We start from the raw sequence: 72,089 nt of genomic DNA on the forward strand, positions 1-72,089 counted from the left end.
TTTTTTTTTTTATTTGGACTATTGCTGCTCTGGCCATAATTTACTTTGCTTGTTAGGACTGGAACAGTAACAACTGTAGAGGACAACCATGCATTTTATATCCTTTCTTATTTCACACTTATACTGATAATTTGTTAAAACTCTTATTTTCTTATTGAAAAAATACAAAGGTGCTGTAATATACACATTGCTATCCACCCCCCCCCCAATTCTAATTGTTCCTGGTGGTTGTCCTCATAAGGATGCCAGATTTTAAGACTGGGAGTGATCAGGCTAAAACATCACTTTAGCCTCTAAAGCCTTAAGAAATTTGATGAAGTTTGCTAGATAGCATTCCAGGTTGTTTGCACAGATATTTCAGAAGGTAGCAACAAGAGCTTTGCCTAAGCAGATAGATTTTACTGTCCTATCCATTGTGCATTTGAATGTCTTAAATGCCCTTTTTGTTGTTGAGCAGTGTTGTTTCTTTACTGCTCTTAGTGTCAGATTAGCTCCAATATTACATTTTCTGATTGGTTATTATGTCAGGGATTTATTTTTACTATAGTCATTGAAATGAATAACTTTGATTTTGTTTAGACTTGTTACTGGTGTCACTTGTAAATGTGCCACTTACGCCATTCATTTATGTAATCTGAAAATGATTCAAACAATTGGTATTTAATCAAATGGTTTGAAGTTAACAGGGTTTAGGCATACCTGTGTACTTTCTAACATAACACAGTGATTTGAATATTTTTCTTTTGCCAGTATGATAGTAATCTAGATTTGCATTTAAACCTGTGTACTTTCCAAAATAATCAATAAGTCATAGGAATAAGATAAGGGAATAATATGTTCTTTCCAGCAAATTCTATGGACATTTGTATTAAGAAGCCGGAATTGCAAGTATTGCCAGCAGGGTTGTCATTAACACAAAACTAATCTCTATACTCTGAAAGCTGTAAATATTCAAATGAATGAATATGCAGGAAATCAACAAATAGATGCACTTAAACAGAAATAAAAATTGCTATCCAGGTAGCTGCTCCTCACAATGTGGTGTAAAAGGCCCTAGAATGATAAACCTTACTTATTATTGAGTGCATTGCCTATTAAAAGACAACTGAAGGTTCTGTGGGAATGATAGCACCCATATCAGCAATTTACTTGTGCTGGATGACAGCACCAGTGTCATACTAACATCACTGAAAAGCAATATAGACGATTATAGGTGGATCTCTGATTGCAGTCATGTTATATTGTGCTTGAGACATGGATGCAAAGAATACCTCCAGACTCGATCATAATTCTTTGTAGTACATGGAGCTTTATCTGCTCCATGTACTACTAGCTACAGTAAAAAAAAAGAAAAAAGTGTGAAGTCTTTTGTTGGCTTTCAATACCAGTAAAGAGCTTAGCGACCACTGTCAAACGGACAGCAATACATTAGGGCAATATTCCAACAGAAAGTCAAGGAAAGATTGCAGGCACAGCTGGAGGTAAAACAGACTGTTCTTTTTTAGTTTTGCCGCTATAATGTTGTGAATGGTGCTGTCATTTCTTATTTACTAGTGTAAGAACTGCCTTAACAGTGCTTAGGGGGTGCTTTATGATTCTTAAGATTGGCTTCTTGCAGTACCCAAGCACTTAACTAGTTTGTATTTTTGCTGATATTGGAGCATAATCATGGTGCTGCATGCACTACAATGAAATTATTAGCAGAATAGGGAATGACACTGGTCATAACTTGAAAGCTAATGAGACCCACGATATATTGCTACCAAAATATGGCCAGAACATTATACCCTGTGGTAACCCATTAGAAAAAGGACCAGTACTTTCTGAAAAATTTGAAAATGAAGAGTGTTGAAAGCATGCTACCAAATATAAAGAGATTTAAAGTGACCATAACATGCTTACCTGGTGACCAACTACAGGAGCAACATATTTGGGGTTAAGCATAACAGGATTCAATACAGACAAGTATTTTACTCTTAGCGATGAAATATTATGTATGTTTCTGGAATATTTACTATGCCAAAAATAAAAGCTTTCCATACATATAGCAGATTTACTTAATTACATAGACTTTGATCCTTGCAAATAAAGATGGGCAAGTTCATTTATTAGTGATCGAAGATGCACATGTATATTGAATAGGTATCTTATACTTTATGTTTGGTAAGAAATGTTATAAAGGGTATATTTATTTGTAAGGTAGAGACTACATCTGTTTCATTCTGGAATTACATTTTTGAATAAAAACTCAGTCAGATAGTGAAATCTGTCCTGGCCCTTTGAAAGTTCTCCAAAGTTACTTTTGATAACTAATCATTTCCAGGTCCATTTTTCATGATTTGTGAATAAGGAGCTGCTTGATATAATAGCGCAGACCAAGTACAACTACAGTTTATCCTTCCCTACATGTGGAAGGAATGCCTTATATTTGTTTTTAGCCACCCTGATTATAATATATGGGTCTATATTAAATCATTGAATACTTAGAAAAGTGAACGATGATTTATTGATCCCATGTAAGTGAAAGCTTACAAACTCGAATGCTTTAGAACAGTGATTTTTTTCCAAGGGGAAAAAAATTGCTGTTCCAAAAAAACACCACTTAATCATAACATAAAGTGGGGGGGGGCTTCACCCCTACACCCCCAGATGTGGGGGGCTGCCCCCCCCACCCTACTACTTAAATATACCAGCTCCAAGATCCTACTACAGTGATGAAAATGGCAAAGTAACGGACGCGGCCAAGCAATTTCTTTCCCAGGGAAAGAATTCGCTTATATGCCACTTTGTCATTTTGCCTTTTCGTCTTTTCAAGTTCGACCAAGACACATTCGAAAGAATGCATCTTTGGTCATCTAATAGAAATCCTAATATATCAGACAGCAAAACTATTAGATGTTAGGCAATTTTGAGCACCTGGGCACCAGTTTCCATCTCGATGTAGAGCAAAAGATAGGAAAAGGACCAATGAAAAATCTCAAGAAGTACTATATGGCAAAGTAAAGAGATATTAATAAGGAAGTATGATTGACTGGAGGACAGCTATGACTGATGCCATTGCTGAAGTCTGCTGGAGGTTACTTTATGTTAAGTTTAAGTTCATCACTGATAGTAGTAGCCTTCCTGTAAGAGAAGCTACAACTGGATAGCACTACAGTCCTCTGTGAAGGATTTAGAATGTTCACAATTATAGTAAGATAAAGAAACACATTTGGAAGGTGATTAATAAGTTTTCTACATTAGAAAACAAGAAAAAAAACTTTGAGCACATTTAAATTTACTAAGAACCTGATTAAGAAAAGAAAAGGAGGTGTAAAAGGCAAGTTCAAAAGATATAGCTTTCTCTACTTGTATAAGTATTTTTAGATTAGAAAGTATTTATTGATTTTTTTTTAATGCTTTAACTACCTCTAATGATAGAAAAATGTCAAGCATGCATGTTTTTCTCTCTCTGTCTTTAAAAAATAGATATATGGCCTGTCAGTCCTCTGTTTTTAATTACAACTGCCTTCTAATCAGTGATGAATGAGAAGATTTGCATAGACATATTAATGCTATCTCAAACCAAATGCATTCTAGTTTCCAAATTCTAAAATTCCATAACCTGTTCCAGAAAACCCTTTCTCCTGGGTTTGTGACAGAATTATGGAAGAGAGCTGTGATTATTCCTATTTTTAATGATGTTGACATTCACTTGTCTAGTAATTATAGGTTCAAAAGTGATAGCATTTTTGCTAACATGTAACTATTATTTAAATTATTGCAATTTATTTGCCAAGTGCTATTTATTTTTATCTATTACATCAGTTGATGTACATCACCTTTTGAAAGATGTTTGAAAATCTAACACTTAAATTACCATTGAAACTAATTTACAACATGAGTAAACATGCAGAGATATATTTTCACAAAATTAGTGTATTGTTCTAATCTGATCGAAGTTTATGCTCAGCAGTTGGAGCATTATATGTTTGAATTCCAGTCAGAACTTTTCATATTAATTTATATTAGACATTTGAATGCATCTGGAATAATTTCTGTAATTTCTGAAATAATCTCACATTTAACATCCTGGTACTTACATATTATCGCACCCAGATTTCTAAGCTCGTGTAGTTTCTGATGTTATTGCGAACCGACTGTATAGTGAAGTAAAAAGGGGTGTCTGAATTCCAAATCACTTTTTCTATCACCTTGCTTCTGAAACACTAACCGGAATAATGGCCACAGCCCTTGTCTTTGGTAGATAACTTCAGCTAAAATAACATGAGCATGGCAGAATAAAGAATGCCAGATTCCTACATCTTTCACAGAGTTGCAAAACAGTACTTAACCCTTCACATACCCCTTTTTACTGAAGCAGAAAGTTGTTTAGCGATCACATTACTATTTACAGCAGGTTACAAATCTGGTGATGATTTCATGCAAAATATGATGAGCAGACCTGAATAAATTATGTCTGATTCGGCAGAGGAAAAACGGCTCATTTCCAAGCTGCTTTGCTTTCTCTGAATGTTACTACATTAGGGGGTGCTACTGCACACATAAAGGTGATCTGAACTCTGCCCTACACACTCCAATGTCTGTAAATGACAAGCCATCATTGAAACGTGTAAGCCCTTCAGCGAAACTCTTAAACTGCTAAGCTGAAGACACAGACACACACACACACACACGCACACGCGCACACGCACACACGCACACACACACACACACACACACACACACACACACACACACACACACACACACACACACACACACACGGAAATATAAGGCCAAGATCTTCCAGTGACAGTGGCATACACTCACACTTACGGTCTTTTCTAAAAAGCCTCGAACAGAAAGCCGAAATCACTGCTTCCCAGTACTCTCAGAAAAGCACCACCCTACAATTCCACTGCAAGCACAACACAGACAGAAAGCGGTAACGGATGCTACCCAGTAAAATGAAATCTGCAGTTGTTCCTCTTCCTACATGTCACTCCCAAAGTGGCAAAACAGCAGTTAAGAATTAACACACCCCTTTTTACTTAAGCAGAAAGTCATTTCACGATAAAATTACGAGTTACAGGAGGTAACAAAATCTGGCTGCAATAATACGTAAGTACCAACATCCTTAAAGGTGAGTATATATGTTATATACTAAATCAGTAACTGGCTTCATGATCAACCTTTTTGTGCTGGAGTGGGTGATCAGTATTTTAAATGAAAGATTCTGGTTAGGAGGATTCTGCAGAACTCAGTTTTTGGCCCATGCTATTTAATTTATTTATGATAACTTCCTCAATACCCTGCATGCTGAGGTATACACATAGTAAGCTTACAGGTGATACTATGAGTGATGCTGCAGTTTTAAATTTAGGAAACCATTATTTTCTGCAGAAAAATCTTAAAATGTACCTAGATATGTAAAGTATCACTCAGGTTGCTTTCACATTGATAAATTGTTGTTTTTCACTTTGTTAAAACTAGTCTTAAGTATCTTTATGCCATCAATAACAAATCACACATTGTTTGATTATTATGCTGTCTGTATCATAATAATAAGATTGGGGGTACACTCATTAATAAAACACTTTTACTATAATATTTCACTGAGATGATCAGGAAAAGATGCTGGTTTATAAGCCAAATTGGCCACCTAAAAACGTTTAAAGTAGCCCTAAAAGCACATTATCTAAACAGTCCATCCTGCATCTGCCTCAGGAGCAAACCACCTTAAACAGTATATTTCCCCAAATACTAAGATGATAACATTTTTGCAAAACGCAGTCTTCACATTTACTAGTGTATTCTTACTATACAGGATACTATAATCTTACCAAAGAAAGTACTGGTTCATACTCCTTGTTTTTTTCTAATGACATAACATTGCAACCAATTGTAAAATTTCTTTCTAGTTTCAGTTTAATGTAAATCCTAAAAATGTAAATTGTAATATGTTTTTTCCCCCTGTTATATCTGTAATGCTTTTAAATTGTATTTTAAATATTTTCTTTCTTTGTATTTGCTTGTGGAGCTTTTCTCCCTGGGTGTCCACTGAAAATGTGTCTCTGATCCAGTGGACTTTCCCGGTCAACAAATGTTCATAAATAATAAATAATAAATAAATAAATAAATGAATAAGCCTAACATTTAAATTTTGTTATTATGTTATGCAGTACCTCCTTGTATCCATACATTGAATAAAATCTTATCAGGTTAGATTGGACACAGAGATATTTTCTTAAGAAGATTATGGGACTTTCCAGGTCAAGTTACTCTAATTGTTTGTTAGATTAAATTTGTCTTCAGTACTTTACTGACTTATCATCCATGACAGAATTAAAGATTTCAACAGTTTTAGTGATAATGAAGTGTGCTGTTCTTTAGATTTGACATACAGACTTATCACTTTCAACAGTAACACAATGCTTAAGATACATAATTATTATATTAAAGGTGAACAGATTTTTTTTAACACAGTGTGGCATTTCTGTTGAACTCATCATCTGCAGAAATAAGATAATAAAATTAAGTAAAGGAAATCAATATTAAATTAGATATATTGTTTGATTGCTCAACATACCAGAACTATGGTGTGTATCAGGCTTCTAGACAATCTCTTTTGAAACAATAATCTGGTAGTATGTTAAATATTGAGCACTAAAGTCAAATGAAAGACAACATTGGCAGATGCACTTTCAAGCTAATCTGATCGTCAATACACACACACTTGAAGAACTGCACATCTTAACATACTTTACTTGAATTTGCAGGAATTCCTTATCTCATATCTACAACATGACCTCTTTGATAAGTTTTCTTTCCTTACTTATGATGGTGGTCCTGTCAGTCCCTTCTACAGAGCAAGCCGTTTTAAACCAACACCTTTGTGGATCCCATTTGGTAGAGGCTCTTTACCTTGTGTGTGCTGATAATGGATTTTTCTATAAACCCAGTGGAAAACGTGAAGTTGACCAGTTTCCAGGTATGTTCAGATTCTACACTGTTTTTGATTATTTCATAGCCAGAGATTTGTCTAATATTGGAGGAAGTGTAGCATGATTTTTTTTCCTAAATATTTTTTTTCAGAGTTTTCAGACATGGATATCAACAACAACAAAAGTCTAAAGAATTTACAGGCTCAGTCCATAATATAGTAAATAATTACAAAAACACATCATTATATTTAAAGGAGTATACATATAATGCCTATTAAAGACACTAGCTACGAGCATAACCATAAACTGTTCTAACAATAACAAGATATTACTTACTCAGCTTGAACATGACCACAGCATCAAAGAGCTGTGTATCCTTCCAATCACTGAATATTGTTGTATTAGAACAGTTAAATGCTTTCAGCTGTTTTAACTTTCATCAGAACATACTGAATCTATCTTAATAAGAAAGCTAAACGTTTGAAAGCTATTATGGAAAGAGGGGGTCAATGAAAATTGTAAGAGGGGTAAAAAAGAACACATAAATGTTATAATTGTTCCAAATGTAGGTTTATTTTTGAGACCGTTTTTCACACTAACCCTAGAATAGGTAGAACTCTTCCAGTACCAGGGTTTTTCACTTGCCATTCCAAGTATATGGTTGATTTAGCTCAGTGTTATTCCTGTGATGCTTTTTATGTTGGTAAGACCACCAGAGAATTAAGAAAAAGAATTAATGAACATCAGTATTCCATCAAAGTAAAAACTCTGGAGAATGCTTTGAGTAAGCATTCTTTGTCTTGTTCAAATTTCAAGAAAATTCTCTTTGTGGTTATAGATCATGGAGACAGGGATGACAGACTTGAGTTTAGAGAGTTGAAATGGCAGATTAAGGTATATGTTTATAGTACACCTGGCCTTAACAACAATGTGAATTATAAAGTAGAACTCATTAGGAATCAACATAGAAACAAGTGCAAGTAATGTGGCTGTTTGTGATTTTAGTAGCTATTTCAATATTTATATCTGTTTCTTTTTGTTTTCTTTAGTTTTTCTGTTCTTTTGGTGGGACATGATTTTATTTTATTAATTCACTAATTTAATATTTTTAATTGAGTCATGTGATTTGAGTGTATTGTATTTAAATGGATGAATTTTAGATTCAGTATGCTCTGACGAAGGCTCAAACAGCCATAAGTGCTCAACTGTTCTAATACAATAAATCTGCAGTGTTGCTTTTCTCATTCATTGTTTTTTTAGAAGTTTATTTTATTTCTTACCACTTTCGGTATTATCGCAACCAGATTTTTAGGGTTACAAAATTCACATACTACAGGTCAAACAAGGCCATGTAAGACTCAGACATGATAATCAAAGTGTTTTCTACTGTTGCATTATATTGCTTAAGTAACAGGAGCACACTAATGTGTACACATACACAGCAACTTTCTATCGGCAGTTACACAATGTAATCATATGCGATAGCGATGTAGCACTGTTGCCATTAGCTGTCATCACAAGCAACTTTCAAAGCTCTAAGCATTCTTCCCGTATTTTTTTTTCCCCTTTCACCTTTACTGTGTACCTAAAGCAAGCCTGACCACAACTCAGATGGCAGGAACCTAACTGAACCTGCCAACATTAATAGAGAACAGGGAAGAATGCAGGCAGTGGCAAAGTAACAGCCACACACGCTTTTCTTGGGGTGCTGTATTTCCAGGAGATGAAGTCTGAAAAAGAACGCATGGTGTTATTTACTGAGAGCAGTACTTGATGACTTGGCACTGTTACTTTCCGTGAAGTCCTTCATCCCTTCTGCTCTGCGTTTCTTTACTAATCAATTACACTTGTTACATTTGACCCACACAATTTAGGGACACTTTCCTACACTTGCTCTTAGACCCTTTTTACAACCTGCAGAAATCGGCGTGTACGATATCAGCCATGACAATTACAGAGTACATCTGTAATGCACGCAAATCAGGAAGAGGCTCTTTTATTCTGCTGGTCTTCCTGAAAGTAATCCACACTTTTTACTGAGTAATAAGGACTTTCAATAACACTTTACAGTGTTGCATAGCCTCCTTTGGCTTGAAGAATGATATTTTTGCAACCGCAAAAATCTGGTTGCTATAATATGTAAGTACCCCACTTTCTTTTTGTAACTTTTCATTATCATTTAGTTGCTTTTTGCTGTGGCATCATGATACACTTACAGCTTTATTTGTTTAACAAATTCCTATCAACCCCTCCTACACCATCAGAAATCACTCCTAAGTAAGACGATTACTACAATCATGCTTGCCTGCACGACAGTTTCTCCCCGGGGTTCATGAAGCTCGGCGCAAGGACAGTTTTAGCCTTGTGCTGAGCATCCTCATTACAGATGGTGCAGCCGCGCCATATAACTATTTATGAGGGCACGCTGCCGCACCCTCGATGTGCACAGGAAACGTGTGTGAGTGCAGGGGGCATGTTCAAGTGCTCTACGCAGGCGTAAACATGCCCCCACAGTTACACAACCTACTATGCTTAGTATTAGAGCCCGCCTCTAATAGTAAGCCAGTAATTCAATGTCTGTGAATACTGAAATGTATGCTAAGCATACAAGAGTGTTCATGAACACTGAAATAAAAGAGTAGTAAACATACAAGTACATAGTGGAATGTTGACCCCCATCCCTAGAACTTTCACAGTCAGATTCCCTGGGTCCTTATTTTACATTTATATTGCTGGAATATCGAAAGTGTAAGCAAAGCGCAGCGTGTTTGCATGTCGCTGCCCCCTGCTTAGAGTAGCTTACACAACAAAATCATTCAAATAGAGAAAAACATGCAGAATCAATGTTAAAGTCAATAGTGCAGTGGTTAGAGCATCCGCCTAACACACAGACATTCACAGTTCAAGTCCAACTACAGCACATATCATTTTCCATGTGGAATGTCGATTTGCTTTAAAACCTACATAATAACATGTAAATGTGAACTGGAGTACCGCATGAAATGTTTAACTAAATTTCATTCAATCAAAGTTGTAGTGTCATAATGAATAAGGCACTAGTAAGCAGGTGTAAGCACAAATAAGCAGTATTAAACATATATAAGTAGCAGTAAGCAAGTCTGAGTGCTCTTTTGCGCGGATGTAAGCAGTGCCCAGCATAGGAAATGTATATAATTATGTAGATGTATGTGCATGTGTATGTACAGATATATAAAAAATATATACGTATATATATATATATATATATATATATATATATATATATATATATATATCTATATATATGAAGAATGAACGCTGTGACAATAAAGCATACAAAAGGAATGAGAAGGGAATCAACAGCAACCCCAGTATTATATAGTGCTGTCAGCGTATGTCATATCAAGTTGGGCAGGAGTGAGCAAAGCACTGCTACTCACACCACAGGCAGAATACTACCAGTGGGAGTAACCTTGTCGATCTGCTAAGTCTACTTTACACACAATCACAGGGTAGTCCGTGGTGGGACTACCCAAAAATTGATAGGATGATTGAATCTCCGACCATTGCACAAGCAAGGGCAGGTATGTTCAAGGACTAAATGGTGGGAAAGCCTGATAATACATGGGTTGGGACAACATACGTGTAGGGCCCCTAACGCTGGGGAGAGGGCAATGTGTAGAGGTGTGTAATGGCTGTGATAGCAACTGGACAATGGATGGTATGCGTGTATGTCGAACTCGGGTGGAGTGGAGGAACTATGGGTATGAAATTATGGATCCAGATGTGTCAGGATTGGATGGGCTGGCTCTAATTGGACCACCTCGTGGAGGTCAGCGAGTTTGTTATAAGTATATATGCATACACACATGCATACATCTATATGTAGAAGTACTTTCCCTGTAACACACTCATTCCTTTTGCAGACATAAATAACATGAAAGTGCCCTTACAAACCACGACAGTAGATAGAATAATAGGTTGCGCATAAGAGGGAAGGGACAAAACTGCTAAAATGCAGAAGTGTGTACAATGTCCGAAGTCAGTGCTGTGCTCAAAAAATCAAATGTGAGGACTTTCTCACACATGGAATCATTCCTGTGATCTGCCTGCTACGGTAACGCCATACACTAAACCGGTCTATTTGTAAAATAATTACGCCAATCTCATACATAATTAGCTCTCATGTGTAACGTGTGCGTTACCACATAGTCATACTTATTAATTTATTGTAGTGTCATGTTAACAGGAGCAAGGATGTAATGACGTATAGAGTCTAATCTTGAAATAAAGACATGTGTGTCCCATGTGGGACAACCCAAAAATTGCAAATAGTGTCCTATTGGTCAGTCGTGTCACCAATGTTTGTGGACTAAAAGTTTGGGATTTCTGAGGATACGTGGAGTGAGTCAACCCATGGGATGGGTCTATAGGAGTAGGGATTGGCCAATGTGTAGTGGTGTGGATACACTGCGTATCCAACTAGATAATGGATGACTGCTGTGTTAGTGAAGTGTTGGAGTGAGTGTTTGGGGAACTGGGAGTCATGGGTATATGGGTATATATGCAAATGAAGCAGCACAGCAATAGTGTATTGGTTAGAGCATCTGCCTAACGAACAGACATTCCCATTCCGAATCTGACTGCAGCACATGCCATTTTCCATTGGTAATCTGTATATGAACATATTTCAGCATCTGTCCACTGTATAACCTGCATAATAACAATTAAAAGTGGACTGGAGTGAAGTGTCAGTGTCATAATGGATAAGGCAGTAGTAAGCAGGTTTAAGCATATATAAATACCAGTAAGCATGCTTAAGTGCATTTGTGCGGGGTATGCACTGCCTTAATGCACACACACACACACACACACACACATATATATATATATATATATATATATATATATATATATATAGTTGCAGACATATACATATACGTATATATATATATATATATATATATATATATATATGTATATATATATATATATATATATATATATATATATATATATATATATACATACATATTTTTATATATATATATATATATATATATATATATATATATATAGTGTGTGTGTGTGCGTAGATATGCACAGATATACAGCTATGATAGGAAAAAGCACATAAGAATGACATGTTCACAGGCTATGCCAATGGAAGTGAGGGGCCCAAGCAAGAAACATGCAGCATGAACTTCTACCCCCCCATCCACAGCCGGACAGAGGAAACATACACATAAACCCACAAACAATGTAAATAGTCCGCTGTTCCCCAGACCACAGGCAGGATACAACTGGGGGGGGTACACCGTGCACCCGTGAAATCTAATCTTGGAACACAGACAGGAGCGTCCCTTGTGGGACGCCACAAAAATTGACATATAATCAAAAGAAGGTGATACGCCGACCATTTTGGCCTGGGTGTGTAATACCCAAAATACAAGGGTGGGAAAGTCTGATGACCCATGAGTCGAGACAACGTATGACATGGGTTCCATGAAGTGGAGAGTGGGCAGCGTCTAGTGGTGTGTTCAGACCTGACCAGCACCCAGAGTAAGGATAGGTGCTGTAGTGGAGGTGTGGGTGGGGGAACTGTAGGTAGCTAGTTATGGGTCTAGGTGTGCAGGTGTTGACTGATGTGGGTCTATATGGACAGCCCCAGGGATGTAAGCAAAAGTTTTCTTTGGGCAGAGGCATCACTCAACGAGCAGCCACACCTGCTATGAGTCCCACGGCAGCAAAGTGTAATCTATGTGGCAAGAAACGGAATAACCAGATGTAGATATATATATATGTAGAGGTATGTATGTGTATATCTACCTATAGCTACATGGAGATATACCTCTACCTCTCCGTAGTACAAATGTATACATACAGAGACAGAATACATATACATACCCACATATAGATATATACATATGCAGACACCCATACACCCATATGTCGTTAGATTATATAGACAGCAATATATAAATATATACATGTATGCATACATATACAGATATATATATATATATATATATATATATATATATATATATATATATATGTATATATATGTGTGTGTGTGTGTGTGTGTAAATATAATGTACATAGCTAGGGTATGATACAGCAGTTACGAATTACATATGTTCACAGGCCGTGCGTGAGGGGTCCAATCAACAAACATGTAACATGTAGAATTAACCCACCCACCCCCAGCTACACCAGTGGAACATACAGACACACAATAAAAGTAAACACACCACTGCTTCCCAGACTACAGGCAGGATACTACCAGTGGAAGAGATCTGTCAGGTCTAATCTTGAGACAAAGACATCAATATCCCTTGTGGGACACCCCAAAATTTACTGATCATTGGGGTCAGTTTCTGTCATGAGTCATCAAACCAGGCTGTAGACGTACATGGACCAGAAGGTTGTGCAAGCCTGATAACCCATGGGTCGACACAACGTATGACATGGGTCCTGACACGCGGAGAGTGGGCAGTGTGTAGTGGTGTGGTTAGACTCCACCTGCACCCACAGTAAGGATTAGTGCTGTACAGGAGGGGCAGGTGGGGGAACTCTGGGTATGCAATTATGGGCCTAGGCGTACAGGTGTTGGTTTTATTAGGACCGCCCCGGGGATATAAGTAATATTCCGAAATGGGCAGAGGTTACACCCATACCTCTCAACCCCTAAGAGCAAATCCACTGGACAGGACATAAATCATTGGGGGAACAAATAGGGACCATACCTCTCAACTGTCCATGATTTTCAGGGATGTCCCTGATTTTGACTTAAATTTTAACTCTGTCCCTCTTAATCCTTCCTAAAACTAGTGACTTTTGGAGGAAAGGTGGTGAATTACACTTAATGAATAATGACAATAATTGACTTGTCCCTGATTCAGCTGAAAATTGTCCCCAATTGTTCGAGAGGTATGATAGGGACAGAAAGCACATATTCCACTTACAACCTTAGATAGCTGATAGAATAATAGGTATGCATTAGTATGACTCGGCTGAAAGATGTGGGGTCCTAAACTCAATTACTTGTCTGTATTTAATGGTGTAATTTCCCAGGTATTTGCCAGACAAGGTGCAGATTGTAAGAGGAACACAGCAATAGTATGAGGCAAACTCTGGACAGGCCGCAGATTTCGTACAGTCGACCAGCATGATTACGCCTAATGGGTAGCCATTCCTGATATGGGTCCCACCGCACCACAGTCCAGTTTAAATGGCTAAGTATGGTATGACCATATGTGTCATTGCATAACCCACTACACAACACCTATGAACACATGGTCGCAACACCCCACTGTAGGCATGTAATCCAATGTAATAGGCATCAGAAGGTATTATCGTAGTCCTCACCCCCACTCAGGGGTGTGAGTGTCAGATGCAAAAAACGAATGCAGTTCATTTGCAAGTGCAGGAGCAAGCGGGTGTAAGCCTGTTTGGGTGCTGGTATGCCAGTATTACACTGGTGAAGCAATGTAGAGGCTGAGTGTAAGAAAATGTAACCTGAGGTTAGCATTGCTTAGCTCTGTCCAAACCCGCTCACTACTGCTTTATAGTGCCTTAATCACTCTGTACCCAACAGCTCGTGCTCTGGCCAGCAACAAAATAACCATCCTTTGCAAGGCTAGAACTCAGGACGCTGTACATCACAGTCATAGTAGTAAACCACTATGCCATGATAGCAATACATATAAAGGAGGTATTAGCAAACTAATCCTCACAACAGGGAAATCAAATCAAATATGTGAACTGAATCTATGTACAGTGTAATGTTCTATAACCTGCCACAGACCATAAATATGTGAATTGGAGTACTGCAGTAAACATAGAGTTGAGGTGTCACTGTAATAAAGTTATGAAGTCCCCAGGACCCCATACAGTGTATGTACTCATGAAGGACAGATACCAGACACATAAATAACCTGTAATGAATATGACATAGCTTAGCCTTTTTGAAACTGGCCAATTAAGGAAAAGTGTGGGAATCCGGTCCTACTTAAACCGAAGAGGCGAGAATACGGCTCATAACTGGTTGTACTATCTCCCTGCAGGCGGAATGGCTGGAGTGGGAGAAGGCACTCACTTTAGAGTTCAGAGCTGGGGCATCCAGGAATCCAAATTCATGATATGGCTCCTGGTAAAGCACCATGACAGGAGACTACTGCAGGACCAGTACCAGGGCTCGCAGTACAAAATGGAGGCCTGGGACAGTCTCACCCGTGACCTCAGTAGCGCCACAGGTATCCCCCGGACTGGTGAACAGGTCAGGCACCATCATGCAGACCTGAAGCACAGAGGGGGGATGTCCTGGAACAGTGGATCCAGGAAGCAAGGCAGATGCAGAATGCCCCAGAACTGAATAAGTACTCCTTCCACTACGTAGTTAATAATTGCTTAGCTTGTGTATATTATAGATAGGTATGGCTAAATATCACTGTACTTCTCTGACAGCTGCAGATGAGTGTGCTGTGAACCAGCAAGCCTATGATGCTAGGCTGCAAAGGATGCGTCGCGAGCCAGGTTAGTAAATAACCTGCATGTACTGTCATAACAAATAAATGTAAGAGCCTCAGAAAGTGTTGTACCAGTATACAGAATTGTGTAATATGCTGTGAATAAAGATGTAACCCCTGCATTGCTTCTATTTACTCTGCAGTCATATGTTGTTGTACTGTTGCAGTTATCAAATAGTACTGTTGTAGTAAACAGTGTTACCCACACTGTGGTATGCAGATAAAATGTGTATGAAGTGCTGTATAACAATGTCGGAAGTGCAAACAGGTCAGTCATATTACACGAAATACATTGCAAAGCCTCACAACAATTGCCTGATAGCATAGTGCACAGTGATCTTAACTGTAATGCTTTTGTCACACACAGCAGGGTGTTAGATCCCAGGAGTGCCAGTGAGTTGTATGCATAATCATTCCGCACAACTGCACACAGTTTGTTAGAATGTTTAGTGAGAAGGCCATATGCATATATACACTTAACAACTGTACAGATTATGCTAGAATGCTCATATAGAAAGTGGTATGCATATTCATACCCCTCAACTGTTCCAGTCTGCCCAGCATGTCCTGATAAATGGCCCACATCACCTGCATTTTACCCTGTTCCCCTGACAAATTAGTGTGATGATCCAAGAAATGTAGGCAGCTGGAAATGACATATAACTGATATTCAGACTTGTACATAGTCAGAGAATGTACATGCAAACATACCTGTCATCCCAGCATCTCACCCAAAGCGTATGACAGCAGTCAGCAGTCTCAAAACATGTTGCATTACCACCTGCATCTTGTCAAGCCTGTACGTAAGACAGGTCCCATACATACTAATCTACAAACATACCATTGTACAATATAACACCATTGGGTAGTGTAATAATACATGAAAGGGACAGACCACTGCAGTGACTATGAATGTGAAAACTACAAGGATGTATTAGTTGTTAATTGAACTCTCTCTCTCTCTCTCTCAACCCTACCATATGTGCAAAAATAACCGATTTCCACAACTCATTTGGCATGTCTACACTCCTAACCTTTGTTGGGACATATGTTCTAATGGTTTATAAATATTCACATCTGTTTCTGTGCATGTGCCATGTTAAAATACTCCCATATTGGTGTCCTGTTGCCATCAATGAAACCTGCATGTTGTTGTAATGGCCACTGCTTACCCATATATGAAGGTGTTCTGCCTGCTCTGCAACTATGTTCTATCTGGTGCACTGGGTAATGGGAATACCTATGCATGCTGTTATAACTAATCATGAATGCTGTTGATTATTACTAACCGATATCTGCCTTAAACATGCTACAACATAGCTCATATGGGAAGGCCAGTTCCAGCAGACCCACCTGTCCAACCTCAGCTGGCTATGGCACTAGGCATCAGCACATCTGGAGCCCAGCCTGGGACCTCCTCGTCTGTTGGCCCTGCACCACCTTCAGGTGGAACAACCACAGAGGATGGGGCTCAGCCTCCCCAGGAGCAGGAGCGGACAGGAACCTGTCACCTGTGGTATGGTCAGTGGTGCGCAGGCAGCTCGACAGGGAGATTCAAGACCATCTATGCCAGCTTGAAGGTTGAGTGGTGCAACTAGAGGGTGAGCCTGCCCCTCCTACACAGCCCCCAGCACAGTCACCTTCTGGGCTGTAAAGGTGCAGTGGTGACTGCCCATGGGAGGGGACCTCAGTCCCACTGTATCCATTTGTGGGCTCATGGGCTTGCGACTTCCAAACACTCCTCCCAGTCCATTGAATTCCCCCCCCCACATGCCCCTGTACATGTCTTGTTTGTCTTGTCTGTCATCCTACCCAACCTATCCCACCTGATCATACCTACTCTCCTTCCTCAACATCCCACTCTCACCTAAAATAAAATAAAAAAAAAGGCAATTTGTTTCTGCAAAAAAAGCACGCCCCATACATAGCTGTCCATTTTGCACACATGTTCACTGAATACATTTAAATGTTTCTAATTGGCATCACAACATACCATTGTTGTCTTCACTCCTCTCATGGTTGTGAGTGTCCAAATGTACTGCCGAATTTATTGCATATGCACAGCCATTGCTGTAGAAGAAATGGACAGCTATGGACCTTCCCTACACCCTTCCTGCACATCCCAAGCTACCTTGTCTACTGTCTTTCCCGCTTTGTGCCCCTTTTTCACCATCCCTTTTTTCTTTTCTTTTAAAGAAATTAGCATGGGGGTAAGCAGGCGTAAGCACTTTTAAGCAGCAGTGAGCGGGTTTCAGCATGTTTGCACGGGGGTAAGCACTACCTACACAGGTTAAGCAATGAAGGAGGTAACTGAGTGTAAGGAACTTTAACCAAATGTAACCACTGCTTACCATCACGCAAACCCACGCACACCCACTCACAACTGCTTAAAAGTGCCTTAATCATTGTGTATCCAGCAGCCCTTGTTCTACTCAGCAACAAAATAAATGGCCTCTGCAAGGCTCGAAACCAGGACCCTGTACACCACAGCCAATGTGATTTATCACTAAGCCATGGCAGATATACAGACATCGGATGTTATCACAAACATATCATCCAGCACAGTCATTCAGCAGTATAGGAAATGTATTCCATACTGTAGATGTATGTGTGTGTGTGTTTATGTCCAGGTATAGATACATAAATATATATAGATATATATAGATATATCAAGAACTTACCATGTGACAACAAAGCATTAAAAAAGAATGAAAAGGAAAACACCTGCAACTCCTGTATTATGTAGTGGTGTTGTCCTATGTAATATCAAGACTCCCTCAGACAGACATATGTCATTAATACAATCAAACATTTGTACATTGGCCAAATACATTACTTTGTGCATTTTATTTACATTAACAAAACAGTTCCTGTCCAATCATGGTGTGAGAACAGTACCCTTGCAAGGTGCTGTGTGTGACATCATCATCATTAAAAAGTTAAATGGGGTAACCATAGAGGGACCGGTAGTGTCGTGTGTACAATGGGATCATCTGCATCACATGTACTTGGAACCTTTAGGAGTCATGTGCATACCAGAAACGTGTGCCTGAGAGAGAGGTGAGGACAACAGTAGTATGTTGTGATGCAAATTAAAAAGATTACACATGTCCAGTGGACACGTGTGTGAAATGGACAGCTATGTATGGGGCAAATGTTGTTCTGGGAACAGATTGGCCTTTTGTTTCCATTTTCGTAAGGTGAGAGTGGGATGTTGGCGGAGGAGAGTAGGTATGCTTGTGGAGGATAGGTTGGGTAGGATGACAGACATGACAGCATACAGGGGCAGTATATGACATGTGCTGGGGATACACCTTGGACAGGGAGGGGGTGTTCGGCAGTCACAAGCCAATGAGACCCCAAATGGAAACAGTGGGATGGAGGTCCCCACTCATGGCCAGCCACCACTGCACCTTCGCAGCCGCAAAGGTGGCTGTGCTGGGGCTGTCTAGGATTGGCAGGCTCACACTCTAAATGAGACACTCTGCCCTCAAGCTGGCGTATCTGGCCTTGAAACCCCTTATTGAGCCCCCTATGCACCACGTCCTGGACTGTACGACAGCTGACAAGTTCCTGTCTGGACCTGCTCCCAGCGGGGACAAGCCCCATCCTCAGTGGCAGTTCCACCAGAAGGTGGTGTAGAGCCAACAGAGGTGGAGGTCCAAGGCTGGGCCCCAGACATGCTGGTGCCCAGTGCCATGGCCAGTTGAAGTGGGACAGGTGGTTCTGCCGGGACCTCCAATCTCATACAGCCTATGGAATTACAGTTTTAACACAGATATGACTTAGTAATAGTCAACAGCATTCAGGATTACTTATAACAGCATGCATAAATATGACCATCAGCCTAACACAACAGATGTCATACATTTGCAGAGGGAGCACAACACATGCATATATACTGCATGACATCTGTACAAAGCGCAGATGACTTGTGATGGCAGCTATGAACAGTAGCCCATTATTGGCATGTCACTGTGATAACCTCAGACAGTGACTGTCATACCACTGTTTCATGTGATGTATTTCCAATCAGGGATGCGATGCCAGTAACTCTCATCACTATCACCATGTACTGACTGCAATCCTCACACTATGCTTCTGCAGTTCACAGATGTCTGTTCTGTGAGTAACATGAAAAACAAATGGTTCCACACACTGACCAGTCCACAGATGACCCTACAGATGAGGGTTTCCTCACAAACAGAGCACTGTCTTGTTAGTTATTAAAACATGCAGACTAGCCATTACCACACACAACCTGTTAAATTGTCAGTAGTCTCAATGAAGCATAGCTACACTTACATGCTGTAGTCATGTCTAGCACATCACCTTCCTGTCATTAGGCTATTTTCCACTGTGCATGTTGTTTGAGGAATATCCAGATATCATTTGTGATGCCGTTTACCAAACACCAGATCCAGGTTGCACTGACAGCGACTGTCATGGGTAAACACCGACATGATGTTCCTAGATATTGTACTGTGTTTCCATGCAATTGGCTATGGGAATGTCACCACAGCTGTTCCACATGCAATCAGCTAGAGGAGGACTGCAATAGGTGCAGAGGCATCACCTGATCATGACCATCACTTACAAAACACAAGCTGCTGCTGAGCAGGTGTACAACTCCACATCCACCAGAGAGTGTGTGGGAGGGACAGACAGAGACAAAGCACATCAGAGAAGGGCTGGGAGACTAAAACCTAAGCATCATCTGTCACACACCTACCAGTACAGGGGGTCAAACCCCTGACTGACTAGCCATTACTATTACAAGTGCATGCAGTTACTCCATGTGCTACATAGCTGGCATGCTGGTGTGCTGTAAGAACATATATGTGTGCTGGTGAGTGACATCTGCAACAGATATAGTAGACATATATTAGGTGTAGCACACATGGCTGTCCACATGAACAGATGTCATTGCCAACACAACCACACTCTCTAAGGTACTCAGACATATTGGCACACTTTGGCAGGCTCACAAATACACTTCCTAACTACTAAGTTTGCCACACTGCAATAATGCACAGGTATCACATGGACCACAGGCAATATCCTGAGGTTCTATGGGCTAGGGCATGTCAACGTGTCTGACATCAATAAGTATGCCAATGGGAGTTATACTGGGTGTGACTGTGGTTGGGAACATCATACCCCATATGCAGACACAAGGTGTCAGCACTGACATGCATGTGTGCATTGCTTCATGGGTGTGTAGTGGTTGGCTGTGCAAGATGGCTGTATAAGGCTGGGTGAAGGGTAATCCTTGGCATCAGGCCACCTGACAATGGTCTACAGTGTGGTTCAGGGGTGTAATGTCTGCAATGTCCCACACAGATGGGTATTGTATGACCTGTCTTGTCATCCTGGTTACCATTGCGTGTGGCCATTGCTTTGCAATGCATGCCATGTCTGTGTTTGATAGTCCTTGACATGGACAATGCCTGGGATGTGCACGTCCCACAATAATGTACAGTGACATGTTTAAGTGTACCTGGTTTGCCTGCCACATGTTGTGTACACTGACTGTTATCATCAGATGTGCCAATACTGGCCTGTACCAATACTGGCCTGGTGTGACAGGACCTGCTAATAGACAGCAGGTTGACCCTGCACCTGCAATGATAGCATGATACAGGTATTCCCTGGTGTCAGTGGCATCGGTCCATACAGGGCATGTGTGTAAAGCATTGTGTGTCCTTTGTGGATCACATTTGATGGCACCACATATGTTGCAGGTGTCCAGTAGGAAACATAATGAAGGCACATTGTCCTCAGTTATGTGCCTATTGTACTGTTGGACAATGTGCCATGCCCTCTGTGGCCCACTGCAATCACACCATGCCTACTGTCAACAATGTGCAGGGTACTAGCAACATAGTGGGATATGCTAGGCAAGTGTGTTTGTATATGACACATGGGTTCAGACCATATTCTGGGTAATAGTAGTGTTGCTTACTGTGTTCACCAGGCCTTTTGCCAGATGTAGGGGTATGGCTTTGCCAACGCAATCTCTTGGCTGATTGAAATCTGTAAACCTCGTGAGGTGGACATTGTGACATATAATATGGCCACCATATAGTAAAACTACAAAACCCACTCCTCAACATGTGCAGTGGTTAGATATTCACAGCCACCTCCACACAGGCTCTGACTGTCAGTCACACACAAACATCTGCCATGTCCTGGAATAGAACTCCTACCTAACTAGTTTATCACACTACATTATGCAGTTATAGCATGCGCTAAGGAGATTACTAGGCTTCTCTATCCCCAACGGTGTATTTCACAAGGAATGACATCAGCAGCTTCACCAAAGTAGGGCATTTCAGATTTCCTGCAAGTGAGTAGCCCAAAATGCATTGTTCACAAAACACACACAACTGACATGTGTAGGTATAGAACTCTTGACCAAGATCTATATCACACTACTGCATGGAGATGTTATAAGATGCACCAGAAGGATTACTAGGAAAGTTGCTCCCCAGAGGTATATTTTACAAGGTATGACATCAGCAGGAGTACCAAAGTAGGGTGTTGTAAAGTCCTGCAAGTTCATAGGCTCATAAGTTCATAGGTTGGTACTAGGCTATCTGCCTGAAGGCCTAGCCAGAATGTGGTGGCTTTTGCTGCCCCCTTAGATTAGTTCCCTGTGCCTCTGTCCAGCATAGCCACTGAAGTGATCCACGAGGTAAACTTTCTGTTTCCCGTCCACTCGTCAAGGTTTCTTTTGAAGAGTGTTAGTGAGGAGCTCTGTCTAATGTAGATTGATATCTTGTTCCAAAGCATGGGAAGTCTCTGGGACAGGAATCTATCCCTCCAGCAAGTCCTATTTATTGTTGTGATGAGGTTTAGATCCCTAGAGCATGTGGCTTGAGGGGATAAGGTTTTCTTTAGGTGGAGCATGTCCATCAATTCTGGGTTGGACATGGCCTTGTATGTCAGGCAGAGATCACCTCTGAGTAGGCGGTACGCACCCAAGTACAACTGGAGTTTCTTCAGTTGAGCTGCATATGGCATCTGTTTGAGGCCAGTGATCCTCTTGGGGAGGTACTTCTGTGGTCTTTCCAGCTGTTGCAGGTGTCTTGTAAGGTACATCCCAAATAGGGCATTGTACTCTATAATGGGTCTGATGAGTGATGAGTAGAGGGGCAAAATGACCTCTTTTGATCTGGATGTGAACCCTTTTCTAATTAGGTGGGCCACATAGAAGGATTTTTCTAACCACTTTGGCAATGTGATTATCAAAGGTGAGATTACTATCTACTTGGGTCCCCAGATCCCTTATTACGTCTTCCGTATTTAGGGGACTACCATCTATGTGGTAGTTTGTGGGTACTTTGTGTTTTCCAAAGGGGATGACTATGCACTTTTTGGCATTTAGCTTGAGGCCATGATTTTGACACCAGGTATCCGTCTCAGTGAGACACTTTTAGAGGATGTCTGTGTCAGCTGGAGAGTCAATTATAGCCCCTAGTTTGCAGTCATCTGCGAACTTGCTCAGCCAAAGTCCTCCTGTGCTTGCCTGTACCTCTGAGAAGTATATACCGTACAGGAGGGGTCCTAGGACTGAGTCCTGAGGAATGCCACTTGTAACTGTAACTCTTGCAACTCTCACCATGTGGGTTCTGTCCATGAGCCAGTTGGCAACCCATCTTGTGATGTAGGGGTTTATGTTCAGGCTGGTGAGCTTGTCCATAATACCAGAATGGGGAATGGTGTTGAAGGCCTTAGTGAGGTCTAGGTAGGCTGTGTGTACCACCTTTCCCTCATCTATAGCCTTGATAACTGTCTCAAAGAAGTCCACCAGGTTTAGGAGGCATGAGCTGCCCTTAACAAAGCCAAACTGGGTAGGGTCCAGTGTTTGGAGGTTCCCAATGTCTTTGTTAATGAGTTCTATGATGATGCGCTCCATAGCCTTGCAGACCAAGCTAGTCAGGCTTATAGGGCAATAGTTCCCGGGGTCTGTTGTGGCTCCACCTTTGTGGAGTGGAATAACCATTGCTGTGCACCACTCTATGGGTATGTAGCCTGTGGAGATGCTGAGTTTGAACAGTGTGTTAAGGTGAGGGGTTAGTTCATCTTTGAGCTCATGTAAGACACAGCCAGGGACACTGTCCGGTCCCATTGATGCTGTGTTTTTGGCTTTGGAGAGGGCTTTTTTAACCTGAGTGTCTGGGATTTCAGGGACTCTACATTCTTCTGGTATGGTTATGGGCCCTTTTGGGGGTGAGAGGGGGTGAAGTTTGAGCTGAACCTGACTGCCAGGATGTTGGCGATATCGGTCGGTTCAGTGTATTTTGTGCCATTCAGCACTAACTCCAAGCAGATCTGAGCATTGCCACTTAGATTCTTGACATAGCTAAAGAATGCCTTGTGGTTATCTTTGGAGTCCTTGGCAATTTTTCTTTCAAAGCTCACCTTGCATGATTTTATGAGAGATCGTAGTTTCTTGCTGATACTGATCAGGGATGTCTTCCCTTCTTGGGATTTTACTCTTTTCTGTACTAGTTTCCTCCTTCTATTATATTGCTTGTTTATGGCAGGAGTCCACTAGACTGGTTTCCTTTTCTTGGAGGAATGAGTCTTTGTTTTGCTTGGGATGGTACGATCCATGCATTCTTGTAGCTACCCGTAGAATGCATGGGTAAGGGATTTTGCAGCTTGGACAGTGTTATCCTTCAGCATGGGGGCTTTGAAACTTTCCACCTCGGTCTTAAGTAACGTGAAGTTTGCTTTTGAAAAGTTTTTCATGGTGGTTTTCTTGTCCAGGGGTGGGGGCGGAATATGGATATCCAAAGTGATTTGTTTATGGTCAGACCTAACCAGCGAGGGGTTGACCTCTGGTGTGGAACACTGATTGCCCATGTTGGTGATGACCAGGTCCAATATGTTGTCACTTCTGGTAGGAGTGTTGACCAGTTGAACCATGGCATTTGAGTGAGTAGGGATATAATGCATTGCTCCCTACACAGACATTGAAACACACAGAAAACATACATAACTGCCATGATTGTGGATGGATCCCTACCACAGTTCTAAATCACACTCCAGCGGTTTGCAGTTACAGGACATGCTACAGAGATTACTGGGTAACAGCAGTCCCAGAGGTGTATTTCTAGGTGGGTGATATCAGCAGGACTGCCAAAGATGAGTATGTGAATTGTAAGGAGTGTGTGTACTCTGAAAAGCATTGCTCCCTTCTCTGGCAGATAGACACACACACAGTTAGCATGTCTGGGATTAAAACACCTCCCAAACTAGTTTATCACACTACAGCATTACACAGTTACAGGATGCGCTACAGAGATTACTGGGTTATAGTACTCAGAGAGGTGTATTCCTAGGTGGCTGACATCGGCAAAATTGCCAAAGGTGAGTATGTAAATTGTAAGGAGTGTGTGTACTCTAAAAAGCATTGTTCCCTTAACAGGCAGGCACACACACATGGCATGTCTGGTATTAGAACACCTACCAAGCTAGTGTATCACACTACAGCATTACGCAGCTGCAGGACATGTTACAGAGATTATTGGGTTACAATTGTCACAGAGGTGTATTCCTAGGTGTGTGACATCAGCAGGATTGCTAAAGAAGGGCATTTTAAGTGTACTGCAAGTTGTACATGTCTTGTACCTGTGTGTACCCGCTGCTTACTGTCGCAAAAACACATTTACATCTGCATAAAAGTGTCTTATTTAGTCCTAAATAACATTATCAATGAGCCTTGCAGGTCTTGAACCCTGGCCCATGCATACCAGTGTCACTGAACTTACCACTAAGCCATCTGGGTTGCAAACATGTTTCATGGTTTTTATAATACACATCTTACTACAGGAATTCCACAGTACTGAAAACAAATGGGACAGTCACTCTGTGTACATATGTGCAGTATCCTTGAATGTACTGTACTCAGTGAAACAACATAGATAAGTCCACATCTATACAACTGTTATAACTAAATACATATATGCACCTACGGGATGTGTACACACACACACACACACACACACACACACATATATATATATATATATATATATATATATATATATATAAGCATATACACAGACACAGCTATAGCTATACACACACACACACACACACACACACACACACACACACACACACACACACACACACACACACACACACACACACACATGTCTGAACACCCTTTGTGACAGAGAAGGGATCCAAAGGAACTGACGTGTGCACAAAACAGAGGCATCTCTTGTTTTATAACATTTAAATTGTAATTAGTTCACCAGAGAAGGGATGCTTGTTGTGTATGTGGAGTTTGGGGTGGGTAATGATGGCTAAGGAAATATACCCCGGGGATTTTGGAGTTTGGGTTGGGGAATGAAGGGTATGGACATACACCCCGGTGACCACTTCTGTGTCACTGCTCGACAGTGGCACAGGAAAACAACATACCCAACTGTACTCGTTCTTGATTGTATTTTTTTCTATTCCTAACTATGTAATAATTTGTAGACTACACTCACCACAGATGACTACCATGGTGTGCAGCATGTTAAAATAGATAACACGTGTATGCCTAGCTACAGGGTAGTCACACACACACACACACACACACACACACACACACACACTTGCCAGTATTGTGCATACACGTCTTGTCTATGTAAAAATAACTAGTAGAGTGGTATGCAGTTGGGGTATGTGCCACAGACACCATACAATTACACTTACTCTGATTCTGCTTCTGAGCTGGGTGACATCACTGGACTGATTACCTGCAGTGGGGAGGGGTGAAAAGGGTGGTTTGGCAGGTGACAAGGATAAAGGCCAGTGCAAAAGGTGGTTACTCTTTGGAAAGCAGCAAAACCTGCTGTCATAACAGGATGCAGACACAAATACACACACAACCACACTCAGCCATTTGCTGACGTGTGCCAGTGGTGGGATCAAAACTCCTGCCTATCTACAGATCACAATAACAACAGTACTACGCAGTAACAAGACGCGCCACAGAGATTACACATTTCAAGGCAGTCAGAATGCCCTTCTAAGAGTGAGGACAACAACAGGGATACTGACAGTTAAGATGTACATAGCTGTAAACCTGTGTGTTTAAAGTAGGAGTCCATTACAACCTGTATGCACAAACATGACACATCATCTGCAGGTAATACATAGGTAGGTCTGAGAGGTATAGTTGTAGCACAACAAGCCCTGAACTGGAGTATGCCCATCTGTGGAATGGACAACTACTATCACTATACAGGGTTATAGTGGTCATGCTCATACACATAGAATCACAGGACTTGTTTGGATGCATTGACTCCAATTACACAAGGTGGCAGTGAGCATGCTCATACACTTGGTAGCACAGGGCCATTTGGGATGCACTATGACTACAACTACACAAGGTTATACTGGGCATGCTCATACACTTAGAAACAAAGGGCTTGTTCGGATGCACTGACTCAAATTACACATGGTGGCAGTGGGTACGCTCATACACTCAGTAGCAGAGGGCTGTTTGGGATGTAGTCCGATTCTAACCACGGAAGGCCACAGTGTGCATGCTCATACACTTACATGTACAGAACCCGTTGTAAAGGACCCCTATTGGAAACACACATGTTTACAGCTATGTACATCGTAACTGTCAGTATATATCCACATCATGCAGCTTTACTACCAGATACCTGTATGTGGCCTGTAAATTATATATTTGGGTCTGTGCTGTGTGATACACATGCATACATGTACACGAAGTACTGACATATATATGTGAAGTATACACAATCATGCATGTGTGGAAGTGACAAACAATAGGTTAACTGGGACACACAGGTGGATGCTAACTACAGCATATGTCACACACATTGCTCCCCTGAAAGGCATACATTTATAGCAGGTTGTGGACAGTGGCATTATACTTGGAACAGTGGCATGTGCAAGCATAATATGTGAGCCCCATTGTCTAATGATATTGAGGTGCAGTTGTCAAGATGACCTCTCCCAGCTGTGTTAGTAGTTGTCTTTATTAGCAGAACTGTTACACTAAGTATATCTGACATTGGTCATATACACAATGTCTGCTGGCATCCGTGACCTAAGATGTAGCATTTGATACCAACCAAATTACTGCCACTTGCAGTGATTTCATGGTATGAGTGGCAACTGCTTGACCAAAACAATGAGCCAATGTCCTGCTCTAATTATGAGGTTGTCCAGTGTCTGTCATTCCAGGATGTCATGACTGAAAGACAAGCCTTTGTCACACAGCACATGCATCCATTCAATACATTCAATACATTCATACATTCAAGGGAGTGTGGATAATACCTAGGTCACATTTATCCATGTAGTGGCATTCCAAGGCAAAAGTCCTAAACACAGAAATAACACCCTGACACCTACAAGACAATTGCATTGGATGCTTATGCTAACCAGTGTTAGATGTGTGGCTTTCGTAATCCATTTGCTCAATGTAGAACCTACAATGGGGAATACTGACATCTGTGCAGTGAGGAATACCTGGATGAAGACTCTGTAGTGCACAATTGCACTACCACCATATAACTCAGATCCAGACATGTGGGCCATAACACTAGCATGGACCATTCCAGGTGGTGGTGTCCACATATTCATAAAGGCTACTCACAAGTAAAGACCACTACTCTGACATAAGTCATCACAGATGAGTCAGGTACAAGTGACCATGATAAAAGCTGCATTCTAGGGTGTATCCTCATACATCCACCACCAACATGTCCTCAGAATCCCAACACACATCCATACATGTGGTATGACATAGTATAGTAGAATACCAAATAACCTTCGATTGGTGGACTGTACCTAGCCCTACATCAACTGTGCAAAGTACCCATGTACTGCCACAGTTGCATAATGTGTTATGCAATGCAATTAAACCACTGTTTATAACCAGGTCAGTTGTGCACATACCAGGGTCCCTCGAATGTTGTCAGCATTAACACAGTCAACTGTTGCTGTACACCAGTAAATAACACCCTCATGGTTGGATATGAGCTAAATGTACCTGCCCTGGATATGTACATCCCACACTCATAGAACATAAATGAAAATACCATAGCTGTTGTTGTCTTTTCTACATACAGGTGGCTAAATTCATTAAACATATGCACATGGCAGATAGGTCATGGCTGCTGAATGATAACAGTACATAAGGTTTGATATCTATGTTGACAGAGGTAATATTCCATCTCTGCTGGTCACCCATGACACCTATCATATCATACAACAACGCGTGTGGCATGTATATCATTAGACATGTCCACCTAATGCAATGCCTACAAACATAGCCAAATAACAGGATATCATAGGATCTACACACATAGCTTGCATTGACAGACTCAGGGAAATACAGCTATGCTCTGTATGTTCCTGCGTAGTTACAGGTGATATGTTCATGACATGTACAGCCATGTGTGCCCACAGTTCCTACATATACCCCATGCAATTGCAAGCCATGCATGCTGTGTGCTGTCTGGACATTAACCTTATTACCACAATAGCCAGAACGTGCTGGGTTGAGATGTTTACAAGCCACAGACCTCGCACATGCTTGAATGAGTGTAATGCCTAGCTCAAACAGAGCACATTGCTGGCACTCTTCCAGTAATCATGAGGTATGTGTGGCATATATGAAGTGCTCACTGTAGACCATTACAGTGCCCTGGCTTCACCGTGGAACTGTCAAGTAACAGTTTGTGGGATAATGACATGGAATACTGCTGTGTGTGTGCCTTGCTGATATGTGCTGTTGGCATGAATATATACTTGGCTACTCAAGTGAAGGTGGCTATGTGTCCTACCAGTGCATGAATACAACATCCATTATGTTGTAATGCTCGGCTAGGTTTCATACATGGTGTGGGGAAGGTCTGGAATGTATCTTCTTGACCTGCTAGTCCACTTACTGATGGAGACTGCATATGTGTACATGTATTGATGTGTGTTTAGATTCCATGCGTGTGCAGTGTCTGTTGTTTTAAGGTGACTGTTGTGTTAGTACATCATGCTGTTGCAATGCAGCCTCAACATTGCCAACTGTATACGGTTATATGCTCAAAGTACTGTAAGCTGTACTTTAGGTATGGACAAATGTTTGGACATGACTACTAAGTGGTGGGGCTTCTTTGCAAATGAATGATTACTGAGGACAGCTCACAGGTGTGTTACAACCATTCCTTCAATAACCTGTGTAACTGCTACGCTATGGTTCTGTTAATTGAAGTGGAAGACACACAGTGTAGAATGCAGTAAGGGTGACACTGAAGGCAAACCTCTTGACACCTGTAACAGTAACACCTCCACTGTGCATATATTGTGCATATATCAGCACAGGTGGCAAAGGAAAGAGTCAGTATGCTTTGTAGCATGTGCGATAGTGCTGTAACTCTGTAATACCTATCATGAGATAGGCAGGTGTTTGATTCCCAGTACTGGCATGTGTGTGTGTGTGTCCATATATATCACGTATGGTGGGGAATACATCCCAAATGTTTTTCACTCTCCTGAACACTGTGGTAGACATCAGTACAGAGTGAATTGTAGAAAGAAAGGCATAGGCAGGTGGTTGAATCTCACACATGTCAAGTGTCTATATGTGTGTGACATAGGTGTATATCTTTGTGAATGCCACAGTGTGTGTGTGTGTGTGTGTGTGTGTGTGTGTGTGTGTGTGTGTGTGTGTGTGTGTGTGTGTGTGTGTGTGAATGTCTGGTCCCTGGTGTGAGACTTTATTTTACCACAGTGAAATGTTAAGGCCCATTCAATGCAATCTAGTATCCCTGTTGATGTCATCAATCTTAGCAGGGCATTCTAGCAGCCTGTAAACATGTACAGCCTGGGGTGAGGCTTCTTGTTACATAGACAACTGATGAACCCCACCACCCCACATTCAGTCACTGCAATCTAGTATCCCTGTTGATGTCCTTGATCTTAGGCCATTCTGACTACCTCTACATGTGTAATCTCTGTGGCGTGTCTTGTAATTGCGTAGTACTATAATGATTTGCACATAGGCAGGGGTTCTCATCCCAACACTGGCAAATGTGTGTGTGTGTGTGTGTGTGTGTGTGTGTGTGTGTGTGTGTGTGTGTGTGTTTGAGTATGTCAGAGTGTGTGTTACTGTCTGTGAATCCCTGAGTGTGTGGGCGTGTTACTCTGTCTGTGAATCCCTGAGTGTGTGGGTGTGTTACTGTGTCTGTGAATCCCTGAGTGTGTGGGTGTGTCTGTGTTTGCACCCTGTCATGAGAGAAGGTATTACTGCTTCCCAATGAAAAGCCACTGTTTTCCACTGGCCCTTACCTTGTCATCTGCATTACCACTCTTTTAGCTCCTCCCTGCTCCAGGTAACTATACCTGTGATGTCACCCACTATGGATGTGACGGCTCTGGCCACAGTAGCTTACTACATAGCTATCATGCTCTTGGATCATTAGATCAGTAAACATAATTGAAACTTGGGAGATTAAAACTGCGATGTGGAAGCTACAAAGTGCATGCAGGTACTGTCATACAGACCTGTGAGTAGTCAACATTTACATATGGGACACTAACTGCAAACACTGACATCCCCGGCACATGAAATAACACCTGAAAGAAGAAGGCAGAATATGAAGATCAACATGCAGTTACTTTTACACATGATACATACTGTCAAACATACCAAATGCATTCTAAAACTGTAATACATGGTATGTCCGTTGCCTGTCAAGCACTACTCAACAATATTAATCTACAATTGTCTTCCTAGTATGTTCACCGTGTGCATCAGACCATATGAGCATGTCCCTGCACAAATGATGTGGATGACAGGGCGGCACAGGCATCATCATATGCACAAGGTGATAATGTTTGCCAGAGGCCTAGGCTGCACCATTGGATGACATCATGTGTTTGGGTTAGGGCCATTGCTATCACTGGGTGTGTGTGGATGTTATGCGTGTGTGTGTGTTGAGGTGCCCTACATTTGTTTTTGGTGTGTGTGTGTGTGTGTGTGTGTGTGTGTGTGTGTGTGTGTGTGTGTGTGTGTGTGTATGCACACAGGTCTGGCATGTGGCTGGCCAACACTAGGGTATTATTGACAGCTGCAGACTGTACAGGGCAGGTTCCACAGTTCACGGTGTCTGTCCACGGCCACGTGACCTGCGCCTGCCAGGGGTTACTTGGGCACTACCAGGCAGAGGTCCAGATTGGGTACTGTCTGATGACACATGTCCACTGGAAGTGTGTCCCTGTTGGGACCATCCAGGACCACGTGCACATGGCCTGCTGTGTCCTGGTGTGGACAGCACAGCACCAGCAGCACTGCTGCTGCTACTGCCACTATGTGAGCGGGCATGTGAAGTAGCATGTTCATGTAGACCTTCAGCAGGTGATGTAGCTGTCCTACGTCCACGTGCCCGATGCCTCACTCCCAGCAGGTGTTCCAGCACAGACATTCCACGCTCAAGGATTGACATGCCATGGTCAACGACTCCCACCATGTCACCCAATCGTCTATCCAAGACATCTGTAAGATGATGGTGAGCATTTGCAATCGCCTGGATGTTGTCAGTTAAAGAACGGACAGCAGCCCTCTGAAGCCTCAGACCTTCTCTGCTGTGCCATTCAGCACATGCCTGTGCCTCCATTACAGCCTGAAACATGCATCTGGTGACACCAGTTGATATGCTTTCTCTTGCAGGGGCATGTTGGCCAGTGCTCCTCCTACGAGCAGCACTGGGAACATGCCTGTGTGGGACATCACCAGTCAGTTGGCTGGGATCATGGTGCGCAGGCACACCTTCCATAGTCTCCACGCTTCCCTGCTCCATGCTACCATCCACCAACTGTCGCTGCTCTATGGCACAGGTGATGGGGTATGTGTAGGCAGCAGAACTGTGTGCGGGGATGAGGGGGATACAGGTGGAATGGCAACCAATGGCACAGATTCAACCCCTGATAACCCTGCCTGTGCCTCAATCATACTTTCATCATCACTGCTAGAGTCTGTGGGGACACTAACATCAGGTGGACTGCAGGAGTGCAACGTACCTACATCAACACCTGTGAGAGGTAGACAAGAACTGTTACATTACAAGTTATACAGCACAGACGGACACACACATAGACAGACATACACACAGACACATAATATGGCACCCAGTGGCATGCAACATGCATGTGATATGGCAGATGGCATTCAGCTTAGACAATTATAGTGGTAGTTATCATACATCCCTGAGTTGCACACAACAGCATGCATGTGTTATAGCAGAAGGCATGCACCTTACACATTTATAGCAGTAGTTAGCATATATCCATGTGTTGCACCATTTTTGTTAGTAGCTTATGCCCCATACCTGCAACACAATGCATGCACTATGCACCGTTGCACCGCCGTGTTTTGTGCAACATACCCCACATGATAATAGAGCATCGCTGACCTTTGTACATCTGCCACTGATGTTGGGTATTGGCCACTGCCCCTATGTGTGAGGAGGACATGTGTAGAAGGTTATGTGGAGTGAGTACTATGTTTGCCTGAGCCCTAGATTGCATATCTCCCCAAAGCAGTGCATGTCTATTCAACATTATTCTGTCTAACCCTGAGATGAGTCTACAGACAATGTGCATGTGGCTGTACACACATGTTTGACATGGCTGTCCCTACTTTGCAATGGTGCCACAGACCAGCACAGGTTAACAGTACATAGCCTGATGTGTGGCATATGACCTTGCCAATCACATGTAGTATGACATGTCTTCTGCTGATGTGTTGAATGGCATGCATATATGTGTAACACAATGATGTCCTTTCAAATATACAGTAAGGTAATGGTGTCCCAATGCAGGGACGTGTTATACTAACATGGACCTTCAGCCGACACAATGTTGTCAGTCCACCCTACAATTATGCAGTGACATACTGCACACTGAGCTGATGTGCATAGCCATTGCAGGGCATCATGTGGCTTCACTATTGCTATACAGTGTGAGTTACAGACACAGTTCATAGCCATGACTTTGTTCAGATACAATACATATCTAATGTGGAATGTGACCCACATCACTGAGGGGTATATACACTAAACCCTAATGTGGAATGTGTGACACAGGTCACTGTAGGGTATACAGATGATACCCCTGCACATGTGCAACCATATTACTGATACCTGGCAACTATGCCCAGACATAGCTAACTTAGCAGTAGTCCATGTCCCGCATGCCATCTGTGTACCTCACATACATGAGGAGCAAGCATGACAGTGATGTCTGACACCAGCAAGGTGAGTGTATTGTATCTGTGGCCTGCTGTGGTTGTATGTGTATGTTGTGCAACACATGTATGTATTTGGATACAGTATAGGTGAATGCTTTCATGTTGTGACACACTCAAGTTGTTCAAGACATTTTATGTGGTGGTTTTGATGTCATGCCTACACAAGCTGTGCACAGGCCTGTATGATGTTTAGTGTTTCACATCTGTAATATCACCATTACACAAAGGTCATAGTTGTATTGTGTCGAGCCAATGTAAAACAGGGTGTACACACATGTACATCACTTCTACTGTGTGCGTTGCTTCATGTCTCTGGCCATCCTCCATGGCCATGTGTACACATGTTTTGTCCAATTTTATGTCACATGTGTTATCCCATATGACATACACCCATAGATGTCATATGCCCACTGAGGACAGGGTTATGCAGACAAAGGGTGGTATGTTTGGGATGTGAGATATGTTTTGCAAGATAGTTGAGCAGTGTTGCAGTCAGCCCACTACATGTCATATGGACATGTCAGATAGCACATGACATTGTGTGACATTCATAGCATGGGTATAATCCACAAGGGTGAATCCTGTGGGCTGGTCATTCTCCAGCTCCAAAACATTTAGAGTGTGTGCACACATATGCTCTCTGTATAGTACTGTTTGTATTCCTCACATGTATAATGCTGATCTGTAGTACCTGTCCCTTTAGTGAACCACACCTCCACCATTGTATTCACAGCTGTCCACACATCTGGCAATGACTGTTTGTAAAGTTTAGTGTAGGTGTTTCATATAGTCTTCAATCATTCTACATGGGTAACCACTGTGATGCATTGCAGGTCTGACCAGTGTATATTAACAGGACCACCATACATTATGTGTACATGTGTTAAATGGCCACATGGGAGATATAGCATGCAATTAATATGATCTGTGCATTATCAAACCTGGTAAATAACAATCTCACCTGCAAAAGGCTGGTGTCACTGCAAAATGCCAGAGGTACCTAAATAGGAGTATCACAGCAGTAAAATCATTATCCACACCTGTGTGATAGCTACAGGGTGCAATGTCCATGTTAGCAGATAAGCCAGTACAATAGACTATACTATGAAGTATGCACATCTGTGCATACATAGAGTAGCAGACTATAGTATGTGGCATGTGTGCATACATGCCTTGCATATGATGTTACATTACATATTGTACAGTAACACATGTAACTATATGAAATATAGTTGTGTTATATGTGCAGTAGTGACTTACCAGGCAACTCCAGGCTCGGTGGTTGAGAGACACCCATCTCCACAATACCAGCTAAAGCTTGTGGATGGAGGTCTGCAGCTGTCCCCAGGTTGGCCAGTAGCTCCTTGGTACATGTGAGTGGAGGCTGGGTGAGTGCCCCCCAACCTGCTTCACCTTGCTCCCAGGTGATTGCATTAGCATGCTGTTTCACCCATCTTATGAAGTCCATGCAGTGTCGGCACACCTGCTGATAGGTGTGATTGTGGCCACCAACATCATTTACCTTCCTGTGGAGTTCCTCCCACTGGGCATCCCGCTGCTGTGCATCCTGTGGCACATGGCTGAACAGTGTTACATGATTGTCGAGGAGGTATGGGATGAGGACCTCATCCTTCAAGAGGGTGTATGGTGGCAGCCTGGCAAGCGGCATACCTGGAAGACATAATGATGGAGACAGGTCACAGTAACTCACAGAGAAGTACAGAAGTACAGCTGAACATACATGTGTATCACATTTATTACGATTACAAATATGTATTTGTAGATCTACATGACACTAACACCGCTGACATGTTTAACTCACACACATTTGACACTTACTGGTTTATTTGATGTTATCACCATATATGTGTGTGTCAAGTGATGACATTGTTTATACTCCATGTGGATGTCTTGATGTGGGCATGTCTGTTTGCCTGTACTGGTGTCTTTACCTATCAGCACATGCCTGGATGTGTTCACATTAATGCAATAGACCTTAATGCTTTGTATATGTCACATATGTAGTCATACACAGCCTTAAGGGATGTGACCTGTGACCCTGCAGACTTGCTCACAGAAAGTTTTACATGTATGTGTTTTGCAATATATGTCTACATGGCACTGTACAGCTATTTAGCATCCTGCCATGTATTACCCGTGTTGCACATGTGAAACACATGGGACAATGGCTAGCCTGATGGTATTTGTATTTGCAGGGATGGATATCGACTATAACATGTATGGTCATAGTGAACTAGTAGACTATATGCCCTAGGCCATTTATGAGCCTAGGCTGAAAGGTTACCTAGCTGTAGCCAACAGACAGGTAAGTTTCAGTGGCCAGTTCAAGCAGTGCCACAGAACTGATCCACAGGGCTACTGATATATTTGCCATGTGGTCATCACACCATGTCACAAAGAGGGGCAATGTGCAGCTTCGCTGGACAGGGATGCATAGTATGGCAGGAGTATGTAAAGTGTATGGGACAGAGATCTGTCAGGCATGTTGTGATCCTTGTACTAGAAAGGTGGATGTCCATGAAGTATGTGTTTATTTGAAATCAGGATGTGTAAGTGTAGCATGTCCAGCATCTCTGGGTTGGACATGTCTTTATTCAGGGTAGCCATCATGCTACATAGTGGAGCTAGGGATTGGGAAGGCCAGTGTAGGCCATCTGAACATGGCCAATAACCTTTAAAGGAGATATGTGATCTATTATGGGTCACTTCAGTGTTGAGTATGGCTGAACAATGTTCTCTATACTCATGGATGGCACCCTGTCATGATTAAGGGTGCCACGTATGACTACCTGACTGATGTGGTGAAGTAGCTATCAAGGAAAGACTACTGTCCAACTGCATCCCATACACACACAGTTTCCATTAAGTTGACCGCTGCCTAGGTGGCAGTTCATGGGTACAGGGTTTTTAACATAGGGGATGACAATGCAATACTTAGCTGTCAGATTGTGGCCATACGTCTCACACCACACATTGACCCATAAAAGGCCCTTCTGTATGTTGAACGCAGCACACATTGAGGCAACTATTGCTCCTGGTTCATAGTCATTTGCAAACATCAATAGGCAGATGCCTTCTGTGTTAGTCTGTGTGGTATAGATAACAAAGAGGGGGAGTACCAGGAATTAACCCTGTATTACTGTAGCTGGCACTTGTTTGATGTGTGTGCATTAGTGAGACACCTTCTGTAGTGTTGGTTCTGCCAGTGGTCCATTTGCCAACCACTCCTGTGACATAGGAATATACACCTAGTTTACTGAGTGTAGCTGGAACACAGTATGGATGATGGTGGCCTAAGACCTGGCAAGATCATGATATGCTGTGTGAATCAACCTTACTGTCCTCTACATCTGTACTGCCTACATCAAATAAGTTGATCACAGTTCATGGACTTACAGACCAGACTCAGCAGGGTAGTAGTGCACTATTTCTCATTATCAGTGGTGTCTCCCCTTTTGTGGGGTGTGATAACTGTTGCTGTGCACCACTCAGTGTGCACACAGCCTGACACACAGCTATGATTGAACATGATGTGTATGTGGAGAGGACATTGTTCTGACATTTCTGTAGGATAGACCCTGGGATGTTGACAGGTCCCATGAAAGCTGTATGTATGGCTTTAGAGAGTGCAGCTTGTACCTGCATAGTTGTTATTACAGGGGCTCTGTAGTGTACCTGGATATATAAATATGTGTACCTGTTGGGGGGGGGGGGCGGGAGTGGGTTTAGGTTCTCCAAGACTCTATCTGGATGAACAGGTGCTATTTCTGTAGGTGCAGTACTTCCCATGCCATAGTGCTTTAAAGCACGGCAGGTCTTATTGTTGCCATTAAGATTCACAACACAGCTATAGAATGCTCTGTGATTGGCCTCATAATATGTGGCTGATTAGTTTCACAGTAGCTTTGTGTGGTTTTATATGGTGTATCTGCATCTTACTGAGGCTGACCAGGGATCAGCTCCACTCATGTGTGTTCACTCTTGCAATAGTTACTACCTTCTGTGGTACACTTTAAGGCAGGGTATCACCAGTTTGCCTTCTTGTTTGTGTTTGGTTGAATCTTGGGTCTGTTTCAATTGCACAATCACTGCACTTATGTGAGCGCTTAAAGTTCATTTGTATAGGATTCAGCATTTGCACATGCATTGTCCCTCTGCATGGGTGCCATGACAGTCACCACTTCGCTCTTAAGAAGCATAACATTGGCTTTGGAGACTGACTATGTGTAGCATACTGTTAGCCCTGTTTGTGTGACTATGGTGATCCAGGTCATTGTGGTTTAAGAAATTCAACATGCATTGAGCGCATGTGTTGGTACATGAGGAGCCTTCCCAGTTCATAATGGAATAGTTGAGAGTAGCCTTTATTATGGTTTTCTGTCTCAAGCCTAATATTCCCCATTACAGCACAATATGACAGTTGGGAATTCTGAGACATGGTGGGTGATCTGTCGCAAGGTGCAATTTGGATTCCCCTTTGGCACAAAGGTAGTTGCTCAGCATAATGCGTCTGAAGTTATGCAAGTGCAACTAGCGTGGGGGTGTACATATCCTTCAGGAATATAGACACACCTGTGGCCCATGTGTTCCAATAAAGGATAATGGGCAAGAGGTGAGGTATGTGTTATAACATGGTCATGCAGGTGTGCTCTTTGGAGCATTGAACCATATCTCAGTCACTGCACAGATATGTTCTCCATGTTAAGGATTGACATAAGTGAGTCCATATTGAGTTTCTGAAATGTGTCACTGAGTAGCGAGACCCGCAGTTTATTGCTTGCCTGTCCTTGTTACAGCAGTGGACTTTCACTTGAACTTTGCACAATGAAGGCACTATAGGCGAAGCATGAGCCCTAGCCAGTATCCAGATTCCCAGGGGATGCATGTGCAGGCCCCGTCTGGCAAAGCATCATGGTCTTTCAACCATGTTATACCAGGCAGAGAGATACTGGATACCCTTTGAATTGCACCAGTACATTAGACAATTGTGGAATACAATCCTTTTGTCCATGTACTGCAGTATCATTCCGGCCAATGGCAGAATGCTACCCAGGCCGTGGGACATGCCTGCATGCGCTACAAGACCTGACAGTTCTTACATGTGTGTTTCCATGCAGTCCAGGCTACTGCATCACAGGTCCTTCACAGCAACATGGAATATGCCAGGGCCATGTGTATAGTTCAAAAGGCGGTCTGAGTGCATGGGTATGTGGCTAATCATGGCAGACAGGCAGCTGACAGTATGTTTGCCCTCGTATAGCTTGGTGTGTAACATAGTGCTAGAGTTTGCATTCACAAATGAGTACTATTGGGCATATTTCCGGCCACGTGTTCTGAGGTGTGGCACAATTATGCAAACTATGTCATACAGTTTGTGTATTTTGTTGTCTGTCTATTCCAGCTTGGGAGGTCACCTGCTTGGCCAGATACTTAGAAGCCTCTGTGAATGTGTGCAATTTCTGGTAGTATGTGTGGGTGTCCTTACTGTGTTCTGGCAAGGGTATGTGTTGGTTGTGATGATGAGATGCATGTGTTAACCTACACGTCATGACTGTCCAGTCCAGTCATGGCTGTAGACTAGACTGCCTTCCAGCTTACCCCTGTATATATATAGCATACACCTTTCATTGGGTACATGGCAGTTTGTCCTATTTCCACACAATCCCCCCTTTTGTGTTTTAACCTGTCTGAATACACAACTGACATAGGTACATCTCAGGTAGCTTAGTGGTAGGTAACTCTGCAGATGGTATACATGGTTGGGATTCTAATCCTGGAAGGGGTTATTATTTTACCTCTCAGAGTAGGCGCTGGTAGGAAAAGTGTGAATAATGCACATTTAAGCGGTTGTAAGCAGGTTTGCCTGTGGACTGCACGATGTTATGCAAAAGTTAAACCTGTGAAGTGCTTATCCATTTAACCATGTTTAAGTGCCACTTACCGTCGCGCAAACCCACACAAACCTGCTTACAACTGCTTAAAAGTGCTTTAATCCACCTGCATCCAACAGCCTTTATTCTGGCCCTAAAATAAATTAACAGCCCTTGAACCCGGGACCATGAACACCACAGTCACTGCCTTTACCACTAAGGCATCTGAGATATGTACAAATGTTATGGTGTTTAGAATATACATTTTACTACAGGCATTCCTCATTACTGAAAACAAATGTGACAGTCAGTTGGTTTACTTATGTATGATATATGTTAATGTTCATATGTTTGTGGAATTAGGTGCTGCAATGTGACATGACAGGGTGTATTATGGATGAGAGTGGTTCTTGTTTTGTGTCCTTTTTATATTGTCCCCATACTCCATGTATACCCATCCAGTTAACTCATTGAACATCCAACCCAGGCTCTCCTTGATGCATGATTTCCTCCCCCACCAAAATCTCCACATACACAACAACCATCCCTTCTATGGTGAATTAGGTTAATATTAATAGTTATAATACCAGAGCTGCATGTGTTTTCTGTACGCTTCAGTTCCTTTGGATTGCTTCTGTGTCACGAAGTGTGTTCATAGATGTTTATATATATGGCTATAGATGTAACTGTATATCTATATCTATATATATATATAGATATATATATATATATATATATATATATATATATATATATATATATATATATACATATTTATATCTATGTGCAGACATCACTGATGTGTATATATATATATATATATATATATATATATATATATATATATATATATATATATATATATATGTATATATATACATATATATGTATATATATATATATATATATATATATGTATATATATATATATATATATATATAGACATATGTAGACTTGTATATGTTGATTCACAAACTACAGTACATTACAATGTACTGTACATATGTACACAAAGTGACTGGCCCATGTGTGGTCAATACTGTGGAATGCCTATAGCATAAGGTGTAGTCTAAAGACCATAAAATATGTATACAGTTCAGATGGCTTAGTGGTAAGTCCCATGACTATAGTGTGCATGGTCCATTGTTCAACACCTGTGATGCTTTAAAAATGTTTTTTACTCCAGAATAAGGCTCATTTAAGCAGTTGTAAGCATGTTTAAAAGTTTTTGTGTGACATTAAAGCAGCAGTTCAACAGTTCAACAAACTTTAAAACATATAACCTGTGCACGCAAACATGGCCACATCTGCTAACTACTCAGGATATATACATGTGCTTACATAACATTACATTCTCTATTGACTTTACTCTACAGCACACATGGGTTTATATGGGTGTTTCAAATGTTTATTATACTGACGAATATTACCTATATATGCAAGCTGGGGTTAAGGTATACTTTTTAACATGATAAACATCCCTGATTTTATTGGGATTTGAACCTCGAATGCACTGATACTATGCAAATGCTGTAACCATTACACTATTGACATTAACGTTGCTTTCGACTATTTCATATTTAGATGATTTCTATGTGTAAGCTAGGCTAAGCAAAGGGTGGAGGCGCCCAAACCCACTGAGCTTCACTTACTCTTGAAATAAAAACATATAACAAATGAAATGAGAGACTATAAATTACTTTTCTAACTACATTAGGCATAGCCCCTCACTGACACACTTCAAGGGAAACCTTGATGTGTGAATGGGTAACAGAATATACACACTTGGGATCATGTGTCCCAAAAACATGCAGCCAGGGGGTGGGGAAGCCCCTCCAGTTTATAGCTGCAAGACCTGCTGGGGAAATTGAATGATGTTGATTTTTCATGTTAACATGCCCTCTTTAGATCACTAAGTGCCCCTATCACTCTCCACCACCCCAGTCTTCAACAGCTTCTGGCAACTCTGCCTGGAGTCACTTCATTGGCTATGCTTGACAGAAGCTCAGTTACTTCATCAATGGTGTGGAGAAAGCCAACACACTGTAGTTATGCTTCTAATTGCCCTTGGGCAGATAGCCTACTACCTATCTGTGAACCTCTAAAGTGCAGGCCATCACAGCCATAATATGTAAATAATCAGAGCATTCAGATCACAATATACAGTGAAATATCACCATGTAGTCAGAAAATAGTTAAGTACAGCAAGAACATACAGAACACTGATACTTAATCAGTCCAAAAGCCTATCTTGGAAGCTAGAAGACTTGTATAAGTTTAAGGCTTTCTATTGCTTACCAGTAGGTTAGCTACAGGAAAGATGAGAAACAAGCACAGATGGGAAACATGCATGCAACACTACCATACCGGCTTATGTGTCAGCCTAAGGCTTTGGAATACTGACCAAAGCTATTGGCACCCACATGATGCCTTTTTTAGGGCAGTCTCAAAGGTGAATCCAACCTCCATAAACAGCGCAATAGCAGAATCAATGAGAGTTATGCTACTCATCACCAGGGGTTGCAATCACAACATGTACTCACTCACAGCACTCCTCAGTATGGACAACATCAACATTTGTGCAGCAACTGAGACCTATTTTAAGGCTCCTGAGAGCACACCAGCACTACCAGACTACAACCCATACCATGCATTTCAGCCACCGAACATGGACTGACACAGACATGGAGGGGGTGTATCCATATTCATCAGGGATACCTACACCTCCAGGTTAGTGGGGCAGCATGATATCTCTGAGATTATCCATGTGCAGCTAACATCAGTCACAGCTGCAATGCAAACTGTGGCCTGCTAAAGATCACCCTCCATGAACCAGGACCACCACTCAACCTACCTGGAGACAGTGGAAAACATGACAGTCCTACCACGCACCCTGGTATTGGTCAATGTCAACTACCCTACCATTAACTGGGAAACTTACTCAAGTACTCACTTCCAGACCCAGTGCTTCCTGGAATTTATCACCTCATATGCCCTGTATCAAATGGTAAACTCCCTAAGGAGGGGTGGAAGCATGCTAGAAGTGGTAATCACCAACATGGGCAACAGGTGCACCACAGCAGAGGTAAACCTGTCACTGGTAAGATCTGGCCATGAACTATTCAACACCCAACCATCTCCCCTACCCGTGGAAACCACAGTGTATGCCTTTCCTACAGCTAAACTCACACTACTAGAGACAGGGGTGGGGGGTGCACAGCCCCCACGCTAAGGGAAAACACTGCTCAGTATACAGACAGATTTACAAATGCACTCTATAAGGACCTACAAGGATGTATGGATTGTGCCATCACTGGTAAACCAAGACTCACTCCTCCCAGACAAAGACACCAGTCTGGTGGACCCCTGCACTAAAAAGGCTATACAAAGAAGTAGGACAGTAGTCCAGAAAAACAGCAAATCCCAAGAAGGGCAGACATCCGTGACCAGTATTAGTAAGAAACGTAGGTCCCTCATGAAATCATCCAAGACTAACATCAACAGGAAAATAGACAAGGATTCAAAAGATAACCACAAAGCCTTCTTTGGATATGTCAAGGATTTAAGTGGCAACACACAGATTTGCACTGTGCCGGTGCAATATAGCACATAATATAACGACCCTACTGATATCACCAACATCCTTGCAGATACATTCAATGCAAACTTCACCCCCTAAAGAGTCCACAACAATACCCAAAAAGTACGGTATCCCAGACATCAGAGACACACAGGTGGAAATGGCCCTCTCTAACAGCAATACACAGTGTCAGTGGAGGCAGATGGTGTCCCAGACTGCATCTTGCAAACACTACAAGACAAACTGACCCCCCACCTAATTAAGCTTTTCAACCTTAGCCTCTCCACAGGCTACATGCCCATACAATGGCACACGGCAATGGTTATTCCACTCCACCAAGGTGGAAGCACAACTGACCATGGTGACTACCACCCCATAAGCCTGACTAGCTTGGTCTGCAAAGCTATGGACTGCATTCTCATGGCACTCATTAACAAAAATATTGGTAACCTCCAAACACTTGTCCTAACCTGGGTCAGCTTGGCTGAGTGCAGTTCATGCCTACTCAACCTGTTTGACGTCTTACAGACAATCACCAAGACATTAGATGAGGGGAGAGGTGGTTCACACATACTACCTGGATCTCACCAAGGCTTTTGACACTGTTCCACACTTAGGTATTATTGATAAACTCACCAGCCTGTACATACACCCATACATCACAGGATAGGTTGCCAACTGGCTTACACACAGAACCCACATGGTACAACTAGCGGTCTCCAGGTCCAACTCTTAACCATTCACGACTGGTGTCCCACGGGACTCAGTCCTGTGACCCCTACTGTTTGGCATATACCTCTCAGAGGTACAGGCAAACACAGGTGGACTACGGCAGACCATGTTTGGCAAGGAATGCAAACTGGGAGCCATACTTGACAGTCCAGCTGACACAGGCATCCTTCAAGGGGCCTCACAGAGACCGACACAGGGTGTCAAAGTCATGGCCTCCAGCTAAGTGCCACAAACTGCATGGTCCTTCCATTGTGGAATATTAAGCACCCACATATTAACACATAGGTGGCAGCCACTTTAATACAGATGAGGTAATAGGGTATCTGGGGACTACTGTAGATAGTGATCTCTCATTTGACAATCATATCTCCAAAGTAGTTAGGACATCCTTCTATGTAGGCCATCTGATTACTAAAGGGTTTGCATCTAGACATACTGAGGTTATAGTGCCCTTTTACTTATCACTCATCAGTCACATCATAGATTATAATAACCCATTTGGGATGTACCTCAGAAGACACATCCAACAGCTGGAAGGTCCATGAATGTACCTTGCTAAGAGGATTACTGGCCTCAAACATATGTCCTATGCAGCCAGACTGAATAGTCTCCTACTTTACTCAGTGGCATCTCATTTCCTCAGAGATGATTTCTGCTGGCCAACAAAGCCATGTCAAACTCAGGCTTAATGGATATGCTCCATCTATGGGAATCCATGTCACAGTGAGCCACATGCTGTAGTGAGCTGAACCTTGCCACAACAATAACTGGAGGTTGCTGGAGGGATGGATTCCTGTCACAGAAACTTCCCGTACTTTGGAACAACATCCCTAATTATATTATACAGAGCCCCTCACTAACACTCTTCAAGAGAAACCTTGAAGAGTGGATGGGGAATAGTAGATACACCCCAGGGATCCCGCCATTGGCTCTGCTCCACAGAGGGATGGTTAATGAATCAATGGGGTGGCAAAAGCTGACACATTTTGGCTAAGCTTATGAATGCCCTCAGGCAGTTAGCCAAGTACCTACCTATGAACCTATACATACAGTATCAGCACATGATGATAGCTTAATTTACTGTCCAGGTGTTGACTTACCTTGTGCCAATAGCAGTTGTGTGTGCAATAGATGAGGGTTGCCTATGTTGGATGCACACAGCAGACTGCCTATACATGACAATTTACAGGTAGTCTTGTGTGTGTGCCATCCATTTTTACTGTGTGTGCAGGTGGAGAAAGGTGTCAGTCCCTAGGTGCCTACACTGTCAGTAAGTGTGCTATATGTTCCCTCCTTGCCAAGGCATGAGCATACTGGCACTCCTCCATCTGCCTACTGGGGCTGGCTCAGGGTGTTCATGGTCTGAGTACCTCTGTGCCTGAGGGGCCCTTGGCAATGGTGGTGGGCTGTGAGGGCCTTCATCATTCTGTCCCTGCTGCAGCTGTTTCCACAGGATCATACTGTGTAGCATAGCACATACTATGAAGATGTGGGAACACGTGCCTAGAGAGTACTGCAAGGCTCCACCAGATATGTCCAAGCAATGGAACTGTGATTTAAGCATCCCAAACACATGCTCTATGATGATTCTGGTTTGTGCGTGTGCCTCATTATGGCATTCCTGCATGGGTGTTTGTGCATTTCTGATGGGAGTCATCATCCACGGTTCCAGTGCATAGCCAGCATCCCCCACCAGGTGGCCATATGGAATGTCCCCCCGTCATATACCTGATACAGCTGTGAGGCATGCCAGATGTGGGAGTCGTGATAGCTTCCAGGGCTGCCAGCACACACATCCATGATAATGCCCTGGGCATTGCACATGACCTGGCAGTTGATGGAGGGGTATCCCTTGTTGTTTATGTAGCGCCTACCCTGCTCACCGGGTGGTGACCTGATGCATATGTGCATGCAGTCTATTGCATCCAGTACCTCCGGGTATTCTGCCACTGGAAGAGATGCATATTGCTAGCCAACTCCTCCAGCATTTGGGGGAAGTATATGTGCTCATTGGCATGTGGTAACATGGCATCCAGGAACTGGTGAAGTACCCTGGATGCTGATGGCTGTGAGATCCCCAAGATATCCCCAGTTGGCCTCTGAAAGATACCTGTAGCTAGTATTCTCAGGCTTACACATACCTTCTTATCCACTGTGTTGGGTTCCCCTCTGTTTGTTCTGGCTCTGAGGCATGGTTGGCACAACTCCACAAGTTGCTGTAGGGTGTCTATGTCCACCCTGCAATGCTCTACTATTTCCAGATCATGTAACACCTGGTAGGTTACCCTGGGTCTGAACACTTTTCTCCTGGTCTGGTGCCTGAGGTGGTTGTGTGTATCATCCTCCACACCACCTTCAGTCTCCAACACATGCTGGTGCATCAAAGCTATGGCAGCCCCTAACATGTACATACTAAAGGTTCCCTGCCTGTATACGCCAATGGTGCAGAGTGTATGGGAATACACAAGTGTGTGTGAGGTGCTTTTACACTTTATACTATTGTGCTATGGATGCTGCTGATGTCATTGGGGGTGTGTATCAGCAAGTACAGCTGCAGGGTATCTTAATTATGGGTTTTACAGTGAGTACTGCAAGTGTGGGGCCTTTAGTGTGGAGTTATGCTTGCCTGCCTTGATTAATCTGTTGCCCTTTAATTCACTTTTAAACCTGGATCCCCTCCCATTACCAGGCATGCATCCACCTGCCGTCCTTCTTGTTTTGTACTTTCCCTACCCAGTCATGTGTTGCAAAATGTGTCTTGTAGCTGATATACTGCAAATCTGCTTTATTCTGCTGTGACACTTTACTGTTTTCTTTGCAGTACAGCCCCTCCCCTTTCCTGTTCTGCAGGTATCTGCTTGCAGCCTTGTTAGCTGTTGTCAATGGCCCACTGTAGGTTCCTAGGTGTTAATTAGTCATTTGTACTCCAATTTCCCTGCTGCAGCATTTCCTTATTTCTTTCCTATACCCATCCTGTTTCTGCTCTGGTGCACGCTGCACAAACCCATTTACCAGTTTTAAGCGCGTTTTCATCTCCGTTCACATGCATGCTTGGTTACCTTGTGCACTCTCAGCTAAGCAAAGCTATAGCCAGATCAACACACCCTTATCCTGCAGCTTTGCTTAGCTACAGGCAAACCAGATTAGCAATGCTCCAATATGCTTACAGCAAAGGTGACACACTCCTCGCTTGACGTCATCTTTATCTCAAGGGCACACCTTGGTGTTATAATGCTATGCTGTGAGGTACAGCCTTACACCAGCGGGGAATCTGTGATTCACTATTACTCCTCTCATTTGCATGGCATTGCCTACTAATTCCTAGCTACCATGCATAACACTGTCACAGCCCCTTAGCAACCCTTGTGCCATGGTGTGGTGTACCATGTCTGCCATTCACTATTATAGGGAAATCATGATATGTTACATTGCAGTTTTGTTCTATATTTTTCTATTTTCCTTGCGATCGCTTTTGCGCGCCGCTGCCTTGTGCTTCCACTTCAAAATAGTGCGAATATAAATATTAAATGTTAATTTTATATTTTGTACATTTTTTATATGCCAATGGCTACATATTTAGCCATTGGCATATATTAAAAATATAATACATATGTTTGGTCGGCTGTTATGGGTCCGATTTTATGTTTGCAAAAATGTAAACTGTTTTTTATGGTTTACATTTCTGCATGGTTACACTACCCCTGCACCACTTCCTGGATCGCTACATACCTTCATTTGCATGCTACACTGCTGCACATGGGTTAATTAGCATACAGGACCCGGGAGGTGTGCGGGCATAGCATACGCAGGTAGTGCACGTGGGAACAGCTTGTACCTGGATCGCTCACCGGCCATATTTGGTGTTGGAATGCCGATGCTACGCCTGCATCTGGCGCAAGCTTCATGAATCCGGGGGTCTGTCTTTTCATCCTCAAACTCTGGTAAAACCTCTCAATCAGCTTAAAGGATCTTCCCACACACGTCGGATTTAGACACCAATTTATTTCATACCTAGTGAAGCATAGGCAAGACAAATGCCCTACTGCAGGTTACATTGCTAAAAGCCTTCTACTACCTCATCTATATGCCACATTCTAAAACCTATCAATCTGCACTAAGTAAAAATAAACCTCAACATATCCCCAAACCTCAGTCTCATTGTAATGTTTACTTATCACCCTTTTCTTCCCTTTGTCCAATGATTTATATTTACTACCCCTATATGAACCATCTTTTTGCCTGCTTTCCCTTTGCCTTATTTACGAACAGTCTGTAATTTCTTATACTCTAACTACCTTTTACCAATATTCTAAACTTCCATCACACTTCCTCAAATTTCACACATCCATGGTGGCGTAAATACCAACCAACAACAAAATCAGAATTTCTAAACCCTATTTCTCATTTTGCATCTATATCCAAGTAGCCAAATTACTTCCCTTTGTGCGTCACCTATTCTTAGCAAACACAAACCATTTGTTAACATACCTACCTTAGTGTAGCACCTGCATACATCTTAACTAATTATGCAAATAAACTGCCACTCCATAACTCCTAAATTCTGCTGTACCCCATAGCTCATCACATTTCATCCCTTAAACTAGCCTTGTTAACCTCCTATTCTTCATAGGTTCAGGGATTACAATTTATTGACTTTGACCAATCATAATTATCATAATTATGTAAAACCAGAAACTGGTCTCTCCACAAAACAGCAAGTAGCAATTTTACCGACCAAATAAGTAAATAATCCAGTAGAGCTTGTAGAAGATAAAATAAAATAACCTTTTATTCAACGAGTGGGATGATAAGCGCTTTCGCGTGGATACAACCACGCTTCTTCAGATAATGATTACACCCACAAACTGACTTTAAATAACAAAATAATTAAACAATTAACTAAAACATTAACCTAATTAACTAACTAATTAATTCAATAATCATTTAAAGATATAATACTTAAAAATATAAGACATCTCTATAATATAGAGAGATGAATAAACAAATAAATAGATAGAAACTTTAGGCTAAATTCATTAAGCCACAAAGTATGTATAAAAAACAACACCTTCCATATAATTAATAAAATTAAGGAATTCTTGAACGTGATTTAAACTTCAGCATAAATTTCAAAACTAAATAAATGGAATATGGCATCTCTCAGACAATAAATAGGTGTGTAAGTGTGTTCTAAAAAACATATTTATGTCAAGTAGAACAACTTCAGTAAGACACAAAAGTATATTAAAAATATTTCCAGTTAACGTAAACTTAGAACATAACATACTGGAGTTACGCATAAAGATCTTTCTTCAAGAAAATCAAGAAAATCAAAGATCAATGCTTATGTCATATTCATAAAATTTTTTGCTTACTAGATGATAAATAGATGCTCTAGATATATTTAAATTTTAGCTAATCATAAACCAAGACACTGCTTAGTAGAACATCACGCTATAAAGAATAAATTATATAATGACATAAACTAAATAACCAAGTGAACAGAGTGAAGTGAAAAACGTGAAGAGAGAAGATGGAAAGAAGAAGTGGAAAGAAAAGGGTGGGGGGGGTGGAAGGAGTGAAGGATAGGGGGTGGATAGTGGCGAAGAATAGAAAATGAAGAAGAATGGATATAAAGGAAAAATGAGAGTTTTTTTTGATAATTATCATAATACTTTTGGTAATATCTGATATTTTCAAAAAAAAAATATATATATATATATATATATATATATATATATATATATATACATACATAGTTATAGATATAGCTATATAGATACTGATATATATTGATTCATCTAAACATCACTTCATCTAAATTCATTATATCTAAACTCATTTAATCTAATGTGGTGATTTCCAATATGGTTGTTTCCAAACTTTTAAGCTTGCACAACAGTGGGGAAAACGACAAACTCCTATAACCCATTGAATAATGTTTCATTAAAAACACCTAATATTCACATTGAATAATACCAAATAATTAAATGTACTTGATCAAATAAATACATTACTTTATGAAACAAACATCATTGTAATTCTTAAAATCCAAACTTTCGAGACCAGATGAGTTTAGACTAAATGAATGGATCTTTATATATGCGTGTGTTTGTGTGTGTGTGTGTGTGTGTGTGTGTGTGTGTGTGTGTGTGTGTGTGTTTGTGATATGATTTTCATCTGTGAAATATTTCAGCTGTTTTTATCATTGTCTAAAATACATTGAGTGTCTTATCCCGATAAGGAGGGAATGCTTGTTCTTGTGTAAAATGGATCTGTTGTAACCTCAGGGTATTTAAAGTGGGGGTTACTAAACTTAAAACAGAAATTCAGAAATAAAAGAGAAAGAGAAAGAGGTTCCAGAGGATAATGGAAAAGTCTGTGAATAGAACAGAATCCATTGTGTTGACTTTAAAAGAAGTTCAGGACTGTCTAACCATAGGAGAGTCCTAGTTGTCTTCACATTTGACCGTGGACCAAAGTCTGTTTTATTCCTGATCTTACTCAACACCAAAGGCATTGTAACTTTTCTTATCCAGTGACCATAGAAATTTTGTTTGCACTATTTAATATATCATGGTGAGCGGAGTGTAAGAGATACTTTTTCCTCTCATTGGAAGATGCAAGGACTTTTATGATATAAAGACTGTCAAACTCCTATATTATGTTGGGCAAAGTTAGGCACACTTTTATTTTCTTATTAATAACACTATTTTTGACAAGTATTCAAAGTGTGAGTTACATTATAATCCACACTAGTGAAGACAAAGGGCATTAGATGCAATGTTTTTCAAATTTTCTGAATACCATATGTGTCATTGTTGAACAGAAGTAACTCCACAAGAAAATTTCATTTATTTTCATTTGTTCTTTCTGAGTGGTCTGGAGTGATGAGAGGGATTACATGCAGTATTCATTTGCATCACAAACGCCCCTGTGGTAATTTCATAAGTCTAAAGGCAGTGTAATTGTGCTTGATCTGCAAGAAGACAGTGCCAAGCAGAGTCCCCCTACTCCAGTGATTCACAAAACAACTTTGGGTCATGGAACTGCTTTTGTAGAACATGCCTCTGACAATGGCATTATAGTGGTGCCTATTTCATAGTGTGGATAATCTTTGGGACACCTATCTATCTGTCCAGCATGTTTTTTTAATATCATAAGCAAAGTTCAGATTCCTGGATCTAGTTTTTGTGTGCTGTTTATTTTGCATATAAGCTATAGATCCATCAGGGCTGGGTCTGAAGAAGCCCTGTAAACCAGACAAAGATCCCCCTCTCAGTGTAGGATACTGAAACAGAGAGGTGATCATTGTGGGATACGTTATTCGCGCCCTGAATTTTCCTGGTGAGAAACCATTGAGGGCATTCCAACTGTTGCAAGTGTTCAGTTAGATACATGCAGTCTGACAATCAGAGAAGTGGTCAATGGAGAATAAAATCTCAAGCTGTGTGATCTTCTGGTAAACAGGCTGAACTTTAGGAAGGCCCTTTGGGAACATGATTCTCAAAGCAAGGTCAGGTTGAATATATCCAGGGTGGTAGAAAAATGAATCTAGTACATCTCTATCCTACTCTTATTTTGAGGTTTAAAATTATTTATGGTATCAGGTGACCAGGGATAAAAAAGAAATAGTGTGAACCCTGCTGGTTTCTTAAGCTATTTAAAGAGCTAGCAATCATCTGCATATGGACAAAACAATAAACCCAAATTCTAACCAGATTTTTTTGCCCAGGGATAATGACTAAAATAGAAACCTTTTGTGAAGATGCTCTGACTAATAAAACATGACCTAAATCCTGCATTTAAAAAACCCATTGATACCACTGCACCTCATAGATAAACATTACAAAACTATTACCACGGATACTACTGATCCTTTAACTAAGTTTGATAATGTGTACCAGTATATTATGGTCATACTGGATTACACAGACAAATATCTAAAAGAAATCACTCTTTGGAAGACTAATTCAGTGACAGTATCCATTAAATTGATCTTTCTGTTATCTAGCATAGGCATGCTAAAGGAAGACCTCACACACCATGGCACCCCTTTTATGTGAATGATAATACACAAAGTCTGCCAAAACTTTAAACTAAGGAAACTCAAAATTTATTTGTACCAAATTCAGATTGCCCTGGTAGAACAAGACATTAAAGTCTATATTAAGAAAAGTGACAGAAGAAGAAGAAGATGGTGGAAATTAGGACAAAACGTTGCCTTATTTCCTGTTTGCCATCCAGGAATTTCTCTAGGCTTACACATGATTCACTCTCTTTGAACTACTCTTTGGGAGATATCTTAGGCAAATACTAGCTATTGCTAGGGAGGTATGAGGAATATGTAATAGAATAAAAATCAGACTAAACCATTGGCTGTAAATACACAATATCAGGATGCAGTGCAAACTGAAATGCTGCTGCTGCACTGACAAAATGTATCAGATGTTAACAAGAAACTAAATTAATTTGCATATTCTTGCTCCTATAGCAGGAAAGCGCATACAAGCCCTAGCATGAAACAATCAAATCAGTAAACAAAAAAATATTCTCTGCCTTTCAAAATTTATATCTTCCGAGTAGGTGTTAAGACAATCCAATGACTGCCCAATGCATGTGTTTGTGTGTGCACACTTTTGCATCTGTGTGAGTGTGAAGTGTATGTGCATGTGTGTGTGTGTGTGTGTGTGTGTGTGTGTGTGTGTGTGTGTGTGTGTGTGTGTGTGTGTATGTGTATGTGTGTGTGCGCATGCGTGTGTGTATGTATGTGTGTGTGTGTGTGTGTGTGTGTGTGTGTGTGTGTGTGTGTGTGTGTGCGTGCACAGTTCAGTTTCTGTTGATGTGTGACTATGCCTTATTTACCCTGCATTTAGTTGCTTGTGTGTGTGCGTGTGTGTGTTTATGGAATACTTAACTTATATTTCTAATAACAAATGCAATATTAGGCAGAGAAACTATATATATATTACTGCTAATACAACATATACAAGACAATTTAACAGATGATCCATTTTGTAAGCCCAATAATGCCCTCCAGGTTAGGTGTTACAGGGGAAATAATGAACCTTCAAAGGGTTGGAAGGCCTTCAGAGTATAGTACCATGCTTCACAACACCCCAGAGTGGTCCATTATTTGCTTGTAAAGTTCTTGTTTAAAGAATAATCTCCTTAATAATTTATGAAACAAAGTTAGTAAGATGTTTAATAATCTGCATGTAATATCATACATATTCACTTGGAAACCCATGCAGTCCCACTACAGTCTAAGAAATGAATGTTTTGAAAGTAACCTGTTAATTGTAGAGAAGTTATAGACCTAACTTATTCTTTTTTGGATAGGTTTCTCTAAAGTAGGAGGCATTTACATCCTTTAGCCAAGGGAATAATATTAATGTATTCAATGAAAGCATTCTGGAGATCATAAAAGGTAGTGAAATGTCCAGTAAAATGTATCAAGGTCTCAGAGTGAAGATCTTAATCTACTAATATTCCTGTTTATAAGATATGTAATATTATGCTAATTTCTACTGAGGAGACTATCCAATTTGCTGTGTGCTAGTGGGATCACCGAACACTATGAAAGTCGTTGCTAAGGTAAGACTAGTGCCACCTAATCATCTATAATGAACTGCATATAATTGAAAAATTATGAAAGTGCTCACTTTTTCCTTACTTTTACTATGATGAATTGCACAATAGCTGCAGACTTAAATGAGTGCAACTTCAAAGCCATTATAGATACATATTCTGTCAATGCCACCCTGTGCATTGTGCACATTTAAATAATGTGCATAATACAGGCAATTTTGTGTTGGTTTCTTCTCTTTGAAATTTGTCGACTCTAATATTGTTTGGCATCTGTTTAGTTGACAAAATATAATTGAATACACATATATATGGTGTACTGCATTACTTAATATACAGTTTTTGTCTTACAGTTTTGTCGACTCATGTTTGGCCAAACATACTTTGAAATCATACAAGATAGGGGAAAGGGAGATTCTCTTTCCCCCACTGTTATGCAATCTCAGAGTTGATATATATACATTGCAAGTGGTACGAGAGGTGCAGAGAACTTGTATTTCAACCTGTTATTGGTCTGATGCTTTTTATTCAGTTTTTCAGTTCAATGTTTTAGTTCGAGTTAACAGATTAGATGTTTTATATACATAAATACAAAGTGTGTGTGTGTGTGTGTGTGTGTGTGTGTGTGTGTGTGTGTGTGTGTGTGTGTGTGTGTGTGTGTGTGTGTGTGTGTGTGTGTGTGTGTGTGTGTGTGTGTGTGTGTGTGAAATATTGTCTATCATCATTCAGACAGAAGTGAAGTTTATCTACCTTTCTCCCTCCCGTTTTGTTAGAAATGGGGCAGTCATGAGCAGTCTTCCACCTTTTCATTCATCCCTGTTTTCTTGGGCCAGCTGACTTTTAGGCTGGAAGGCTGAATGAGTGGTACACCATATTTTACATTAACTCTAGTCTGTTGTGCCACTGGGTGCTGTGGTTGGATGAGCCTGATGGAAGGGGCAATAGGACTCACCAACTGACCCTAAGCTGCTGTATTGGTGGCAAATGCACTCATTGGTTTAGCAATGTTGATGAATGAAGATTGAACAGGCTTAGCATTTGGTGACAATTTACACTTTATAATGGCGTTATAAATAAATGTATCACACTGTCTTATTGGGGGAAAAGGTTTGTGACAAATACTACACACCAATCAATGCATGACTTGGATAATACTATCAAAACATGTTTACTCTAGTGGTACATTGTATATACTAAGATAATTTTAATTAAGTTGTAGTTTAAAAAAAAATATGTTGAGACAGAGAGTGTGGACATATGTGTTCATGTTTTGGGTAAGTATTGACAGGCAAACAAAGAACAATAGCTTAATATGTCTTTGCTTTAATGAACATCATATGAGCTTTAATTTAGAGGGTTAAGAATTTGAGTAAAGGCACTTCTAGGCTGAATTAAAGAAAGTGAACACTATGCTATTCCCTAATTCAGTATTCCTGCATTTTCATCTAATAAGCCAAATGCATGTATTCTAACCAGTACAGTTTACTGAGCACCAAATTCAAGGCTACTTCTACAAAACAAAAGATATAACAGAAATTATTTTCATTTTTGTAGACAGAGGCACACAAGCTGACGAACTTGAAGCTTTTTCCTTTGGTACACCAGAGAACATGAAAGTGAAGAGAGGAATAGTAGAGCAGTGTTGCCACAAACCCTGCTCTCTCTATGAACTGGAAAATTATTGCAATGTTCCCTGAGAGAAATGAGGCTCTCTGATATGAACTCTGTAATGCTTGGTATCTGATGCTTTCAGTTTAGAGTTTAATAAAGATTCTTCAGACTAAAAGATTCTGGGTTCCTTTTCTTTCTTTCTTTCTTTCTTTCTGTTTTCCTCATTAGAGTCAATGCATTAATATATAAACTTGGTAAATTTATTTTGGTGCATGTATAAAGAAAATGAAACTTTCCATGCATCTAGTTACACATCAGATAACTGGTAGGCAATGCAATTATGTCTTTGGTGCCCTTTTGATGGAGGTTATTTGTCAGTTGACAAAGAGCAAAGCCAGTTTAAATAATGAATTTCTTTTCATTTTGAGGTTGTGAAGTAATATCACCTTAGGTTAGCAAATTGTGCTTTTTGAGGTTTATAATTGCATAATAAAGAAATGTCTCCTCTGTTTAGTTTCATTTCAGGAACATGCTTTGGATAGGCACATAAACATCAGGTCACTAAGTATCAATAAAGGTAATAAGAGCTATGATACTTTTGTCACTGCATAACCCACCGGCCATATACAATGGCTTAAAATTTAAAGCTTTCTTTCAGGTGGTTCTTTTAATGTTGTCCACAAACACAGAATGACTTATCAAATTAATTAAACAAGCCCCAGTCTAACACCTCAATTATGTAAAACTTTGTTTGTGGTTCTATGAAAAATACATTTATTTACATGTATGAGTGTATTGACCTGTGATGTGTCACAACTGAGTTGATCAAGGATAAAGTCAGTTTGTCCAGTCCAGTTGAAAGATTAGCTTTGTCAGTATAAAGTAGGTAGCACTATCATGATAGAAGTAATAAACAGAAAATGTGCATGTCCAGCCCATGACCTTTTAGTGATGCCTCCTTTCCCAGTATGCATGTATGTATCGTGTCACTATGTTTGTCAGTAATCCCTACAAACTGCTTGAATGTGTGTTTACATCTAACTTTTCTGTAAAGTATGCAGAGTCTGCAGTTAGTTTCATAAAACAGAGTTTAGTGAGACCTCACTTTCCTCAAAGGCAAGATGAGATTGCATTTAGTTTTACAAAAGAGGAGGTTCAGTGTATCGAATTTCTTGTAAAGTATGGTGAGCTTGCAGTCAGTTTTATAAAAAAGTGGAGTTCAGTTAGACCTACCTTTTCTATAAGGTAAGGGGAGCTTGAAATTAGTTTTTTATGAGGGGTTACAAAAAGTGGAGGAGGATACATCTTTCTTGCAGAGTGTGTGTGTGTGTGTGTGTGTGTGTGTGTGTGTGTGTGTGTGTGTGTGTGTGTGTGTGTGTGTGCGTGTGTGTGCGTGTGTGTGTGTGTGTGTGTGTGTGTGCATGCATGTATATGTGTGTGTGTGTGTGTGTGTGTGTGTGTGTGTGTGTGTGTGTGTGTGTGTGTGTGTGTGTGTGTGTGTGTGTGTGTGTGTGTATGTGTGTGTGTGTATCTCTGTCTATGTCAGTGTCTGTGAAGGAGTTTGTATTTGACCTTTAACTTCTTGAACACTGTGTTATTTGCCATTTAGTCATTTATGTGTGCAAGGAAAATGAGAGGCATCTAAGCAATCCCATGATATTCTGAAAACTTCAATGATCTTGAGAAATGTTGTGTGGGTCTGATATAATGATTCTGGGGAATTTCTGTTGGGTGGCAAAGTATTACTATATAGTTTGCTCAGTAAATTTCTAATTTATCTTTAATTTGACATTTCCTTCATTTGCAAAACCACACTTAAGCTGTTTCTGAGATAGAGAAGTGAATGTAGCAGTACCATTAAGGATGATATCATCACCATAGAGTCCAATGATCAAGTGAGTCAAGGGACAAGTTATGGATAAATAATGAAAACAATAAGGGTTCCAAGATGGAATCCAAAGGTATGCCCCCATAAAAAGCCCCTTCCAGTGAGAATTTATTCAAAGAATGTACCTGAAAGATCATGTCTGAATGACAGGGATGGAACTGTCTAAGTGCATCATTACTGATGGGATAGGTATTCAGTAAGCACAAAGAAAGAAGAGTGTGATCAGTGGTTTAAAATGTCATCCTTACAACCAAAACTAAATTTTCTATGCACCTTCTATGATGGTATAGGTTGATGTGATAATTCCATATTGCTGTGGATAACAGTAAACAGTATTAGCCCATATATTCTAACAGGTGAGAATAAATTATCTTTTCTAAGATTTTGGCTAGATAACATATGTTAGCAATAAGTCTAAACTCACCAGCAATAGTTGCATGCAGTATAATTGGCAGAGGAATAATTTTTGAATGTTTCAAGTTAAAAATGATCATTTCAGTTATAAGTATTAGACTATAAATGTGTTTTAGTATCTTTTGGTGGACTCATAATATAAGGAGTCTAGGGAAAGAACCATTTGAGATGCATTGACTACTGGTAGAAGTTGATTAGCACCACCCTAGCTGTACTACAGTCAATCTAGACAAAAGAGAAGTTGGGATGGGGGTTGGTGACACATTTTTGCATGCTTGGTAGGTTCATATTAGGAAATAATACTAATGCACGGGGGGGGGGGGGGGGTGAATGTTCTTAAGAAGACCTAAAACAGGTCCCTGTTCTAAGTCTTCTTGTTGGAAACAGCTAATTTTTATTTCTGAAATTTGATAGCTAGAATAACATTGGCAAAGAGTCCTTCACTTTATTCATAACCCTTAAGTGCATAGATACTGAAAGAAAAAAAACACGCAAATAAAACTGCATCATTTGTGGATATACATTAGCATAAGGTTAAATCTAAAATGAAGAAACACAACCCAGAATGTTGCTGCCTCACTCTGCTGATTGTGTAACAATGTTAATTAATCCAAAGGTTCTGACCCAATGCTTTTGACATGGTACTTCACACGTCATGGATACTGTTGACTTCAACTGGTAAAAGACAAAGCCATAATCACTGTGTTGTTTAATGAAGCACTTCAGGATGTCGGATGGTGCGAGGCAAAGCTTCAGAGCAGCTGTTCTGCAGATTTAAATATAGCTTCTTCATATTAATCAAAATGTATTACTTCAAATATGCAGTGAAAAAAATCTGTGAGACATTTTAAGATTTACCTGCTTCAGGTCTAAAATCAGAACTGGAATTCAGACAACGACTGTATTTCTTGGCAGCCGTAAGAGTTTTTTTTTACTGTTTGGATTGATTCAACCAAAACAAGCAGTTATACAGATGTTTGAATGAATGAATAAAAAAAGAAACTGTGATGTAGCAACAACTACATTTCACTTGAAGATAACTCATTTGTGTACCACTAGCAATGATGTCTTGTTAAGGCTGGGCTTAGTTGTTTGTAAAGAACTCCTGCAAGTGTCTTTGTGGCATTCTGTTGAGTATAGTTATTTTGCCTTCTACCAATGTGTAGTATCATTCATATGCACTATAGCACAGATTATGTCCTTGTATGCTGTTATAACTGGAGTGACTAATAACTATATGATAATGCTCATGCAAAAATTTTTGAAAAGTTTATCCTCATCCATCACATGCTGTAGGTGTTTTTACATGATTCTTGGTTCTGAATAACATGTTGTAGCCATTGATTACATATAATGAGGACATTCTTTTTTCTGTCAGTCTTAGGAACATTTCATGTGCCTTTTTGATGACTGTAGCTGATCTGCTGGTTTTCTAAGGATAGCAGACCAATTCACAGTTTACAATGATATGTTTTATATCATGTTCAAAATGTTATTTTTTACAGCAAACAAAGGAAAGTGAGCATTTTTTGGGCTTTTGTTGGTCCAACAGTCCATGTCCATACTTTATAACATGGCATTAAAGTTCCTGCTCCCTGTCATAGTAAGTCTTTCCAAAGAACATATAGTCAGCTTACTAACAAGTACCTGCTTAAAGGAAGGAAGTTGGAGTGGGAGTCATTCCATTTTACACACTGGGTATGACTGCTTAGGTAGCTAGTGAGCCATCTAGTTGAGGGAGTTGTGAAGCCTATAAAATTATTCTTTGGAGGTGTAGTTGATGTGAGACCTTGTTGAAACCTTTTGATAGTTCCAGGAAAAGTGTGGAGACAAAAAATACCTGAGTTTTTACTATGATTAATTGCACCTAGAAAATGTAGCAAAGCATTTTTGGTGCTGAGGTGGGGCTGAAAGCCATGCTGGGTAGGAGGAAGTAATTGGTTATCATATAAAAAGGCTAGGAGCAACTGAAGTATATGTTTTTCAAGTACTTTGGAGAAGGGAGGAAGGCTATAGGCGGTAGTTTCACAGTTTAGTGATATGCTACCTTTGTGCAACAGGATAGAAACATATCCACAAGGATGGGGTGTAGTTTTCTGTAATGGATCTATTAAATAGGATAGATATGGGGTAAGAAATGGTGTCAGAGGCTATACTGAGGGTTTTTTATCGCAGGATGCCAGGAGCTAGTGTTGTGGGTTTCAGATTTTTAATGTATTTTTTGATGGTATTTGTCTGGATGGTTGTTAGGTTGACTTGAGTTGTGGAGCTATGGTTAGGAGAAGTTAGATGGGGTGGATAAAGGTTGCAATTGGTTGAGTTAGGTAGAGTACCATATATGATCTGCTTCTTGAATTTTGTCTGCATAGGCCTTGCTGGTTTCAGATGGGAAAGAAAATGGGGTGGGTTTTCTGACTGATTTTAGGAGGCTATCTACTTCGTGTCACAATATTTTTTGGGGGGGGGTTTGTAAATATGGTCTGGTTTGTGGATAAAAGGTTCTTTTGTCATCATAAAGAACTTGTACCTTTGTGCAGTTTCTGAGGCACCAATCTCTATCTATCGCAGTAGGACTGGGTCCTAGTTTTGTGCCATTGTTTCCAAACGTTGTCTCTGTCTCTGATGAGTTGTTTATTTTGACAGGTTAACCATGGGGCAAAATTTATTTTCACTCTTATGTCTCATTGGGGCTTGTTGATTTAGTATGGTTAAGAAGGAGTTATTGAAGTGATAGACATCTTCATCTAGAGACGGATATTTGAGGGGTTCCCAGTCACATTGTTTGTGTGTCATTAAATTTGGATTTATTAAAATTGGTTAAGTTTCTCACTTAGTTGAAGTATAAGATGTTGAGGGAGATTGTGGTATTCTGTATTTTTTTTTAATTTCTCCAAGTCTTTTGGGTTTTCAATACCATGACGGAAATGGGCCCCATTCCTAAGTCAAAGTATGATTAAAGTTCATGAAATTAGTATTGTTTCACAGTTTGATATCCACCAGAAGTGTTCTTCACAGCACCTGCAATGTGCCCATTAATGACTCCTTCTGCAATTTGTATGTTGTTACATGTACTGGTAATATGTCTAAATATGATTATAGATTCTTTTTTACAAGACCTGTTGCTCCTACTGCTATTAAAACTGCCTGGGTATCTTTCTTCCACATTGCTCTCGTTTCTGCTTGCAAATCTTGATATTTTATGACTTTGTGTCTTTCTGTACACAAGACACAGTAGTCACTGGGTATAGTGATTTAAATGATCAATGCTACTTTTGTCTTCTTTTTATGGACCACTATATCTAATTTTCTCGCATCTGTCTTTTGAACTGTTGGTAATGGATGATCCCATGTAATGTAGACTTCATAATGTTCTATGATGCTTTGTGGATTATGTTTCCAGTGTTTTTCAGCCACTTCACCATAATCTTTGCACAATTCCCAGTGCAACAGTCTACCCGCATCATTCTGCTTTTCAGTATACAATCCTTCTGCCGTTAGTATGTCACAACCAGCAACAAGGTATAAGACTGTTTCCATTTCTGTTTTACAAAGCCTACATTTGTCTGTTTCTCCCACATGCTCAACGGATTTTGTAAACCAACGTTTATGTAGCCCACTGTCTTGGGCCACCAGTATTAATCTTTCATCTTTTGGTTTGAATTCGCCTCTCCTCAACCATTCCTGCATTCGATCCTGATCAACATGAGGCTCTTCCAAAAGTTTTCTATACTTGTCACTATATTTATGCATTTTCTACATTTCTTGCCTTCTTATCTGGTCCTTCACTTTATATTCTTTCTTTTGTTTTTTTGGCACATTCAGTTGCTGCCTGATTTTTATCTACTTCTGGTTTGATTTCCACTCCTGCTTGACACCAATATGCTTCTGGTAGACTAAGCAGTGAAGTTATCTTAGATTTATTTTCCTCATGTTTCAAAACTTTCACTATGTTTGGGTCTTGTGAGGTCAGTAGATATGTGTGCAGTTGCACAATTGCAGATCTATACATGTAATCAATTTCAAGTAGGTCCATACCTCCTTCAGAACAGGGAATATATAACCTTGGTATGCACTAATTTTTATAAATCATTTGGTGAGCATGAAGCATCCTTCTTGTCTTCCTGTCTAATCTATCCAACACATTTTGGGGCCAGTCAGTCACTCCAAAACTGTACGTTGGGACAGGAAGAGCAAATTGGTTTATAGCTTGAATTTTGTTCCTAGAATTCAATGCTGTTTTCAGGATTAATTTAAGTCTTCTAAAATATTCATTACTAAGTTTTATTCTCAGTTGTTCATGTTTTGTTGTTGATCCTTCATCAATTCCCAGATATTTATACACTCCCTCTTGCTCAAGTTCTTTTATATGGCATTATTCTTCCAAACTGATATTTTCTTGGCGCTGCAGCTTTCCTGCTTTAATGGTTACTTTTGCACATTTATCAAGACTAAATGACATTCTTATATTATCCAGAAAGTTTTGCTTACTTGCAGTTCTGCTTTCAGTTACTAATCTGATGAGCTATACAGTTTTAAATCATCGGCAAAGAGAAGATGAGATGTCTTTATACTTTGTTGTTTTCTAGTAGCCAGATTATAGCCTTGGCCTAATCTCTTAAGTAGACAGCTTAATGGGTTAAGGGCAAGACAGAATGCTAGTGGTGACAGGGAGTCACCCTGGAATATCCCCTTTTGAATTTTTATCCTTGGAATAATAATTTGTCCTTTATCATGGTTTCTTTGCTGATGTAGATGGGGTGATTATCACTGAGAAACTCAGGGAGGGTGTTGGCTAGCTTTTTTTTTTTTAGGGTTGTTTGGGAGTATGCAGTCGGGTGTAGAAATATTTTTTTAATACTTTGTTGAATCGGGATGGTTGTTTCATCAACTGCATGAAATGATAGTAATTTAATATTATGGGGGTAGAGTTATCTTGTTTGGGGTCCAATCTATGTTAAGGTCACTGGGCAGGATGGTTTCTTGGTTGAAAGTAAATGATAAGTAGATAAGTATATTTTTGGTAGTCTTGGTATTTTTGGGTGGGGGGGTGTAGGCAGCTACAAGGTGGAGTTTGATTGTTAGTATTCCTTCATTGATATATTGTGGAATAGTTTGGAGGTGGGTATGGAAAAGTAAGGTGGTTTGAAAAATGATAGTCATACCCCTAGCCTATTATTCTGTTTGGTATTTTCTAATTATTGTATATCCAAGAGGAATGATTTCTTAATTTTTAATTTCAGGTCTTAACCAGGTTTCAGTGATAACTAGGATGTGGGGTTGATAGAATTCAAACCATGCATGAAGTTCTGATGTCTTATTGCAGATGCTTCATGTGTTGAGATTATATATGTTTATTCTAGATGAAGAAACTGGAGTTTATTGTGATTTATAGGTTTACTGAAGATGGAAGTATTCAAGCAGGAGGTTTGGGTGGGTGGGGTATTGAGTTTGTTTGGATGGGACTAATGTTGGGCCAGTGGTGGGGTGTACATTTCTGCTTTCTATTAGTTTATAGAGGATAGAGTTTTTGATGGTATGGAGAAGTAGTTTGCTAGTTTTTATTGCAGTAGAGTGAGGGGTTTTGTATTTGGTGTAGGATATTAATGTCTGTATATTTTTTTTAGTAGAATCTTGTCTAAGCTGATAGCAGATGGACAGATAAGGGAGTTTTATCTGTGGACAGTTGGTAAATAGGTTTTAGTGGAGGGCTTGGTTTGGGGTTAAGTAAGACATGATTTAGAAGTAGTTAACTGGCTTTGGATAGTTAGTTCCTGTTGATAGTTAAAGTTCTTATTAGTGAATGTAGAAATGTATAATGCCAGGAGGTGTGTAATAGTTGTTTAGAAGAGTTTAAGGAAATGGAAAGAAAAAAAAAAAACTGCAAAAAATATCAGGATGCACTTATTGGGTCAGGGGGTTGATAAGAGAAGGATAGGGGAAAATGTTGTTGTTTTCTAATTTGTAGTTAATTGGTAATTTATTAGGTTTTAATTTCTTGGCTATATTGGCTTGTATGGATAGTGAAGAGTCAGGTGATATGTCTTGGCCAATAGAGTTTATGATATGGGGGGTGGGGTGGGTCAGATGATATGCTTCAGTCTATAAACTTACTGATATGGGGTGGGTATGGAGTGTAGTGAAGCTACTTGTAGGGTGGCTGAGCAGAGCAGTGCTAGTCCCCAAGAGAAAAGAATCAGGTCCGCTTGTTATGTTACAGTGCTGCTTGATTTAGGGAGAAAAAAGATTGAAATGCAACATATTTCTTAAGGGTAACCAGGGAGAATAGTTTTAGTGGACAGCTGTTTGACTGAAGACAGGGCAACCTATTACAAGAAACAGCAGAAACAGTGCATTTAATGTATTGTTTAGCATTAGCCATGGCCATTAAAGCTGTATGGTCAACATTCCACAGTGCAATAGTACTACAATTTGTTTAGAGTCTTTTATCTTTCTTTTTCCACAGAAGTTTTATTACTCCAGCACATACTGTTTGAGGAACTAAACAAGTTTCAGGCCATTCATTCAGTAAATGTAAAAAAAAACTGTATTCTTGTGTTCTATAAGTTTATCAGAACGATATCTTAGGTTGTCAACCACTGGAATAGAATGATTTTTGCACCAAGCTGATGTTTTGTCCAATTTTGAGATAGGTATTTATTTTTCAAGTAGTATTACAGTATCTGAGCTTATTTCTTTAACGTTCCACTTAGATTTGAAGGAAACATCATGTTACTTGTGCATATCTGTTATATATTGGTCTATCATAACTTGAATGTTAGTTTGCCCTATGATCAAATGAACACTACTGTTTAATACAGCATCTAATATGTGCTCATGAAATTTCAACTGCCTCCCCAAAAATGTGCTATCTTTCTTTCTTTCTTTCTTTCTTTCTTTCTTTCTTTCTTTCTTTCTTTCTTTCTTTTTCTTTCTTTCTTTCTTTCTATCTTTCTATCTTTCTTTCTTTTTCTTTCTTTCTTTCTATCTTTCTTTCTTTTTCTTTCTTTCTTTCTTTCTTTCTTTCTTTCTTTTTCTTTCTTTCTTTCTTTCTCTCTCTTTTCTTCTAACCAAATGATGTTACCTGCATAAAATACATTTCAACAAATAGAATTCATGAGAAATATCTATTTCGCTTCCAAATGACAGACAATATCATCTATTTGTAGTACTGCATCATAAACAGTACAAGTACATTTTTTATAGGGATTCCATTTTCTGGACATCTAAATGCAAAGCTTTGCATTTTACACTGAAAGTTACCCACCAGTCCGACTATTAGAAATAATGTGTTCTCTTGCCAGTAGGCAAAAAAGTAATTTTAATTTCAGAAACTAAAACTAGAGATTAAATACTATCAAGGAAATGCTAAAAGATTGTAAAGAGAATGCTATTTGATATTTGTATTCTGTAACATGAAATTTATGTGGAGCTTTTCTCTCCGGGCCTCCACTGAAAGTGGGCTCATCTAGGCCCAGTGGACTTTCCCGGTAAACAAATGCAATACATATATAAATAAAAAATAAATAAGTATTTTTGCAAATAGTGCTATTTTTATTAAAGTTAACCTATCTTCAAATGAAAAAAAAAATCCATTTATTTATCAAAATTCCCATATATCTTTAGTTATATTATAATTCTAATTAATAATTTAATTAAAGTTATCATTAATATACATTAGTAAATATGTATTGTTTTTAATTACATCAAAATAAATGTCAGTTTGCATAGAAGTTACATTTTGATGTATAAGCATGATTTCTGGTTTATTTTTATTAAATTTCATTTTTGATATATGTTCAAAGACATTAATAGATTTTAATATTTTTTCTATTGAAATATTTAATGAACATGGTCTTAATATAACATCATCTGCAAATAAATGAATTTTAGAAGAAAAAGATTTATTAATTTAAAAACTTTCAGTTCTGGAATTATTTCTTATAAAATCTACAGACGGTTAAATGCTGTGCTCAAATAACAAAGGAGAAAGTGACCATCATTGTTTAGTGCCCTTTGTGACATCAGAACAGCACCCCACCTGACTGCCAACAATAATGTGATGTCCTTTACTATCCTGGGTCAGTAACTAAGGAGGTCCAGTCCTCAATACTGACTCCAATATGAGACTGTCATTTTAACAAGAGTAAAATTTAAAAATTTTCCCCTAAGAGCACAACAGGAACACACTTTATAACCTGGAACTGGATTGTATACTTTTGTCCACCCCAAATATTGCATTACACACTTCAGAGCAATTTGTGCCAGTTTATGACCTCTGATACACTCACTCTTAAATAAATTAAATCTCACACATCCAAATACTTCTGGAAAAGCCTGACACAGATTTCCAGCTGTGCTCCTTCCCCAAAATAATATGGCAACAGGCTGCTACCAATGAGAGGGCCTACATGCCCTTTTAAAGGGGTGTCCAATTATGAAAATTAGATACTAAAACAAATGATACCAAATAACTTAAAACAGGCAGGCTTTCGGAGTGGCCCAGAAAGATATCACAGCAGGTATAAACACTCTCAAATCACTAAAGAAAATGCTGATTGACCAGCCACAATAAAAATATTTAATAATGAGCAAAATTATTAAAAATATAAAACATCAATTTCCAATAAACAGAACTCAATCACAAGGAAAATGAAACTGATATTGAAGGACAGAAATCCAACATTTAGAAAAACTCTGACTGATAGGTTCATAGGTGTTTACTAGGCTAACGAACACAAGGGCCTTTTTAAGCCTAATCATGCATCCCAAATCTCTGACAAGTTCTGATACCCTTGATAAGTGTAAGCATGGGCCTAAGAGATGAATCATTTACAGGTTACCTGTTTCCATTAGAGACATAGGTGCCAAAGCAGGGATGCATTTCTGGTTTTCCATCCAATTGTCCAAGTTGCAATTGAATTGGGTTAGGGAGGAACTCTGCTTCACATGGATGAGGAGCCTGTTCCATAGATGGGTTAGTCTCTAGGATACATACCTATCTCTCCAGCAGGTCCTATTTATATCACAGACAAGATTTAAGTGTTTAGAACTTGTAATTCTGGTACTGCTTGTTTTGTGGATATGCAGGAGGTCCAACAAAGTGGGGTCTGACAATGCCTTGTATGCCAGGCATAGATCTCCCCTCAAAAGCCTGCAGGAGACAGAATACAGGGATAAGGCATTGAGGTGGTATGCATAGGACATATTACTTATGCCCTGTATTCTTTTAGTGAGGAACCTCTGTGGATGTTCCAGTTGTTGGATATGCCTTGTTAGGCACATACCAAAGGGGGCATTGTACTCAATGAGTGGTCTGATGAATGCTGAATACAGTGGAACAATGACTTTCTTGGCCTTAGATGCCATACCTTTGTTTATAAGTTGTGCAACATAGAATGATTTCCTCACACTTTAGACACATGATGATCAAAGGCTGGATTACTATCTTGGTGTGTGTCCTGAAGTCCCTGTGTACTGGGTCAACTTTAAGGGGTGTGTTGTCAATATGGTAGTTACCAGGGATGGATGACTTACCAAAGGATACTATTATGCATTTCTTGGGATTTAGTTTTACTCCATGGCTCTGTGTCAGCACCTTCTGAAGAACATTTGTGTCAGTGTGAGATTCAATGACAGCTCCTAATTTGCAATCATCTGCAAATTTAGTCAGCCAGAAACCACTAACATTGGCCTTGACTTCTGACAAGTAAATGCCAAAAAGGAGCAGTCTAAGGACTGATCCCTGAGGGACTCCACTTGTGACTGGCCAGTTTGTAGAGGTGGACTCCCCAATTCTAACTGCCTGGGTCCTGTCTGAGAGCCAGTTAGCTATCCACTGGGTAACATACAGTTTTGTTCGTAGGATCATAGGTAGGTACTAGGCTATCAGCCCAAGGGCCTACGTAAGCCTAGCCAACAAGGTTCCCTGGCTTACGCCACCCAAGAAAGTTATTTTCCTGTGCCACTGTTGAGCAGAGACACAGAAGTGATCCCCAGGGTGTATTTCCTATTTCCCATCCACTCATCAAGATTTTTCTTGAAGAGTGCTAACGAAGAACTTTGCTTGACATAGATGGGTAGCTTGTTCCAGAGTATGGGAAGTCTCTGGGACAGGAATCCATCCCTCCAGCATGTCCTGTTTATTGTGGTGACAAGGTTTAGGTCCTTAGAGCGGGTAGCTCGGAGGGATTGGGATATCTTTAGCTGTAGCATGTCCAACAGCTCTGGGTTTGACATAGCTTAATATGTTAGGCAGAGATCACCTTGGAGTAGGTGATATGTTATGGAGTAAAGCTGGAGTTTTTTGAGGCGGTCAGTGTACGGCATTTGTTTGAGGCCAGTAATCCCTTTGTGAGGTACTTCTGTGGCCTTTCCAGCTGCTGCAGATGTCTTGTGAGGTACATTCCAAAACGGGAGCTGTATTCTATAATGGGTCTAATGAGTGCCGAGCAGAGGGGAACAATGACCTCTTTTTTCCTGGATGAGAACCCTTTTATGATGAGGTGTGCCATGTAGAAGGACTTTCTGACTACTGTGGTGATGTGACTATTAAACGAGAGACTACTGTCCACCTGGGTCCCAAGGTCTCTTATCACGCATTCGGTATTAAGTAGATTGCTGCCTATGTGGTAGTTCATGGGTATAGAGTTTTTACCAAAGGGGATGACACTGCACTTTTTGGCACTGAGCTTGAGGCCATGGATCTGACACCAGGCATCTGTCTCAGCAAGGCCCTTATGTAGGATGTCCACATCATTTGGGGACTTGACTATGGCTCCTAGTTTGCAGTCATCTGTGAACTTCATTAGCCAGAGGCCTTCTGAGTTAGACTGTACTTTAGTGAAGTAGATATCAAACAGGAGAGGTCCCAGAATGAAACCCTGTGGTACTCCACTAGTCACTGCTTTGAGGCCAGATTTGGAGTCTGAAACTTTTACAATGTGGGTTCAGTCAGTGAGCCAGTTGGCAACCCATCTTGTCATATAGGGATTTATACCTAGTTTTGTGAGTTTAGCTATAATTCCAGAATGGGGTATGGTGTCGAAAGCCTTGGCGAGGTCAAGCTAGGCTGTGTGAACCATCTTACCCTCATCTATGGCTTTGGTGACTGCCTCAAAGAAGTCGTTCAATTTCAGGAGGCATGATCTGCCTTTCACAAATCTGAACTGGGTGGGATCCAGAGTTTGGAGGTTACCAATGTCTTTGTTTATGAATTCAATGATGATACATTCCATGGTCTTGCAGACCAGGCTCACCAGGCTAATAGATCGATAGTTCCTGGGATCAGTGGTGGCTCCCCCTTTGTGGAGTGGGATAACTTTTGCTGTGCACCATTCAGTGGGCACAAAGCCTGATGCGAGGCTATTATTGAACATGGTGCTTAAGTGGGGAGCCAGTTCGTTCTGAAGTTCGTGTAAAACGCAGCCTAGGATGTTGTCCGGTCCCATGAATGCTGTGTTTCTGGCTTTAGAGAGTGCAGCTTTTACCTGTGTAGTTGTGATTGCAGGGACTCTGCATTCTTCCTGTATAGATATGGGCCGTTTAGGGGGTGAGGGGGGGGGGGTAAAGTTAGCACTGAACCTATCTGCCAGGATGTTGGCAATATCAGTTGGTTCTGTGATTTTCATGCCATTGTGCTGTAACTCAGAGCAGATCTGGGTATTGCCATCGAGATTCTTGACATATCTATAGAATGCTTTTTGGTTGTCCTTAGAATTATTGGCAATTTGGTTTTCTTATCTAGCTTTGGAAGATCTTATAAGGGATCTCAGCTTCTTACTGAGGCTGACCAGGGAGCTCCTCCACTCATGGGATTTTACTGTCTTTTGCAACAGTTCCTTCCTTCTGTTGTACAGTTTGTTTATGGCAGGGGACTACCAGATTAGCTTTCTTTTTTGTTTTTTTGGAGGATAGCATCTTGGCTCTGTTTGGGATAGCACGATCCATGCACTCATGTAAGTGCTTATAAAGTGCACTTGTGTAGGATTCAGCAGTTGTAACTGTATTGTCCATCTGCATGTGTCATGAAGTTCACCACTTCTGTCTTAAGAAGCATGAAGTTGGCTTTGGAGAAATTTTTTACCATGGTTTCCTTAATGGGGAGTGGGGGCGGGATGTGGATATCAAGGGTGATTAGCTTATGGTCGGATCGGACCAAAAAGGAGTTGACTTCAGGTGTGGAACACCGGTCACTCATGTTGGTAAGGACTTGGTCTAGGATATTGTTGCCCCTGGTCGGGGTGTGGATAAGCTGATCCAGGGCATTGGAAATTATGAATTCCATAAAGCGTTGAGCTAAGGAGTTGGTACACGAGTAGTTTTCCCAGTTAATGGTGGGATAGTTGAAGTCGCCCATTATTAGGGTGTTTGGTTGAAACCTAATATTTTCCAGTACATCAAGAAAAGAGGAGTGGGGATCCTGGGGCATGGTGGGGAATCTGTAGCAAGCTACAATTTGGATTGCAGTTTTGCCCAGAGTTAGTTGCACTTGGATAATCTTGGCTGCATTATGCCGAGCAACTAGCCTGGAGGTGTGGATATCCTTAATAAATATGGACACACCTCTGCCCTTGGTGTTCTGCTCCAGGTTAGGTGGCTGAAAAGGGTGGTATGAGTTATAGCTTAGTAATGCAGGTGTGCTCTCTGGATCCTTGAACCAGGTCTCTGTCACTGCACAGATATCGATGTTCTCCATTTTAAGGAGTGCCTTGAGTGAGTGCATTTTGATATTTAGAATTCTAGCATTGAGTAGCATTACCCTCAGTTTTTGCTTGCTTGTTCCTGTTACGGTGGTGAATTTGTTATTTGATCCTTGCCTAAAAAAGGCACTATAGGTTTGTACCCAACCTCTCGCGTTTGTTAACAATGCTTGAGTGGGGTATTGTATGAAATGCCTTGGCCAGGTCAAGGTAGGCAGTGTGAATGATTTTGCCCTCGTCCATTGCTTTGGTGACCTTCTCAAAGAAGTCCACCAGGTTGAATAGGCATGATCTATGCTTGATGAAACCAAACTGGGTTGGCTCCAGTGTCTGGAGGATTACTATATCTCTATTGATCATCTCCATGATAATTCATTCCATGGCTTTACATATAAGACTAATGAGACTTATGGGTCCGTAGTTTGCAGGGTCTGTAGATAGACCACCTTTGTGCAGAGGGATGACTTTTGCCTTTCTCCATTCATGAGGCATGAATTCTGTTTGGAGGCTACAGTTAAATAGTAATTCCAGAGGCCCTGATAGGTCATGTTTCATGCTGTTTAGCAGGCATCCTGGGATATTGTCTGGGCTCATTGATGCAGTGTTCTGGGTCTTAGAGACAGCATTAAGGACTTGTTCCTTAGTGATAGTAGGGGGAGTTATATTTGATGATATTTCTTGAGGGAAGATTAAGGGGGAGAGAAGAATAAAGTTAGAGCTGAATTTATCAGCCAGGATGTTTGCTATATCTTCTGGCTCAGTATAGGTTGCTCCATTTACAATAAGCTCTGCACACAATTGTGTATTGCCTTTGAGGTTGTGGACATAGCTAAAGAATGGTTTGTGATTGTCCTTGGCCTGGGAGGCCACATTTACCTCAAAATTGGCTTTGGAAGACTTTATTTGTCCTCTGAGTCGTTTGTTTGGTTTGATAAGAGTGCTTTTATCTTTCTGGGTGCTGCTCCTCCTAATTTTTGCCATGATTTTCTTCCTCCAGTTATACATCTGATTGATTTTGTGATTCAACCAGGGTGGTTTGCTTTATGAGATGGTTCTGTACTTCTTCCTGGTGGGTGCAGCTGCCTCTATGCAGCTATTAACATGCTTGGACAGGATTTCTGTGAACAGTTCTGCATAGGCAAAAGTATTCTCAGGGTTTATGGGAGCTTGAAATTTTGCCAGGTTCTCACTTAATAGCAGGAGGTTAGCCTTAGAATAGGTCCTAAAAATTCCAGGTTTAACTGGGGGTCCAGGTTTTGTTTTTACTTCAAAGGAGACCATTTTGTGGTCTGAGCTTATTAGGATATGGGATGTGCAGCAGTCACCCATATTGGTAAGGACCATATCCAGTATGGTTGCTCCCCTGGTTGGTATATTGACTATCTGGTCCAGAGAGTTTGTGTTTACATAATCCAGGAATCTCTGTGCATGTACATTTGCTATCATATAGGATTCTCAGTTAATATTGGGTAATTAAAGTCATCCATGAATATGGCATTGGGTTGGATGGTTAGTGTTTCTAATAAGTTTAAATACATGGCATGGGTTTCCTGGGTCATAGAGGAGGACCTATAGTTTGCAAGGAATTGGTATTGGATTTTACCTATGGTGATTTCAACATGGAGCAGCTCAAGTGCATTGTCCTGTTTGACCAGCCTTAAAGTATATTTATTTTTGATGTAAACAGAAACACATCCACCTTTAGTTCCTGCCAGTGAAGTACCTGACCTAAAGTTATAATTTAATTATAACTTTCCTTTTTGACTAAAAACACTGCATCTGATTTAAACTAAATTGTTACAACAACTGAATTATTACAACATAGCAGAGGCAGGCTTATAGTTCTTGTTGAGTCCTTTTAGGTATCCACTGCACACAGTATAACTGTAAGCAACTGACAACTGCAACTTGCAAATGCAACTGGCTGCTAAATGGCAAGAACTGACTATTACTGA

General features: G+C 40.6%; 1 protein-coding gene across 1 annotated transcript; it reads left to right on the forward strand.

Moving 5' to 3' along the window:
* The first annotated feature begins 6,769 nt into the window (after positions 1–6,769).
* On the forward strand, positions 6,770–55,268 carry INS (insulin). Its single transcript, XM_044084883.1, has 2 exons — positions 6,770–6,973; positions 55,078–55,268. The coding sequence occupies exons 1-2, from the start codon at positions 6,787–6,789 to the stop codon at positions 55,218–55,220; spliced, it is 330 nt and encodes a 109-aa protein (XP_043940818.1). The 5' UTR covers positions 6,770–6,786; the 3' UTR covers positions 55,221–55,268.
* Positions 55,269–72,089: the final 16,821 nt, after the last annotated feature.

This window comes from Protopterus annectens, chromosome 10.part0 (genome assembly GCF_019279795.1).
Source record: "Protopterus annectens isolate FY-2018-M chromosome 10.part0, PAN1.0, whole genome shotgun sequence".
Taxonomy (NCBI): domain Eukaryota; kingdom Metazoa; phylum Chordata; order Ceratodontiformes; family Protopteridae; genus Protopterus; species Protopterus annectens.

Bases quoted from the DNA above. Each gene is read 5' to 3' on its own strand.
- INS (XM_044084883.1), top strand. From the start codon at position 6,787: ATGACCTCTTTGATAAGTTTTCTTTCCTTACTTATGATGGTGGTCCTG. The intron at 6,974-55,077 runs GTATGTTCAGAT...TCATTTTTGTAG, and splicing joins TGAAGTTGACCAGTTTCCAG to ACAGAGGCACACAAGCTGAC.